Source organism: Camelus dromedarius, chromosome 35 (assembly GCF_036321535.1).
Source record: "Camelus dromedarius isolate mCamDro1 chromosome 35, mCamDro1.pat, whole genome shotgun sequence".
Taxonomy (NCBI): domain Eukaryota; kingdom Metazoa; phylum Chordata; class Mammalia; order Artiodactyla; family Camelidae; genus Camelus; species Camelus dromedarius.
The window spans coordinates 5,960,247-6,032,335 of record NC_087470.1 but is presented as its reverse complement, the minus strand read 5'-3'; positions in this window follow the sequence as shown (position 1 = coordinate 6,032,335).

Here is a 72,089-nt window from a genome sequence, read left to right as displayed (position 1 = left end):
CTTTGTGCTAGATGAACGAACATCTCTCCACATGCTCATTTCTGAGAGATAAGAGTGTGTGAAAGCCGTCCTTCACCTATCTTGTTGGGAACACAAAGTTTCTTTTCAGTTGCAAATTCCACTCCATACATATATATGGGGAGGTACTAGCTCCAACTCCGTTTTACAGTGAAAACTGCAGGAACGTCAAACCGGCATTAGGAAACAGACTGAGATTCCAGAGTAAAACTTTCTCCTGCAACCGGTACCCTTTGTGCTAGATGAACTAACTTCTCTCCACATGTTCAGTTCTGAGAGATAAGTGTTTGTGAAAGCTGTCCTTCACCAAGCTTGTTGGGAACACAAAGTTTCTTTTCAGTTGCAAACCCAAATACATACATATATATGGGGACGTACTACCTCCAACTCGGTTTACAGTGAAAACTGCAGGAACTTCAAACCGGCACTAGGAAACAGAATGAGAAACCAGAGTAAAATTTCTCCTGCAACCCGTTCCCCTTGTGCTAGATGAACAAACGTCTCTCCACATGCTAAGTTCTGAGAGATAAATTTGTGTGAAAACCGTTCTTCAACTAGCTTGTAGGGAACACAAAGTTTCTTTTCAGTTGCAAACTCCACTCCATACATATATATGGGGTGGTACTAGCTCCAACTCGGTTTTACAGTGAAAACTGCAGGAACTTCAAACAGGCACTAGGAAACAGACTGAGAAACCAGAGTAAAAGTTTCTCCTGGAACCCGTTCCCTTTGTGCTAGATGAACGAACGTCTCTCCACATGCTCTGTTCTGAGAGAAAAGTGTGTGTGAAAGCCGTCTTTCACTTAGCTTGTTGGGAACACAAAGTTACTTTTCAGTTTCAAACTCCAGTCCATACATATATATGGGGAGGTACTAGCTCCATCTCGGTTTTACAGTGAAAACTGCAGGAGCTTCAAACCGGCACTAGGAAACAAACTGAGATTCCAGAGTAAAACTTTCTCCTGCAACCGGTACCCTTTGTGCTAAATGATATAACTTCTCTCCACATGCTCAGTTCTGAGAGATAAATGTTTGTGAAAGCCGTCCTTCACCTAGTATGTTGGGAACACAAAGTTTATTTTCAGTTGCAAAACCCACTCCATATAAATATATGGGGAGGTACTACCTCCAACTCGGTTTACGGTGTAAACTGCTGGAACTTCAAACCGGCACTAGGAAACAGAGTGAGAAACCAGAGTAAAAGTTTCTCCTGCAACCCGTTCCCTTTGTGCTAGATGAACGAACGTCTCTCCACATGCTCAGTTCTGAGAGATAAGTGTGTGTGAAAGCCGTCCTTCACCTAGCTTGTTGGGAACACAAAGATTCTTTTCAGTTGCAAACTCCAATCCATACATATATATGGGGAGGTACTAGCTCCAAATCCCTTTTACAGTGAAAACTGCAGGAACTTCAAACCGGCACTAGGAAACAGACTGAGAGTCCAGAGTAAAAGTTTCTCCTGCAAACAGTTCCCTTTGTGCTAGATGAACGAACGTCTCTCCACATGCTCAGTTCTGAGAAATATATGTGTGTGAAAGCCGTCCTTCACCTAGCTTGTTGGGAACACAAAGTTCCTTTTCAGTTGGAAACTACACCCCATACATATATGTGGGTAGGTACTAGTTCCAAATCGGTTTTACAGTGAAAACAGCAGGAACTTCAAACAGGCACTAGGAAACAGACTGAGAAACCAGAGTAAATGTTTCTCCTACTACCCGTTCCCTTTGTGCTAGATGAACGAACATCTCTCCACATGCTCATATCTGAGAGATAAGAGTGTGTGAAAGCCGTCCTTCACCTATCTTGTTGGGAACACATAGTTTCTTTTCAGTTGCAAACTCCACTCCATACATATATATGGGGAGGTACTAGCTCCAACTCGGTTTTACAGTGAAAACTGCAGGAACTTCAAACCAGCACTATGAAACAGACTGAGAATCCAGAGTAAAAGTTTCTCCTGCAACACGTTCCATTTGTGCTAGATGAACGAACGTCTCTCCAAATGCTCAGTTCTGAGAGATAAGTGTGTGTGAAAGCCGTTCTTCAACTAGCTGTTGTGAACACAAAGTTTCTTTTCAGTTGCAAACTCCACTCCATACATATATATGGGGTGGTACGTGCTCCAACTCGGTTTTACAGTGAAAACTGCAGGAACTTCAAACCGGCACTAGGAAACAGACTGAGAAACCAGCGTAAAAGTTTCTCCTGCAACCCGTTCCCTTTGTGCTAGATGAACGAACTTCTCTCCACATGCTCAGTTCTGAGAGATAAGTGTGTGTGAAAGCCGTCTTTAACTTAGCTTGTTGGGAACATAAAGTTTCTTTTCAGTTGCAAACCCCACTCCATATAAATATATGGGGAGGTACTACCTCCAACTCGGTTTACAGTGTAAACTGCAGGAACTTCAACCCGGCACTAGGAAACAGACTGAGAAACCAGAGTAAAAGTTTCTCCTGCAACCCGTTCCCCTTGTGCTAGATGAACGAACGTCTCATCACATGCTCAGTTCTGAGTGTTAAGTGTGTGTGAAAGCCGTTCTACACCTGGCTTGTTGGGAACACAAAGATTCTTTTCATTTGCTAACTCCACTCCATACATATATATAGGGAGGTACAAGCTCCAACTCGGTTTTACAGTGAAAACTGCAGGAACTTCAAACAAGCAGTAGGAAACAGATTGATAAACCTGGGGAAAGATTCTCCTGCAACCCGTTCCCTTTGTGCTAGATGAACGAACGTCTCTCCACATGCTCAGTTCTGAGAGATATGTGTGTGTGAAAGCCGTCCTACACCTAGGTTTTAGGGAAAACAAATTTCCTTTTCTGTTGCAAACTCCACTCCATACATATATATGGGGAGGTACTAGCTCCAACTCTGTTTTACAGTGAATACTGCAGGAACTTCAAACCGGCACTAGGAAACAGACTGAGAAACCAGAGTAAAAGTTTCTCCTGTAAACCGTTCCCTTGGTGCTAGATGAACGAACGTCTCTCCACATGCTCAGTTCTGAGAGATAAGTGTTTGTGAAAGCCGTACTTCACCTAGCTTGTTGGGAACACAAAGTTTCTTTTCAGTTGCAAACTCCACTCCATACATATATATGGGGAGGTTCTAGCTCATACTCGGTTTTACAGTGAAAACTGCAGGAACTTCAAACCGGCACTAGGAAACAGACTGATATACCAGAGTAAAAGTTTCTCCTGCAACCCTTTCCTTTTGTGCTAGATGAACTAACATCCTTCCATATGCTCAGTTCTCAGAGATATTTGTGTGTGAAAGCAGTCCTTCACATAGCTTGTTGGGAACACAATGTTTCTTATCAGATGCAAACTCCACTTCATACATATATATGGGGACGTACTATCTCCAACTCGGTTTTACAGTGAAAAATGCAGGAACTTCAAACCGGCACTAGGAAACAGACTGAGAATTCAAAGTTTCTCTTGCAACACGTTCCCTTTGTGCTAATGAACGAAAGTCTCTTCACATGCTCAGTTCTGAGAGATAACTTTTTGTGAAAGCCGTCCTTCACCTAGGTTGTTGGGAACACAAAGTTTCTTTTCAGTTGCAAACTCCACTCCATACATATATATGGGGAGGTACTAGCTCCAAATCGGTTTTACAGTGAAAACTGCAGGAACTTCAAACCGGCACTAGGAAACAGACAGAGAATCCAGAGTAAAAGTTTCTCCTGCAAACCGTTCCCTTTGTGCTAGATGAACGAACGTCTCTCCACAGGCTCAGTTCTGAGAGATAAGTGTGTGTGAATGCCGTACTTCACCTATCTTGTTGGGAAAACAATGTTTCTTTTCAGTAGCAAACACCACTCCATACATATATATGGGGAAGTACTAGCTTGAACTCTGTTTTACAGTTAAATCTGCAGGAAATTCAAACCAGCACTAGGAAACACACTGAGAAACCAGAGAAATAGTTTCTCCTGCAACATGTTCCAATGGTGCTAGATGAACGGACCTTTCTCCACATGCTCAGATCTGAGAAATATATGTGTGTGAAAGCCGTCCTTCACCTAGCTTGTTGGGAACACAAACTTTCTTTTCAGTTGTAAACTGCACTCCATACATATATATGGGGAGGTACGAGCTCCAACTCGGTTTTACAGTGAAAAATGCAGGAACTTCAAACCGGCAATAGAAAACAGACAGAGAATCCAGAGTAAAAGTTTCCCCTTCAACCCGTTCCATTTGTGCTAGATGAACGAACGTCTCTCCACATGCTCATTTCCGAGAGATATATGCGTGTGAAAGCCGTACTTCACCTATCTTGTTGGGAACACAAAGTTTCTTTTAAGTTGCAAACTCCACTCCATACATATATATGGGGAGGTTCTATCTCCAACTCGGTTTTACAGTGAAAACTGCAGGAACTTCAAAAGCGGCACTAGGAAACAGAGTGAGAAACCAGAGTAAAAGTTTCTCCTGCAACCCTTTCCCTTTGTGCTAGATGAACGAAAGTCTCTCCACATGCTCAGTTCTGAGAGATAAGTGTGTGTGAAAGCCGTCCTTCACCTAGCTTGTTGGGAACACAAAGTTTCTTTTCAGTTGCAAACTCCAATCCATACATATATATGGGGAGGTACTAGCTCCAAATCCCTTTTACAGTGAAAACTGCAGGAACTTCAAACCGGCACTAGGAAACAAACTGAGAATCCAGAGTAAAAGTTTCCCCTTCAACCCGTTCCCTTTGTGCTAGATGAACGAACGTCTCTCCACATGCTCATTTCCGAGAGATATATGTGTGTGAAAGCCGTACTTCACCTAGCTTGTTGGGAACACAAAGTTTCTTTTCAGTTGCAAACTCCACTCCATATATATATATGTGGAGGTACTAGCTCCAACTGGGTTTTACAGTGAAAAATGCAGGAACATCAAACCGGCACTAGGAAACAGACTGAGAAACCAGAGATAAGTTTCTCCTGCAACCCGTTCCCTTTGTGCTAGATGAACGAACGACTCTCCACATGCTCAGTTCTGAGAGATAAGTGTGTGTGAAAGCCGTCTTTCACTTAGCTTGTTGGGAACACAAAGTTTCTTTTCAGTTTCAAACTCCACTCCATACATATATATGGGGAGGTACAAGCTCCATCTCGGTTTTACAGTGAAAACTGCAGGAGCTTCAAACCGGCACTAGGAAACAAACTGAGATTCCAGAGTAAAACTTTCTCCTGCAACCGGTACCCTTTGTGCTAAATGATATAACTTCTCTCCACATGCTCAGTTCTGAGAGATAAATGTTTGTGAAAGCCGTCCTTCACCTAGTTTGTTGGGAACACAAAGTTCCTTTTCAGTTGCAAACTCCACTCCATACATATATATGGGTAGGTACTTGCTCACACTCGGTTTTACAGTAAAAACTGCAGGAACATCTATCAGGCACTAGGAAACAGACTGAGAAACCAGAGTAAAAGTTTCTCCTGCAACCCTTTCCCCTTGTGCTAGATGAACGAACGTCTCACCACATGCTCAGTTCTGAGAGTTAAGTGTGTGTGAAAGCCATTCTTCACCTGGCTTGTTGGGAACACAAAGATTCTTTTCATTTGCTATCTCCACTCCATACATATATATAGGGAGGTACTAGCTCCAACTCGGTTTTACAGTGAAAACTGCAGGAACTTCAAACCAGCACTAGGAAACAGATTGATAATCCTGGGGAAAGTTTCTCCTGCAACCCGTTCCCTTTGTGCTAGATGAACGAACGTCTCTCCACATGCTCAGTTCTGAGAGATATGTGTGTGTGAAAGCCGTCCTACACCTAGGTTTTTGGGAAAAAGGTTCCTTTTCTGTTGCAAACTCCACTCCATACATATATATGGGGAGGTAATAGCTCCAACTCTGTTTTACAGTGAATACTGCAGGAACTTCAAACCGGCACTAGGAAACAGACTGAGAAAACAGAGTAAAAGTTTCTCCTGTAAACCGTTCCCCTGGTGCTAGATGAACGAACGTCTCTCCACATGCTCAGTTCTGAGAGATAAGTGTTTGTGAAAGCCGTACTTCACCTAGCTTGATGGGAACACAAAGTTCCTTTTCAGTTGCAAACTCCACTCCATACATATATATGGGGAGGTTGTAGCTCATACTCGGTTTTACAGTGAAAACTGCAGGAACTTCAAACCGGCACTAGGAAACAGACTGAGAATTCAAAGTTTCTCATGCAACACGTTCCCTTTGTGCTAATGAACGAACGTCTCTTCACATGCTCAGTTCTGAAAGATAACTTTTTGTGAAAGCCGTCCTTCACCTAGGTTGTTGGGAACACAAAGTTTCTTTTCAGTTGCAAACTCCACTCCATACATATATATGGGTAGGTACTTGCTCACACTCGGTTTTACAGTAAAAACTGCAGGAACATCTATCAGGCACTAGGAAACAGACTGAGAATCCAGAGTAAAAGTTTCTCCTGCAAACCGTTCCCTTTGTGCTAGATGAACGAACGTCTCTCCACATGCTCAGTTCTGAGAAATATATGTGTGTGAAAGCCGTCCTTCACCTAGCTTGTTGGGAACACAAAGTTCCTTTTCAGTTGGAAACTACACCCCATACATATATGTGGGGAGGTACTAGTTCCAAATCGGTTTTACAGTGAAAACTGCAGGAACTTCAAACCGGCACTGGGAAACAGACTGAGAATCCAGAGTAAAAGTTTCTCCTGCAAACCGTTCCCTTTGTGCTAGATGAACGAACGTCTCTCCACATGCTCAGTTCTGAGAGATAAGCGTGTGTGAATGCCGTACTTCACCTATCTTGTTGGGAAAACAAAGTTTCTTTTCAGTTGCAAATCCCACTCCATACATATATATGGGGAAGTACTAGCTTGAACTCTGTTTTACAGTTAAATCTGCAGGAAATTCAAACCAGCACTAGGAAACACACTGAGAAACCAGAGAAATAGTTTCTCCTGCAACATGTTACCATGGTGCCAGATGAACGAACCTTTCTCCACATGCTAAGTTCTGAGAAATATAAGTGTGTGAAAGCCGTCCTTCACCTAGCTTGTTGGGAACACAAACTTTCTTTTCATTTGTAAACTGCACTCCATAAATATATATGGGGAGGTACGAGCTCCAACTCGGTTTTACAGTGAAAATTGCAGGAACTTCAAACCGGCAATAGAAAACAGACAGATAATCCAGAGTAAAAGTTTCCCCTTCAACCCGTTCCCTTTGTGCTAGATGAACGAACGTCTCTCCACATGCTCATTTCCGAGAGATATATGTGTGTGGAAGCCGTACTTCACCTATCTTGTTGGGAACACAAAGTTTCTTTTAAGTTGCAAACTCCACTCCATACATATATATGGGGAGGTACTAGCTCCAACTCGGTTTTACAGTGAAAAATGCAGGAACTTCAAACCGGCACTAGGAAACAGAGTGAGAAACCAGAGTAAAAGTTTCTCCTGCAACCCGTTCCCTTTGTGCTAGATGAACGAACGTCTCTCCACATGCTCAGATCTGAGAGATAAGTGTGTGTGAAAGCCGTCCTTCACCTAGCTTGTTGGGAACACAAAGTTTCTTTTCAGTTGCAAACTCCAATCCATACATATATATGGGGAGGTACTAGCTCCAAATCCCTTTTATAGTGAAAACTGCAGGAACTTCAAACCGGCACTAGGAAACAGACTGAGAATCCAGAGTAAAAGTTTCTCCTGCAAACAGTTCCCTTTGTGCTAGATGAACGAACGTCTCTCCACATGCTCAGTTCTGAGAAATATATGTGTGTGAAAGCCGTCCTTCACCTAGCTTGTTGGGAACACAAAGTTCATTTTCAGTTGGAAACTACACCCCATACATATATGTGGGTAGGTACTAGTTCCAAATCGGTTTTACAGTGAAAACAGCAGGAACTTCAAACCGGCACTAGGAAACAGTCTGAGAAACCAGAGTAAAAGTTTCTCCTGCAACCCTTTCCCCTTGTGCTAGATGAACGAACGTCTCACCACATGCTCAGTTCTGAGAGTTAAGTGTGTGTGAAAGCCGTTCTTCACCTGGCTTGTTGGGAACACAAAGATTCTTTTCATTTGCTAACTCCACTCCATACATATATATGGGGAGGTTCTAGCTCATACTCGGTTTTACAGTGAAAACTGCAGGAACTTCAAAACAGCACTAGGAAACAGATTGATAATCCTGGGGAAAGTTTCTCCTGCAACCCGTTCCCTTTGTGCTAGATGAACGAACGTCTCTCCACATGCTCAGTTCTGAGAGATATGTGTGTGTGAAAGCCGTCCTACACCTAGGTTTTTGGGAAAAAAAGTTCCTTTTCTGTTGCAAACTCCACTCCATACATATATATGGGGAGGTAATAGCTCCAACTCTGTTTTACAGTGAATACTGCAGGAACTTCAAACCGGCACTAGGAAACAGACTGAGAAAACAGAGTAAAAGTTTCTCCTGTAAACCGTTCCCCTGGTGCTAGATGAACGAACGTCTCTCCACATGCTCAGTTCTGAGAGATAAGTGTTTGTGAAAGCCGTACTTCACCTAGCTTGATGGGAACACAAAGTTCCTTTTCAGTTGCAAACTCCACTCCATACATATATATGGGGAGGTTCTAGCTCATACTCGGTTTTACAGTGAAAACTGCAGGAACTTCAAACCGGCACTAGGAAACAGACTGAGAATACAAAGTTTCTCATGCAACACGTTCCCTTTGTGCTAATGAACGAACGTCTCTTCACATGCTCAGTTCTGAAAGATAACTTTTTGTGAAAGCCGTCCTTCACCTAGGTTGTTGGGAACACAAAGTTTCTTTTCAGTTGCAAACTCCACTCCATACATATATATGGGTAGGTACTTGCTCACACTCGGTTTTACAGTAAAAACTGCAGGAACATCTATCAGGCACTAGGAAACAGACTGAGAATCCAGAGTAAAAGTTTCTCCTGCAAACCGTTCCCTTTGTGCTAGATGAACGAACGTCTCTCCACATGCTCAGTTCTGAGAAATATATGTGTGTGAAAGCCGTCCTTCACCTAGCTTGTTGGGAACACAAAGTTCCTTTTCAGTTGGAAACTACACCCCATACATATATGTGGGGAGGTACTAGTTCCAAATCGGTTTTACAGTGAAAACTGCAGGAACTTCAAACCGGCACTAGGAAACAGACTGAGAATCCAGAGTAAAAGTTTCTCCTGCAAACCGTTCCCTTTGTGCTAGATGAACGAACGTCTCTCCACATGCTCAGTTCTGAGAGATAAGTGTGTGTGAATGCCGTACTTCACCTATCTTGTTGGGAAAACAAAGTTTCTTTTCAGTTGCAAATCCCACTCCATACATATATATGGGGAAGTACTAGCTTGAACTCTGTTTTACAGTTAAATCTGCAGGAAATTCAAACCAGCACTAGGAAACACACTGAGAAACCAGAGAAATAGTTTCTCCTGCAATATGTTACCATGGTGCCAGATGAACGAACCTTTCTCCACATGCTAAGTTCTGAGAAATATAAGTGTGTGAAAGCCGTCCTTCACCTAGCTTGTTGGGAACACAAACTTTCTTTTCATTTGTAAACTGCACTCCATAAATATATATGGGGAGGTACGAGCTCCAACTCGGTTTTACAGTGAAAAATGCAGGAACTTCAAACCGGCAATAGAAAACAGACAGATAATCCAGAGTAAAAGTTTCCCCTTCAACCCGTTCCCTTTGTGCTAGATGAACGAACGTCTCTCCACATGCTCATTTCCGAGAGATATATGTGTGTGGAAGCCGTACTTCACCTATCTTGTTGGGAACACAAAGTTTCTTTTAAGTTGCAAACTCCACTCCATACATATATATGGGGAGGTACTAGCTCCAACTCAGTTTTACAGTGAAAAATGCAGGAACTTCAAACCGGCACTAGGAAACAGAGTGAGAAACCAGAGTAAAAGTTTCTCCTGCAACCCGTTCCCTTTGTGCTAGATGAACGAACGTCTCTCCACATGCTCAGATCTGAGAGATAAGTGTGTGTGAAAGCCGTCCTTCACCTAGCTTGTTGGGAACACAAAGTTTCTTTTCAGTTGCAAACTCCAATCCATACATATATATGGGGAGGTACTAGCTCCAAATCCCTTTTATAGTGAAAACTGCAGGAACTTCAAACCGGCACTAGGAAACAGACTGAGAATCCAGAGTAAAAGTTTCTCCTGCAAACAGTTCCCTTTGTGCTAGATGAACGAACGTCTCTCCACATGCTCAGTTCTAAGAAATATATGTGTGTGAAAGCCGTCCTTCACCTAGCTTGTTGGGAACACAAAGTTCCTTTTCAGTTGGAAACTACACCCCATACATATATGTGGGTAGGTACAAGTTCCAAATCGGTTTTACAGTGAAAACAGCAGGAACTTCAAACCGGCACTAGGAAACAGTCAGAGAAACCAGAGTAAAAGTTTCTCCTGCAACCCTTTCCCCTTGTGCTAGATGAACGAACGTCTCACCACATGCTCAGTTCTGAGAGTTAAGTGTGTGTGAAAGCCGTTCTTCACCTGGCTTGTTGGGAACACAAAGATTCTTTTCATTTGCTAACTCCACTCCATACATATATATGGGGAGGTTCTAGCTTATACTCGGTTTTACATTGAAAACTGCAGGAATTTCAAACCGGCACTAGGAAACAGACTGATATACCAGAATAAAAGTTTCTCCTGCAACCCGTTCCTTTTGTGCTAGATGAACTAAAGTCCTTCCATATGCTCAGTTCTCAGAGATATTTGTGTGTGAAAGCAGTCCTTCACATAGCTTGTTGGGAACACAAAGTTTCTTATCAGATGCAAACTCCACTTCATACATATATATGGGGACGTACTATCTCCAACTCGGTTTTACAGTGAAAACTGCAGGAACTTCAAACCGGCACTAGGAAACAGACTGAGAAACCAGAGTAAAAGTTTCTCCTGCAACCCGTTCCCTTTGTGCTAGATGAACGAACGTCTCTCCACATGCTCAGTTCTGAGAGATATGTGTGTGTGAAAGCCGTCCTACACCTAGGTTTTAGGGAAAACAAATTTCCTTTTCTGTTACAAACTCCACTCCATACATATATATGGGGAGGTACTAGCTCCAACTCTGTTTTACAGTGAATACTGCAGGAACTTCAAACCGGCACTAGGAAACAGACTGAGAAACCAGAGTAAAAGTTTCTCCTGTAAACCGTTCCCTTGGTGCTAGATGAACGAACGTCTCTCCACATGCTCAGTTCTGAGAGATAAGTGTTTGTGAAAGCCGTACTTCACCTAGCTTGTTGGGAACACAAAGTTTCTTTTCAGTTGCCAACTCCACTCCATACATATATATGGGGAGGTACTAGCTCCAACTCGGTTTTACAGTGAAAACTGCAGGAACTTCAAACCAGCACTAGGAAACAGATTGATAATCCTGGGGAAAGTTTCTCCTGCAACCCGTTCCCTTTGTGCTAGATGAACGAACGTCTCTCCACATGCTCAGTTCTGAGAGATATGTGTGTGTGAATACCGTCCTACACTTAGGTTTTTGGGAAAAAAAGTTCCTTTTCAGTTGCAAACTCCACTCCATACATATATATGGGGAGGTTCTAGCTCATACTCGGTTTTACAGTGAAAACTGCAGGAATTTCAAACCGGCACTAGGAAACAGACTGATATACCAGAATAAAAGTTTCTCCTGCAACCCGTTCCTTTTGTGCTAGATGAACTAAAGTCCTTCCATATGCTCAGTTCTCAGAGATATTTGTGTGTGAAAGCAGTCCTTCACATAGCTTGTTGGGAACACAAAGTTTCTTATCAGATGCAAACTCCACTTCATACATATATATGGGGACGTACTATCTCCAACTCGGTTTTACAGTGAAAACTGCAGGAACTTCAAACCGGCACTAGGAAACAGACTGAGAAACCAGAGTAAAAGTTTCTCCTGCAACCCGTTCCCTTTGTGCTAGATGAACGAACGTCTCTCCACATGCTCAGTTCTGAGAGATATGTGTGTGTGAAAGCCGTCCTACACCTAGGTTTTAGGGAAAACAAATTTCCTTTTCTGTTACAAACTCCACTCCATACATATATATGGGGAGGTACTAGCTCCAACTCTGTTTTACAGTGAATACTGCAGGAACTTCAAACCGGCACTAGGAAACAGACTGAGAAACCAGAGTAAAAGTTTCTCCTGTAAACCGTTCTCTTGGTGCTAGATGAACGAACGTCTCTCCACATGCTCAGTTCTGAGAGATAAGTGTTTGTGAAAGCCGTACTTCACCTAGCTTGTTGGGAACACAAAGTTTCTTTTCAGTTGCAAACTCCACTCCATACATATATATGGGGAGGTACTAGCTCCAACTCGGTTTTACAGTGAAAACTGCAGGAACTTCAAACCAGCACTAGGAAACAGATTGATAATCCTGGGGAAAGTTTCTCCTGCAACCCGTTCCCTTTGTGCTAGATGAACGAACGTCTCTCCACATGCTCAGTTCTGAGAGATATGTGTGTGTGAATACCGTCCTACACCTAGGTTTTTGGGAAAAAAAGTTCCTTTTCTGTTGCAAACTCCACTCCATACATATATATGGTGAGGTAATAGCTCCAACTCTGTTTTACAGTGAATACTGCAGGAACTTCAAACCGGCACTAGGAAACAGACTGAGAAACCAGAGTAAATTTTCTCCTGTAAACCGTTCCCTTGGTGCTAGATGAACGAACGTCTCTCCACATGCTCAGTTCTGAGAGATAAGTGTTTGTGAAAGCCGTACTTCACCTAGCTTGTTGGGAACACAAAGTTCCTTTTCAGTTGCAAACTCCACTCCATAGATATATATGGGGAGGTTCTAGCTCATACTCGGTTTTACAGTGAAAACTGCAGGAACTTCACCCGGCACTAGGAAACAGACTGATATACCAGAGTAAAAGTTTCTCCTGCAACCCGTTCCTTTTGTGCTAGATGAACTAAAGTCCTTCCATATGCTCAGTTCTCAGAGATATTTGTGTGTGAAAGCAGTCCTTCACATAGCTTGTTGGGAACACAAAGTTTCTTATCAGATGCAAACTCCACTTCATACATATATATGGGGACGTACTATCTCCAACTCGGTTTTACAGTGAAAACTGCAGGAACTTCAAACCGGCACTAGGAAACAGACTGAGAATTCAAAGTTTCTCATGCAACACGTTCCCTTTGTGCTAATGAACGAACGTCTCTTCACATGCTCAGTTCTGAAAGATAACTTTTTGTGAAAGCCGTCCTTCACCTAGGTTGTTGGGAACACAAAGTTTCTTTTCAGTTGCAAACTCCACTCCATACATATATATGGGTAGGTACTAGCTCACACTCGGTTTTACAGTAAAAACTGCAGGAACATCTATCAGGCAGTAGGAAACAGACTGAGAATCCAGAGTAAAAGTTTCTCCTGCAAACCGTTCCCTTTGTGCTAGATGAACGAACGTCTCTCCACATGCTCAGTTCTGAGAGATATGTGTGTGTGAAAACCGTCCTACACCTAGGTTTTAGGGAAAACAAATTTCCTTTTCTGTTGCAAACTCCACTCCATACATATATATGGGGAGGTACTAGCTCCAACTCTGTTTTACAGTGAATACTGCAGGAACTTCAAACCGGCACTAGGAAACAGACTGAGAAACCAGATTAAAAGTTTCTCCTGTAAACCGTTCCCTTGGTGCTAGATGAACGAACGTCTCTCCACATGCTCAGTTCTGAGAGATAAGTGTTTGTGAAAGCCGTACTTCACCTAGCTTGTTGGGAACACAAAGTTTCTTATCAGTTGCAAACTCCACTCCATACATATATATGGGGAGGTTCTAGCTCATACTCGGTTTTACAGTGAAAACTGCAGGAACTTCAAACCGGCACTAGGAAACAGACTGAGAATCCAGAGTAAAAGTTTCTCCTGCATCCCGTTCCTTTTGTGCTAGATGAAATAACGTCCTTCCATATGCTCAGTTCTCAGAGATATTTGTGTGTGAAAGCAGTCCTTCACATAGCTTGTTGGGAACACAAAGTTTCTTATCAGATGCAAACTCCACTTCATACATATATATGGGGACGTACTATCTCCAACTCGGTTTTACAGTGAAAACTGCAGGAACTTCAAACCGGCACTAGGAAACAGACTGAGAATCCAGAGTAAAAGTTTCTCCTGCAACCCGTTCCATTTGTGCTAGATGAACGAACTTTTCTCCACATGCTCAGTCCTGAGAGATAATTGTGCGTGAAAGCCGTCCTTCAACTGACTTGTTGGGAACACAAAGATTCTTTTCAGTTGCAAACTCCCCTCCATACATATATATGGGTAGGTACTAGCTCAAAATCGGTTTTACAGTGAAAACTGCAGGAACATCTATCAGGCACTAGGAAACAGACTGAGAAGAAAGAGTAAAAGTTTCTCCTGCAAACAGTTCCCTTTGTGCTAGATGAACGAACGTCTCTCCACATGCTCAGTTCTGAGAAATATATGTGTGTGAAAGCCGTCCTTCACCTAGCTTGTTGGGAACACAAAGTTCATTTTCAGTTGGAAACTACACCCCATATATATATGTGGGGAGGTACTAGTTCCAAATCGGTTTACAGTGAAAACTGCAGGAACTTCAAACCGGCACTAGGAAACAGACTGAGAAACCAGAGATAAGTTTCTCCTGCAACCCGTTCCCTTTGTGCTAGATGAACGAACGACTCTCCACATGCTCAGTTCTGAGAGATAAATGTGTGTGAAAGCCTTCCTACACCTATCTTGTTGGGAAAACAAAGTTTCTATTCAGTTGCAAACTCCACTCCATACATATATATGGTGAGGTACTAGCTCCAACTCGGTTTTACAGTGAAAACTGCAGAAACGTCAAACCGGCACTAGGAATCAGTCAGAGAAACCAGAGTAAAAGTTTCTCCTGCAACCCGTTCCCTTTATGCTAGATGAACGAACGCCTCACCCCATGCTCAGTTCTGAGAGAAGTGTGTGTGAAAGCCGTCCTTCACCTATATTGTTGTAAACACAAAGTTTCTTTTAAGTTGCAAACACCACCCCATACATATATATGGGGTGGTACTAGCTCCAACTCGGTTTTACAGTGAAAACTGCAGGAACTTCAAACCGGCACTAGGAAACAGACTGAGAAACCAGAGTAAAAGTTTCTCCTGCAACCCGTTCCCTTTGTGCTAGATGAACGAACGTCTCTCCACATGCTCAGTTCTGAGAGATATGTGTGTGTGAAAGCCGTCCTACACCTAGGTTTTAGGGAAAACAAATTTCCTTTTCTGTTGCAAACTCCACTCCATACATATATATGGGGAGGTACTAGCTCCAACTCTGTTTTACACTGAATAATGCAGTAACTTCAAACCGGCACTAGGAAACAGACTGAGAATCCAGAGTAAAAGTTTCTCCTGCAACCCGTTCCATTTGTGCTAGATGAACGAACTTTTCTCCACATGCTCAGTCCTGAGAGATAATTGTGCGTGAAAGCCGTCCTTCAACTGACTTGTTGGGAACACAAAGATTCTTTTCAGTTGCAAACTCCCCTCCATACATATATATGGGTAGGTACTAGCTCAAAATCGGTTTTACAGTGAAAACTGCAGGAACATCTATCAGGCACTAGGAAACAGACTGAGAAGAAAGAGTAAAAGTTTCTCCTGCAAACAGTTCCATTTGTGCTAGATGAACGAACGTCTCTCCACATGCTCAGTTCTGAGAAATATATGTGTGTGAAAGCCGTCCTTCACCTAGCTTGTTGGGAACACAAAGTTCATTTTCAGTTGGAAACTACACCCCATATATATATGTGGGGAGGTACTAGTTCCAAATCGGTTTACAGTGAAAACTGCAGGAACTTCAAACCGGCACTAGGAAACAGACTGAGAATCCAGAGTAAAAGTTTCTCCTGCAAACCGTTCCCTTTGTGCTAGATGAACGAACGTCTCTCCACAGGCTCAGTTCTGAGAGATAAGTGTGTGTGAATGCCGTACTTCACCTATCTTGTTGGGAAAACAAAGTTTCTTTTCAGTTGCAAACCCCACTCCATACATATATATGGGGAAGTACTAGCTTGAACTCTGTTTTACAGTTAAATCTGCAGGAAATTCAAACCAGCACTAGGAAACACACTGAGAAACCAGAGAAATAGTTTCTCCTGCAACATGTTCCAATGGTGCTAGATGAACGAACCTTTCACCACATGCTCAGTTCTGAGAAATATATGTGTGTGAAAGCCGTCCTTCACCTAGCTTGTTGGGAACACAAACTTTCTTTTCAGTTGTAAACTGCACTCCATACATATATATGGGGAGGTACGAGCTCCAACTCGGTTTTACAGTGAAAAATGCAGGAACTTCAAACCGGCAATAGAAAACAGACAGAGAATCCAGAGTAAAAGTTTCCCCTTCAACCCGTTCCCTTTGTGCTAGATGAACGAAGGTCTCTCCACATGCTCATTTCCGAGAGATATATGTGTGTGAAAGCCGTACTTCAACTATCTTGTTGGGAACACAAAGTTTCTTTTAAGTTGCAAACTCCACTCCATACATATATATGGGGAGGTACTAGCTCCAAATCCCTTTTACAGTGAAAACTGCAGGAACTTCAAACCGGCACTAGGAAACAAACTGAGAATCCAGAGTAAAAGTTTCCCATTCAACCCGTTCCCTTTGTGCTAGATGAACGAACGTCTCTCCACATGCTCATTTCCGAGAGATATATGTGTGTGAAAGCCGTACTTCACCTATCTTGTTGGGAACACAAAGTTTCTTTTCAGTTGCAAACTCCACTCCATACATATATATGTGGAGGTACTAGCTCCAACTGGGTTTTACAGTGAAAAATGCAGGAACATCAAACCGGCACTAGGAAACAGACTGAGAAACCAGAGATAAGTTTCTCCTGCAACCCATTCCCTTTGTGCTAGATGAACGAACGACTCTCCACATGCTCAGTTCTGAGAGATAAATGTGTGTGAAAGCCTTCCTACAACTGTCTTGTTGGGAAAACAAAGTTTCTATTCAGTTGCAAACTCCACTCCATACATATATATGGTGAGGTACTAGCTCCAACTCGGTTTTACAGTGAAAACTGCAGAAACGTCAAACCGGCACTAGGAATCAGTCAGAGAAACCAGAGTAAAAGTTTCTCCTGCAACCCGTTCCCTTTATGCTAGATGAACGAACGCCTCACCCCATGCTCAGTTCTGAGAGAAAAGTGTGTGTGAAAGCCGTCCTTCACCTATATTGTTGTAAACACAAAGTTTCTTTTAAGTTGCAAACTCCACCCCATATATATATATGGGGAGGTACTAGCTCCAACTCGGTTTTACAGTGAAAACTGCAGGAACTTCAAACCGGCACTAGGAAACAGACTGAGATACCAGAGTAAATATTTCTCCTACAACGCGTTCCCTTTGTGCTAGATGAACGAACATTTCTCCACATGCTCAGTTCTAAGAGATAAGAGTGTGTGAAAGTCGTCCTTCACATAGCTTTTTGGGAACACAAACTTTCTTTTTTAGTTGTAAACTGCACTCCATACATATATATGGGGAGGTACGAGCTCCAACTCGGTTTTACAGTGAAAAATGCAGGAACTTCAAACCGGCAATAGAAAACAGACAGAGAATCCAGAGTAAAAGTTTCTCCTGCAACCAGTTCTATTTGTGCTAGATGAACGAACGTCTCTCCACATGCTCAGTCCTGAGAGATAAATGTGTATGAAAGCCGTCCTTCACATATCTTGTTGGGAACACAAAGTTTCTTTTCAGTTGCAAACTCCACTCCATACATATATATGGGGAGGTTCTATCTCCAACCCGGTTTTACAGTGAAAACTGCAGGAACTTCAAACCGGCACTAGGAAACAGAGTGAGAAACCAGAGTAAAAGTTTCTCCTGCAACCCGTTCCCTTTGTGCTAGATGAACGAACGTCTCTCAACATGCTCAGTTCTGAGAGATAAATGTGTGTGAAAGCCGTCCTTCACCTAGCTTGTTGGGAACACAAAGTTTCTTTTCAGTTGCAAACTCCAATCCATACATATATATATTGGGAGGTAGTAGCTCCAAATCCCTTTTACAGTGAAAACTGCAGGAACTTCAAATCAGCACTAGGAAACAAACTGAGAATCCAGAGTAAAAATTTCCCCTTCAACCCGTTCCAATTGTGCTAGATGAACGAACGTCTCTCCTCATGCTCATTTCCGAGAGATATATGTGTGTGAAAGCCCTACTTCACCTATCTTGTTGGGAACACAAAGTTTCTTTTCAGTTGCAAACTCCACTGCATACATATATATGTGGAGGTACTAGCTCCAACTGGGTTTTACAGTGAAAAATGCAGGATCTTCAAAACGGCACTAGGAAACAGACTGAGAAACCACAGATAAGTTTCTCCTGCAACCCGTTCCCTTTGTGCTAGATGAACGAACGACTCTCCACATGCTCAGTTCTGAGAGAAAAGTGTGTGTGAAAGCCGTCCTTCAACTAGCTTGTTGGGAACACAAAGTTTCTTTTCAGTTGCAAACTCCACTCCATACATATATATGGGGAGGTACAAGCTCCAACTCGGTTTTACAGTGAAAACTGCAGGAACTTCAAACCGGCAATAGAAAACAGACAGAGAATCCAGAGTAAAATTTTCTCCTGCAACCAGTTCCATTTGTGCTAGATGAACGAACGTCTCTCCACATGCTCAGTCCTGAGAGATAAGTGTGTTTGAAAGCCGTCCTTCACATATCTTGTTGGGAACACAAAGTTTCTTTTCAGTTGCAAATTCCACTCCATACATATATATGGGGAGGTTCTATCTCCAACTCGGTTTTACAGTGAAAACTGCAGGAAATTCAAACCGGCACTAGGAAACAGAGTGAGAAACCAGAGTAAAAGTTTCTCCTGCAACCCGTTCCCTTTGTGCTAGATGAACGAACGTCTCTCCACATGCTCAGTTCTGAAAGATAAGTGTGTGTGAAAGCCGTCCTTCAACTAGCTTGTTGGGAACACAAAGATTCTTTTCAGTTGCAAACTCCAATCCATACATATATATGGGGAGGTACTAGCTCCAAATCACTTTTACAATGAAAACTGCAGGAAGTTCAAACCGGCACTAGGAAACAGACTGAGAATTCAAAGTTTCCCCTGCAACACGTTCCCTTTGTGCTAATGAACGAACGTCTCTTCACATGCTCAGTTCTGAGAGATAACTTTTTGTGAAAGCCGTCCTTCACCTATGTTGTTGGGAACACAAAGTTTCTTTTAAGTTGCAAACTCCACTCCATACATATATATGGGGAGGTACTAGCTCCAACTCGGTTTTACAGTGAAAACTGCAGGAACTTCAAACCGGCACTAGGAAACAGACTGAGAATCCAGAGTAAAAGTTTCTCCTGCAACCCGTTCCATTTGTGCTAGATGAACGAACTTTTCTCCACATGCTCAGTCCTGAGAGATATATGTGTGTGAAAGCCGTCCTACACCTAGCTTGTTGGGAACACAAAGTTCCTTTTCAGTTGGATACTACACCCCATAAATATATGTGGGGGGGTACTAGTTCCAAATCGGTTTTACAGTGAAAACTGTAGGAACTTCAAACCGGCACTAGGAAACAGACTGAGAAACCAGAGTAATTGTTTCTCCTACAACCCGTTCCCTTTGTGCTAGATGAACGAACGTCTCTCCACATGCTCATTTCTGAGAGATAAGAGTGTGTGAAAGCCGTCCTTCACCTATCTTGTTGGGAACACAAAGTTTCTTTTCAGTTGCAAACTCCACTCCATACATATATATGGGGAGGTACTAGCTCCAACTCGGTTTTACAGTGAAAACTGCAGGAACGTCAAACCGGCATTAGGAAACAGACTGAGATTCCAGAGTAAAACTTTCTCCTGCAACCGGTACACTTTGTGCTAGATGAACTAACTTCTCTCCACATGTTCAGTTCTGAGAGATAAGTGTTTGTGAAAGCTGTCCTTCACCAAGCTTGTTGGGAACACAGAGTTTCTTTTCAGTTGCAAACACAAATACATACATATATATGGGGAGGTACTACCTCCAACTCGGTTTACAGTGAAAACTGCAGGAATTTCAAACCGGCACTAGGAAACAGAATGAGAAACCAGAGTAAAAATTTCTCCTGCAACCCGTTCCCCTTGTGCTAGATGAACAAACGTCTCTCCACATGCTAAGTTCTGAGAGATAAATTTGTGTGAAAACCGTTCTTAACCTAGCTTGTAGGGAACACAAAGTTTCTTTTCAGTTGCAAACTCCACTCCATACATATATATGGGGTGGTACTATCTCCAAATCGGTTTTACAGTTAAAACTGCAGGAAATTCAAACCAGCACTATGAAACAGACTGAGAATCCAGAGTAAAAGTTTCTCCTGCAACACGTTCCCTTTGTGCTGTATGAACGAACGTCTCTCCAAATGCTCAGTTCTGAGAGATAAGTGTGTGTGAAAGCCGTCCTTCAACTAGCTGTTGCGAACACAAAGTTTCTTTTTATTTGCTAACTCCTCTCCATACATATATATAGGGAGGTACTAGCTCCAACTCGGTTTTACAGTGAAAACTGCAGGAAATTCAAACCAGCACTAGGAAACAGATTGATAATCCTGGGGAAAGTTTCTCCCGCAACCCGTTCCCTTTGTGCTATATGAACGAACGGCTCTCCACATGCTCAGTTCTGAGAGATATGTGTGTGTGGAAGCCGTCCTACACATAGGTTTTTGGGAAAACAAAGTTCCTTTTCTGTTGCAAACTCCACTCCATACATATATATGGGGAGGTACTAGCTCCAACTCTGTTTTACAGTGAATACTGCAGGAACTTCAAACCGGCACTAGGAAACAGACTGAGAAACCAGAGTAAAAGTTTCTCCTGTAAACCGTTCCCTTGGTGCTAGATGAACGAACGTCTCTCCACATGCTCAGTTCTGAGAGATAAGTGTTTGTGAAAGACGTACTTCACCTAGCTTGTTGGGAACACAAAGTTTCTTTTCAGTTGCAAACTCCACTCCATATATATATATGGGGAGGTTCTAGCTCATACTCGGATTTACAGTGAAAACTGCAGGAACTTCAAACCGGCACTAGGAAACAGACTGATATACCAGAGTAAAAGTTTCTCCTGCAACCCGTTCCTTTTGTGCTAGATGAACTAACGTCCTTCCATATGCTCAGTTCTCAGAGATATTTGTGTGTGAAAGCAGTCTTTCACATAGCTTGTTGGGAACACAAAGTTTCTTATCAGATGCAAACTCCACTTCATACATATATATGGGGACGTACTATCTCCAACTCGGTTTTACAGTGAATACTGCAGGAACTTCAAACCGGCACTAGGAAACAGACTGAAAATTCAAAGTTTCCCCTGCAACACGTTCCCTTTGTGCTAATGAACGAACGTCTCTTCACATGCTCAGTTCTGAGAGATAACTTTTTGTGAAAGCCGTCCTTCACCTAGGTTGTTGGGAACACAAAGTTTCTTTTCAGTTGCAAACTCCACTCCATACATATATATGGGTAGGTACTAGCTCAAACTCTCTTTTACAGTGAAAACTGCAGGAACATCTATCAGGCACTAGGAAACAGACTGAGAATCCAGAGTAAAAGTTTCTCCTGCAAACCGTTCCCTTTGTGCTAGATGAACGAACGTCTCTCCACATGCTCAGTTCTGAGAAATATATGTGTGTGAAAGCCGTCCTTCACCTAGCTTGTTGGGAACACAAAGTTCCTTTTCAGTTGGAAACTACACCCCATACATATATGTGGGGAGGTACTAGTTCCAAATCGATTTTACAGTGAAAACTGCAGGAACTTCAAACCGGCACTAGGAAACAGACTGAGAAACCAGAGTAATTGTTTCTCCTACAACCCGTTCCCTTTGTGCTAGATGAACGAACATCTCTCCACATGCTCATTTCTGAGAGATAAGAGTGTGTGAAAGCCGTCCTTCACCTATCTTGTTGGGAACACAAAGTTTCTTTTCAGTTGCAAAATCCAATCCATACATATATATGGGGAGGTACTAGCTCCAACTCGGTTTTACAGTGAAAACTGCAGGAACGTCAAACCGGCATTAGGAAACAGACTGAGATTCCAGAGTAAAACTTTCTCCTGCAACCGGTACCCTTTGTGCTAGATGAACTAACTTCTCTCCACATGTTCAGTTCTGAGAGATAAGTGTTTGTGAAAGCTGTCCTTCAACAAGCTTGTTGGGAACACAAAGTTTCTTTTCAGTTGCAAACACAAATACATACATATATATGGGGAGGTACTACCTCCAACTCGGTTTACAGTGAAAACTGCAGGAAATTCAAACCGGCACTAGGAAACAGAATGAGAAACCAGAGTAAAAATTTCTTCTGCAACCCGTTCCCCTTGTGCTAGATGAACAAACGTCTCTCCACATGCTAATTTCTGAGAGATAAATTTGTGTGAAAACCGTCCTTAACCTAGCTTGTAGGGAACACAAAGTTTCTTTTCAGTTGCAAACTCCACTCCATACATATATATGGGGTGGTACTAGCTCCAAATCGGTTTTACAGTTAAAACTGCAGGAAATTCAAACCAGCACTATGAAACAGACTGAGAATCCAGAGTAAAAGTTTCTCCTGCAACACGTTCCCTTTGTGCTATATGAACGAACGTCTCTCCAAATGCTCATTTCTGAGAGATAAGTGTGTGTGAAAGCCGTCCTTCACTTAGCTGTTGCGAACACAAAGTTTCTTTTCAGTTGCAAACTCCACTCCATACATATATATGGGGTGGTACTAGCTCCAACTCGGTTTTACAGTGAAAACTGCAGGAACTTCAAACCGGCACTAGGAAACAGACTGAGAAACCAGAGTAAAAGTTTCTCCTGCAACCCGTTCCCTTTGTGCTAGATGAACGAACGTCTCTCCACATGCTCAGTTCTGAGACTTAAGTGTGTGTGAAAGCCGTTCTTCAACTGGCTTGTTGGGAACACAAAGATTCTTTTTATTTGCTAACTCCTCTCCATACATATATATAGGGAGGTACTAGCTCCAACTCGGTTTTACAGTGAAAACTGCAGGAAATTCAAACCAGCACTAGGAAACAGATTGATAATCCTGGGGAAAGTTTCTCCCGCAACCCGTTCCCTTTGTGCTAGATGAACGAACGGCTCTCCACATGCTCAGTTCTGAGAGATATGTGTGTGTGAAAGCCGTCCTACACCTAGGTTTTTGGGAAAACAAAGTTAATTTTCTGTTGCAAACTCCACTCCTTACATATATATGGGAGGTACTAGCTCCAACTCTGTTTTACAGTGAATACTGCAGGAACTTCAAACCGGCACTAGGAAACAGACTGAGAAACAAGAGTAAAAGTTTCTCCTGTAAACCGTTCCCTTGGTGCTAGATGAACGAACGTCTCTCCACATGCTCAGTTCTGAGAGATAAGTGTTTGTGAAAGCCGTACTTCACCTAGCTTGTTGGGAACACAAAGTTTCTTTTCAGTTGCAAACTCCACTCCATATATATATATGGGGAGGTTCAAGCTCATACTCGGTTTTACAGTGAAAACTGCAGGAACTTCAAACCGGCACTAGGAAACAGACTGATATACCAGAGTAAAAGTTTCTCCTGCAACCCGTTCCTTTTGTGCTAGATGAACTAACGTCCTTCCATATGCTCAGTTCTCAGAGATATTTGTGTGTGAAAGCAGTCCTTCACATAGCTTGTTGGGAACACAAAGTTTCTTATCAGATGCAAACTCCACTTCATACATATATATGGGGACGTACTATCTCCAACTCGGTTTTACAGTGAATACTGCAGGAACTTCAAACCGGCACTAGGAAACAGACTGAGAATTCAAAGTTTCCCCTGCAACACGTTCCCTTTGTGCTAATGAACGAACGTCTCTTCACATGCTCAGTTCTGAGAGATAACTTTTTGTGAAAGCCGTCCTTCACCTAGGTTGTTGGGAACACAAAGTTTCTTTTCAGTTGCAAACTCCACTCCATACATATATATGGGGAGGTACTAGCTCCAACTCGGTTTTACAGTGTAAACTGCAGGAACTTCACACCGGCACTAGGAAACAGACTGAGAATCCAGAGTAAAAGTTTCTCCTGCAACCCGTTCCATTTGTGCTAGATGAACGAACTTTTCTCCACATGCTCAGTCCTGAGAGATAATTGTGCGTGAAAGCCGTCCTTCACCAATCTTGTTGGGAACACAAAGTTTCTTTTCAGTTGCAAACTCCCCTCCATACATATATATGGGTAGGTACTAGCTCAAACTCTCTTTTACAGTGAAAACTGCAGGAACATCTATCAGGCACTAGGAAACAGACTGAGAATCCAGAGTAAAAGTTTCTCCTGCAAACCGTTCCCTTTGTGCTAGATGAATGAACGTCTCTCCACATGCTCAGTTCTGAGAAATATATGTGTGTGAAAGCCGTCCTTCACCTAGCTTGTTGGGAACAAAAGTTCCTTTTCAGTAGGAAACTACACCCCATACATATATGTGGGGAGGTACTAGTTCCAAATCGATTTTACAGTGAAAACTGCAGGAACTTCAAACCGGCACTAGGAAACAGACTGAGAAACCAGAGTAATTGTTTCTCCTACAACCCGTTCCCTTTGTGCTAGATGAACGAACATCTCTCCACATGCTCATTTCTGAGAGATAAGAGTGTGTGAAACCGTCCTTCACCTATCTTGTTGGGAACACAAAGTTTCTTTTCAGTTGCAATCTCCAATCCATACATATATATGGGGAGGTACTAGCTCCAACTCGGTTTTACAGTGAAAACTGCAGGAACGTCAAACCGGCATTAGGAAACAGACTGAGATTCCAGAGTAAAACTTTCTCCTGCAACCGGTACCCTTTGTGCTAGATGAACTAACTTCTCTCCACATGTTCAGTTCTGAGAGATAAGTGTTTGTGAAAGCTGTCCTTCAACAAGCTTGTTGGGGACACAAAGTTTCTTTTCAGTTGCAAACACAAATACATACATATATATGGGGAGGTACTACCTCCAACTCGGTTTACAGTCAAAACTGCAGGAATTTCAAACCGGCATTAGGAAACAGACTGAGATTCCAGAGTAATTCTTTATGTTGCAACCGGTACCCTTTGTGCTAAATGATAAAACTTCTCTCCACATGCTCAGTTCTGAGAGATAATTGTTTGTGAAAGCCGTCCTTCACCTAGTTTGTTGGGAACACAAAGTTTCTTTCAGTTGCAAACCCCACTCCATATAAATATATGGGGAGGTACTACCTCCAACTCGGTTTACAGTGTAAACTGCAGGAACTTCAAACCGGCACTAGGAAACAGACTGAGAAACCAGAGTAAAAGTTTCTCCTGCAACCCGTTCCCCTTGTGCTAGATGAACGAACGTCTCACCACATGCTCAGTTCTGAGAGTTAAGTGTGTGTGAAAGCCGTTCTTCACCTGGCTTGTTGGGAACACAAAGATTCTTTTCATTTGCTAACTCCACTCCATACATATATATAGGGAGGTACTAGCTCCAACTCGGTTTTACAGTGAAAACTGCAGGAACTTCAAACCAGCACTAGGAAACAGATTGATAATCCTGGGGAAAGTTTCTCCTGCAACCCGTTACCTTTGTGCTAGATGAACGAACGTCTCTCCACATGCTCAGTTCTGAGAGAATTGTGTGTGTGAAAGCCGTCCTACACCTAGGTTTTTGGGAAAAAAAGTTCCTTTTCTGTTGCAAACTCCACTCCATACATATATATGGGGAGGTACTAGCTCCAACTCTGTTTTACAGTGAATACTGCAGGAACTTCAAACCGGCACTATGAAACAGACTGAGAAACCAGAGTAAAAGTTTCTCCTGTAAACCGTTCCCTTGGTGCTGGATGAACGAAGGTCCCTCCACATGCTCAGTTCTGAGAGATAAGTGTTTGTGAAAGCCGTACTTCACCTAGCTTGTTGGGAACACAAAGTTTCTTTTCAGTTGCAAATTCCACTCCATACATATATATGGGGAGGTTCTAGCTCATACTCGGTTTTACAGTGAAAACTGCAGGAACTTCAAACCGGCACTAGGAAACAGACTGATATACCAGAGTAAAAGTTTCTCCTGCAACCCGTTCCTTTTGTGCTAGATGAACTAACGTCCTTCCATATGCTCAGTTCTCAGAGATATTTGTGTGTGAAAGCAGTCCTTCACATAGCTTGTTGGGAACACAAAGTTTCTTATCAGATGCAAACTCCACTTCATACATATATACGGGGACGTACAATCTCCAACTCGGTTTTACAGTGAAAACTGCAGGAACTTCAAACCGGCACTAGAAAACAGACTGAGAATTCAAAGTTTCTCCTGCAACACGTTCCCTTTGTGCTAATGAACGAACGTCTCTTCACATGCTCAGTTCTGAGGGATAACTTTTTGTGAAAGCCGTCCTTCACCTAGGTTGTTGGGAACACAAAGTTTCTTATCAGATGCAAACTCCACTTCATACATATATATGGGGACGTACTATCTCCAACTCGGTTTTACAGTGAATACTGCAGGAACTTCAAACCGGCACTAGGAAACAGACTGAGAATTCAAAGTTTCCCCTGCAACACGTTCCCTTTGTGCTAATGAACGAACGTCTCTTCACATGCTCAGTTCTGAGAGATAACTTTTTGTGAAAGCCGTCCTTCACCTAGGTTGTTGGGAACACAAAATTTCTTTTCAGTTGCAAACTCCACTCCATACATATATATGGGGAGGTACTAGCTCCAACTCGGTTTTACAGTGAAAACTGCAGGAACTTCACACCGGCACTAGGAAACAGACTGAGAATCCAGAGTAAAAGTTTCTCCTGCAACCCGTTCCATTTGTGCTAGATGAACGAACTTTTCTCCACATGCTCAGTCCTGAGAGAGAATTGTGCGTGAAAGCCGTCCTTCACCAATCTTGTTGGGAACACAAAGTTTCTTTTCAGTTGCAAACTCCCCTCCATACATATATATGGGTAGGTACTAGCTCAAACTCTCTTTTACAGTGAAAACTGCAGGAACATCTATCAGGCACTAGGAAACAGACTGAGAATCCAGAGTAAAAGTTTCTCCTGCAAACCGTTCCCTTTGTGCTAGATGAATGAACGTCTCTCCACATGCTCAGTTCTGAGAAATATATGTGTGTGAAAGCCGTCCTTCACCTAGCTTGTTGGGAACAAAAGTTCCTTTTCAGTTGGAAACTACACCCCATACATATATGTGGGGAGGTACTAGTTCCAAATCGATTTTACAGTGAAAACTGCAGGAACTTCAAACCGGCACTAGGAAACAGACTGAGAAACCAGAGTAATTGTTTCTCCTACAACCCGTTCCCTTTGTGCTAGATGAACGAACATCTCTCCACATGCTCATTTCTGAGAGATAAGAGTGTGTGAAACCGTCCTTCACCTATCTTGTTGGGAACACAAAGTTTCTTTTCAGTTGCAATCTCCAATCCATACATATATATGGGGAGGTACTAGCTCCAACTCGGTTTTACAGTGAAAACTGCAGGAACGTCAAACCGGCATTAGGAAACAGACTGAGATTCCAGAGTAAAACTTTCTCCTGCAACCGGTACCCTTTGTGCTAGATGAACTAACTTCTCTCCACATGTTCAGTTCTGAGAGATAAGTGTTTGTGAAAGCTGTCCTTCAACAAGCTTGTTGGGAACACAAAGTTTCTTTTCAGTTGCAAACACAAATACATACATATATATGGGGAGGTACTACCTCCAACTCGGTTTACAGTCAAAACTGCAGGAATTTCAAACCGGCATTAGGAAACAGACTGAGATTCCAGAGTAATTCTTTATGTTGCAACCGGTACCCTTTGTGCTAAATGATAAAACTTCTCTCCACATGCTCAGTTCTGAGAGATAATTGTTTGTGAAAGCCGTCCTTCACCTAGTTTGTTGGGAACACAAAGTTTCTTTCAGTTGCAAACCCCACTCCATATAAATATATGGGGAGGTACTACCTCCAACTCGGTTTACAGTGTAAACTGCAGGAACTTCAAACCGGCACTAGGAAACAGACTGAGAAACCAGAGTAAAAGTTTCTCCTGCAACCCGTTCCCCTTGTGCTAGATGAACGAACGTCTCACCACATGCTCAGTTCTGAGAGTTAAGTGTGTGTGAAAGCCGTTCTTCACCTGGCTTGTTGGGAACACAAAGATTCTTTTCATTTGCTAACTCCACTCCATACATATATATAGGGAGGTACTAGCTCCAACTCGGTTTTACAGTGAAAACTGCAGGAACTTCAAACCAGCACTAGGAAACAGATTGATAATCCTGGGGAAAGTTTCTCCTGCAACCCGTTACCTTTGTGCTAGATGAACGAACGTCTCTCCACATGCTCAGTTCTGAGAGAATTGTGTGTGTGAAAGCCGTCCTATACCTAGGTTTTTGGGAAAAAAAGTTCCTTTTCTGTTGCAAACTCCACTCCATACATATATATGGGGAGGTACTAGCTCCAACTCTGTTTTACAGTGAATACTGCAGGAACTTCAAACCGGCACTATGAAACAGACTGAGAAACCAGAGTAAAAGTTTCTCCTGTAAACCGTTCCCTTGGTGCTGGATGAACGAAGGTCCCTCCACATGCTCAGTTCTGAGAGATAAGTGTTTGTGAAAGCCGTACTTCACCTAGCTTGTTGGGAACACAAAGTTTCTTTTCAGTTGCAAATTCCACTCCATACATATATATGGGGAGGTTCTAGCTCATACTCGGTTTTACAGTGAAAACTGCAGGAACTTCAAACCGGCACTAGGAAACAGACTGATATACCAGAGTAAAAGTTTCTCCTGCAACCCGTTCCTTTTGTGCTAGATGAACTAACGTCCTTCCATATGCTCAGTTCTCAGAGATATTTGTGTGTGAAAGCAGTCCTTCACATAGCTTGTTGGGTACACAAAGTTTCTTATCAGATGCAAATTCCACTTCATACATATATACGGGGACGTACAATCTCCAACTCGGTTTTACAGTGAAAACTGCAGGAACTTCAAACCGGCACTAGAAAACAGACTGAGAATTCAAAGTTTCTCCTGCAACACGTTCCCTTTGTGCTAATGAACGAACGTCTCACCACATGCTCAGTTCTGAGAGATAAGTGAGTGTGAAAGCCATCAATGACCTAGTTTGTTGAGAACACAGAGATTCTTTTCACTTGCAAACTCCACTCCATACATATATATGGGGAGTTACTAAGTCCAACTCTGTTTTAAATTGAAAACTGCAGGAACTTCAAACCGGCACTAGGAAACAAACTGAGAAACCAGAGTAAAAGTTTCTCCTGCAACCCGTTCCTTTTGTGCTAGATGAACGAACGTCTCTCCACATGCTCAGTTCTGAGAGATAAGTGTGTGCGAAAGCCGTACTTCACCTAGCTTGTTGGGAACACAAAATTTCTTTTCACTTGCAAACTCCATTCCATAAATATATATGGGGACGTACTAGCTCCAAATCTTTTTTACAGTGAAAACTGCAGGAACTTCAAACCAGCACTAGGAAACAGACTGAGAAACCAGAGTAAAAGTTTCTCCTGCATCCCGTTCCATTTGTGGTAGATGAACGAACGTCTCTCAACATGCCCAGTCCTGAGAGATCATTGTGCGTGAAAGCCGTCCTTCACATATCTTGTTGGGAACACAAAGTTTCTTTTCAGTTGCAAACTCCCCTCCATACATATGTATGGGGAGGTACTAGCTCCAACATTGTTTTACAGTGAAAACTGCAGGAACTTCAATCCGGCACTAGGAAACAGACTGAGAATCCAGAGTAAAAGTTTCCCTGCAAACAGTTCCCTTGGTGCTAGATGAACGTACGTCTCTCCACATGCTCAGTTCTGAGAGGTATTTGCGTGTGAAAGCCGTCCTTCACCTAGCTTGTTGGGAACACAAAGTTTCTTTTCAGTTGCAAACTCAATTCCATACATATTTATGGGGAGGTACTAGCTCCAACTCGGTTTTACATTGAAAACTGCAGGAAATTCAAACCGGCACTAGGAAACAGACTGAGAAACCAGAGTAAAATTTCTGCTGCAAACCGTTCCCCTTTGCTAGATGAACGAAAGTCTACATGCTCAGTTCTGAGAAATAAGTGAGTGTGAAAGCCATCATTCACCTAGCTTGTTGAGAACACAAAGATTCTTTTCACTTGCAAACTCCACTCCATACATATATATGGGAAGTTATTAACTCCAACTCGGTTTTACATTGAAAACTGCAGGAACTTCAAACCAGCACTAGGAAACAGACTGAGAAACCAGAGTAAAAGTTTCTCCTGCAACCCGTTCCCTTGGTGCTAGATGAACGAACGTCTCTCCACATTCTCAGTTCTGAGAGATAAGTCTGTGCGAAAGCCGTACTTCACCTAGCTTGTTGGGAACACAAAGTTTCTTTTCACTTGCAAACTCCACTCCATACATATATATGGGGAGGTACTAGCTCCAACTCGGTTTTACAGTGAAAACTGCAGGAACTTCAAACCGGCACTAGGAAACAGACTGAGAAACCAGAGTAAAAGTTTCTCCTGCAACCCTTTCCCTTGGAGCTAGATGAACTAACGTCTCTCCACATGCTCAGTTCTGAGAGATAAGTGTGTGTGAAAGCCGTCCTTCATCTAGCTTGTTGGGAACACAAAGTTTCTTTTCAGATGCAAACCCCACTCCATACAAATATATGGGGAGGTACTACCTCCAACTCGGTTTTACAGTGAAAACTGCAGGAACTTCAAACCGGCATTAGGAAACAGAGAATTCAAAGTTTCTCCTGCAACCATTTCCCTTTGTGCTAGATGAACGAACGTCTCTCCACATGCTCAGATCTGAGAAATAATTGTGTGTGAATGCCGCCCTTCACCTAGCTTGTTGGGAACACAAAGTTTCTTTTCAGTTGCAAACTCCATTCCATACATATATATGGGTAGGTACAAGCTCCAACTCGGATTTACCGTGAAAACTGCAGGAACTTCAACCCGGCACTAGGAAACAGACTTAGAATCCAGAGTAAAAGTTTCTCCTGCAAACCGTTCCCTTTGTGCTAGATGAACGAACGTCTCTCCACATTCTCAGTTCTGAGAGATAAGTGTGTGCGAAAGCCGTACTTCACCTAGCTTGTTGGGAACACAAAGTTTCTTTTCACTTGCAAACTCCACTCCATACATATATATGGGAAGGTTCTAGCTCCAACTCGGTTTTACAGTGAAAACTGCAGGAACTTCAAACTGGCACTAGGAAACAGACTGAGAAACCAGAGTAAAAGTTTCTCCTGCAACCCGTTCCCTTTGTGCTAGATGAACGAACGTCTCTCCACATGCTCAGGTCTGAGAGATTAATGTGTGTAAAAGCTGTTCTTCACCTATCTTGTTGGGAACACAAAGTTTCTTTTCAGTTGCTAACTCCAATCCATACATATATATGGGTAGTTACTAGCTCCAGCTCGGTTGTACAGTGAAAACTGCAGGAACTTCAAACCAGCACTAGGAAACAGACTGAGAAACCAGAGTAAAAGTTTCTCCTGCAACCCTTTCCCTTGGTGCTAGATGAACTAACGTCTCTCCACATGCTCAGTTCTGAGAGATAAGTGTGTGTGAAAGCCGTCCTTCATCTAGCTTGTTGGGAACACAAAGTTTCTTTTCAGATGCAAACCCCACTCCATACATATATATGGGGAGGTACTAGCTCCAACTCGGTTTTACAGTGAAAACTGCAGGAACTTCAAACCGGCATTAGGAAACAGAGAATTCAAAGTTTCTCCTGCAACCATTTCCCTTTGTGCTAGATGAACGAACGTCTCTCCACATGCTCAGATCTGAGAAATAATTGTGTTTGAATGCCGCCCTTCACCTAGCTTGTTGGGAACACAAATTTTCTTTTCAGTTGCAAACTCCATTCCATATATATATATGGGTAGGTACAAGCTCCAACTCGGATTTACCGTGAAAACTGCATGAACTTCAAACCGGCACTAGGAAACAGACTTAGAATCCAGAGTAAAAGTTTCTCGTGCAACCCGTTCCCATTGTGCTAGATTAACGAACGTCTCTCTACATTCTCAGTTCAGAGAGATAAGTGTGTGTGAAAGCCGTTCTTCACCTATCTTGTTGGGAACACAACGTTTCTTTTCAGTTGCAAACACCACTCCATACATATATATGGGGTGGTACTAGCTCCAACTCGGTTTTACAGTGAAAACTGCAGGAACTTCAAACCGGCACTAGGAAACAGATTGAGAAACCACAGTAAAAGTTTCTCCTGCAACCCGTTCCCTTTGTGCTAGATGAACGAACTTCTCTTCACATGCTCAGTTCTGAGAGATAAATGTGTGTGAAAGCCGTCCTACACCTAGCTTGTTGGGAACACAAAGTCTTTTCAGTTGCAATCTCCACTCCATACATATATATGGGGAGGTACTAGCTCCAACACGGTTTTACAGTGAAAACTGCAGGAAATTCAAACCGGCACTAGGAAACATACTGAGAAACCACAGTAAAAGTTTCTGCTGCAACCCGTTCCCCTTTGCTAGATGAACGAACGTCTCTCCACATGCTCAGTTCTGAGAGATAAGTGAATGTGAAAGTCATCCATCACCTAGCTTGTTGAGAACACAATTTTCTTTTCACTTGCAAACTCCACGTTATACATATATATGAGGAGGTACTAGCTCCAACACGCTTTTACAGTGAAAATTGCAGAAATTTCCAAACGGCACTAGGAAACAGACTGAGAAACCAGAGAAAAAGTTTCTCCTGCAACCCTTTCCCTTGGTGCTAGATGAACTAACGTCTCTCCACATGCCCAGTTCTGAGAGATAAGTGTGTGTGAAAGCCGTCCTTCATCTAGCTTGTTGGGAACACAAAGTTTCTTTTCAGATGCAAACCCCACTCCATACATATATATGGGGAGGTACTAGCTCCAACTCGGTTTTACAGTGAAAACTGCAGGAACTTCAAACCGGCATTAGGAAACAGAGAATTCAAAGTTTCTCCTGCAAACATTTCCCTTTGTGCTAGATGAACGAACGTCTCTCCACATGCTCAGATCTGAGAAATAATTGTGTGTGAATGCCGCCCTTCACCTAGCTTGTTGGGAACACAAAGTTTCTTTTCAGTTGCAAACTCCATTCCATATATATATATGGGTAGGTACAAGCTCCAACTCGGATTTACCGTGAAAACTGCAGGAACTTCAAACCGGCACTAGGAAACAGACTTAGATTCCAGAGTAAAAGTTTCTCCTGCAACCCGTTCCCATTGTGCTAGATTAACGAACGTCTCTCCACATGCTCAGTTCAGAGAGATAAGTGTGTGTGAAAGCCGTTCTTCACCTATCTTTTTGGGAACACAACGTTTCTTTTCAGTTGCAAACACCACTCCATACATATATATGGGGAGGTACTAGCTCCAACTCGGTTTTACAGTGAAAACTGCAGGAACTTCAAACCGGCACTAGGAAACAGACTGAGAAACCACAGTAAAAGTTTCCCTGCAACCCGTTCCCTTTGTGCTAGATGAACGAACTTCTCTTCACATGCTCAGTTCTGAGAGATTAATGTGTGTGAAAGCCGTCCTACACCTAGCTTGTTGGGAACACAAAGTCTTTTCAGTTGCAATCTCCACTCCATACATATATATGGGGAGGTACTAGCTCCAACACGGTTTTACAGTGAAAACTGCAGGAAATTCAAACCGGCACTAGGAAACATACTGAGAAACCAGAGTAAAAGTTTCTGCCGCAACCCGTTCCCCTTTGCTAGATGAACGAACGTCTCTCCACATTCTCAGTTCTGAGAGATAAGTGTGTGCGAAAGCCGTACTTCACCTAGCTTGTTGGGAACACAAAGTTTCTTTTCACTTGCAAACTCCACTCCATACATATATATGGGAAGGTTCTAGCTCCAACTCGGTTTTACAGTGAAAACTGCAGGAACTTCAAACTGGCACTAGGAAACAGACTGAGAAACCAGAGTAAAAGTTTCTCCTGCAACCCGTTCCCTTTGTGCTAGATGAACGAACGTCTCTCCACATGCTCAGGTCTGAGAGATTAATGTGTGTAAAAGCTGTTCTTCACCTATCTTGTTGGGAACACAAAGTTTCTTTTCAGTTGCTAACTCCAATCCATACATATATATGGGTAGTTACTAGCTCCAGCTCGGTTGTACAGTGAAAACTGCAGGAACTTCAAACCAGCACTAGGAAACAGACTGAGAAACCAGAGTAAAAGTTTCTCCTGCAACCCTTTCCCTTGGTGCTAGATGAACTAACGTCTCTCCACATGCTCAGTTCTGAGAGATAAGTGTGTGTGAAAGCCGTCCTTCATCTAGCTTGTTGGGAACACAAAGTTTCTTTTCAGATGCAAACCCCACTCCATACATATATATGGGGAGGTACTAGCTCCAACTCGGTTTTACAGTGAAAACTGCAGGAACTTCAAACCGGCATTAGGAAACAGAGAATTCAAAGTTTCTCCTGCAACTATTTCCCTTTGTGCTAGATGAACGAACGTCTCTCCACATGCTCAGATCTGAGAAATAATTGTGTTTGAATGCCGCCCTTCACCTAGCTTGTTGGGAACACAAAGTTTCTTTTCAGTTGCAAACTCCATTCCATATATATATATGGGTAGGTACAAGCTCCAACTCGGATTTACCGTGAAAACTGCAGGAACTTCAAACCGGCACTAGGAAACAGACTTAGATTCCAGAGTAAAAGTTTCTCCTGCAACCCGTTCCCATTGTGCTAGATTAACGAACGTCTCTCCACATGCTCAGTTCAGAGAGATAAGTGTGTGTGAAAGCCGTTCTTCACCTATCTTTTTGGGAACACAACGTTTCTTTTCAGTTGCAAACACCACTCCATACATATATATGGGGAGGTACTAGCTCCAACTCGGTTTTACAGTGAAAACTGCAGGAACTTCAAACCGGCACTAGGAAACAGACTGAGAAACCACAGTAAAAGTTTCCCTGCAACCCGTTCCCTTTGTGCTAGATGAACGAACTTCTCTTCACATGCTCAGTTCTGAGAGATTAATGTGTGTGAAAGCCGTCCTACACCTAGCTTGTTGGGAACACAAAGTCTTTTCAGTTGCAATCTCCACTCCATACATATATATGGGGAGGTACTAGCTCCAACACGGTTTTACAGTGAAAACTGCAGGAAATTCAAACCGGCACTAGGAAACATACTGAGAAACCAGAGTAAAAGTTTCTGCTGCAACCCGTTCCCCTTTGCTAGATGAACGAACGTCTCTCCACATGCTCAGTTCTGAGAGATAAGTGAATGTGAAAGTCATCCATCACCTAGCTTGTTGAGAACACAATTTTCTTTTCACTTGCAAACTCCACGTTATACATATATATGAGGAGGTACTAGCTCCAACACGCTTTTACAGTGAAAATTGCAGAAATTTCCAAACGGCACTAGGAAACAGACTGAGAAACCAGAAAAAAAGTTGCTCCTGCAACCCGTTCAATTTGTGCTAGATGAACGAACGTCTCTCCACATGCTCAGATCTGAGAAGAAATTGTGTGTGAAAGCCGTACTTCACCTATCTTGTTGGGAACACAAAGTTTCTTTTCAGTTGCAAACTCCACCCCATACATATATATGGGGAGGTACTAGCTCCAACTCGGTTTTACAGTGAAAACTGCAGGAACTTCTAAACGGCACTAGCAAACAGACTGAGAATCCAGTGTAAAAGTTTCTCCTGCAAACTGTTCCCTTTGTGCTAGATGAACGAACGTCTCTCCACATGCTAAGTTCTGAGAGATAAGTGTGTGTGAAAGCCGTCCTTCACCTAGCTTGTTGGGAACACAAAGTTTCTTTTCAGATGCAAACTCCACTCCATACATATATATGGGGAGGTATTAGCTCCAACTCTGGTTTACAGTGAAAACTGCAGGAACTTCAAAACGGCACTTGGAAACAGACTGGGAAACCAGTGTAAAAGTTTCCCTTCAAACCGTTCCCCTTGTGCTAGATGAACGAATGTCTCTCCACATGCTCAGTTCTGAGAGATAAGTGTGTTTGAAAGCCGTCCTTCACCTAGCTTGTTGGGAACACAAAGTTACTTTTCACTTGCAAACTCCACTCCATACATATATATGGTTAGGTACTATCTCCAACTCGGTTTTACAGTGAAAACTGCAGTAAATTCAAACCGGCACTAGGAAACAGACTGAGAAACCAGAGTAAAAGTTTCTCTTGCAACACGTTCCATTTGTGCTAGATGAACGAACGTCTCTCCACATGCTCAGTTCTGAGATATAATTGTGTGTGAAAGCCGTCCTTCACCTAGCTTGTTGTGAACACAAAGTTTCTTTTCAGTTGCAAACTCCACTCCATACATAAATATGGGGAGGTACTAGCTCCAATTCTTATTTACAGTGAAAAATGCAGGAACTTCATACCAGCACTAGGAAACAGACTGAGAAAACAGAGTAATAGTTTCTCCTGCAACCCGTTCCCTTGGTGCTAAATGAACGAACGTCTCTCCACATGCTCAGTTCTGAGAGATAAATGTGTGTGAAAGCCGTCCTTCACCTATCTTGTTGGGAAAACAAAGTTCCTTTTCAGTTGCAAACTCCACTCCATAAATATATATGGGGGGGTACTAGCTCCAACTCGGTTTTACAGTGAAAACTGCAGGAACATCAAACCGGCACTAGGAAACAGACTGAGAAACCTGAGTAAAAGTTTCTCCTTCAAAACGTTCCCTTTGAACTAGATGAACGATCGTCTCTCCACATGCTCTTTTCTGAGAGTTAAGTGTGTGTGAAAGCCGTCCTTCAACTAGCTTGTTGGGAACACAAAGTTTCTTTTCAGTTGCAAACTCCACTCCATACATATATATGGGGAGGTACTAGCTCCAACACGGGTTTACAGTGAAAACTGCAGGAACTTCAAACCGGCACTAGGAAACAGAATGAGAAACCAGAGTAAAAGTTTCCCCTGCAAACCGTTCCCCTTGAGCTAGATGAACGAACGTCTCTCCACATGCTCAGTTCTGAGAGATAAGTGTGTTTGAAAGCCGTCCTTCACCTAGCTTGTTGGGAACACAAAGTTTCTTTTCACTTGCAAACTCCACTCCATACATATATATGGTTAGGTACTAGCTCCAACTCGTTTTACAGTGAAAACTGCAGTAAATTCAAACCGGCACTAGGAACAGACTGAGAAACCAGAGTAAAAGTTTCCCTTGCAACCCGTTCCCTTTGTGCTAGATGAATGAACGTCTCTCCACATGCTCAAATCTGAGAGATAAGTGTGTGTGAAATCCGTCCTTCACCTATCTAGATGGGAACACAAAGTTTCTTTTCAGTTGCAAACTCCACTCCATACATATATATGGGGAGGTACTAGCTCCAACTCTGTTTTACAGTGAAAACTGCAGGAACTTCTATCCGGCCCTAGGAAACAGATTGAGAAACCAGAGTAAAAGTTTCTCCTGCAATACGTTCCCTTGGTGCTAGATGAACGAACGTCTCTCCACATGCTCAATTCTGAGAGATAAGTGTGTGTGAAAGCCGTCCTTCACCTAGCTTGTTGGGAACACAAAGTTTCTTTTCAGTTGCAAACTCCAATCCATACATAAATATGGGGAGGTACTAGCTCCAAATCGGTTTTACAGTGAAAACTGCAGGAACTTCATACCAGCACTAGGAAACAGACTGAGAAACCAGATAAAAATTTCTCCTGCAACCCGTTCCATTTGTGCTAAATGAACGAACGTCTCTCCACATGCTCAGTTCTGAGTGATAAATGTGTGTGAAAGCCGTCCTTCACCTAGCTTGTTGGGAACACAAAGTTACTTTTCACTTGCAAACTCCATTCCATACATATATATGGTTAGGTACTATCTCCAACTCGGTTTTACACTGAAAACTGCAGTAAATTCAAACCGGCACTAGGAAACAGACTGAGAAACCAGAGTAAAAGTTTCTCCTTCAAAACGTTCCCTTTGAACTAGATGAACGATCGTCTCTCCACATGCTCATTTCTGAGAGATAAGTGTGTTTGAAAGCCGTCCTTCACCTAGCTTGTTGGGAACACAAAGTTTCTTTTCACTTGCAAACTCCACTCCATACATATATATGGTTAGGTATTAGCTCCAACTCGGTTTTACAGTGAAAACTGCAGGAACTTCAAACCGGCACTAGGAAACAGATTGAGAATCCAGTGTAAAAGTTTCTCCTGCAACCTGTTCCATTGGTGCTAGATGAACGAACGTCTCTCCACATGCTCATTTCTGAGAGATAAGTGTGTGTGAAAGAGGTCCTTCACCTAGCTTGTTAGGAACACAAAGTATCTTTTCAGTTGCAAACTCCACTCCATACATATATATGGGGAGGTACTAGCTCCAACTCGGGTTTACAGTGAAAACTGCAGGAACTTCAAAACGGCACTAGGAAACAGACTGAGAAACCAGTGTAAAGTTTCCCTGCAAAGCGTTCCCCTTGTGCTAGATGAACGAACGTCCCTCCACAAGCTCAGTTCTGAGAGATAAGTGTGTTTGAAAGCTGTCCTTCACCTAGATTGTTGGGAACACAAAGTTTCTTTTCACTTGCAAACTCCAATCCATACATATATATGGTTAGGTACTATCTCCAACTCGGTTTTACACTGAAAACTGCAGTAAATTCAAATCGGCACTAGGAAACAGACTGAGAAACCAGAGTAAAAGTTTCTCTTGCAACACGTTCCATTTGTGCTAGATGAACGAACGTCTCTCCAAATGCTCAGTTCTGAGATATAATTGTGTGTGAAAGCCGTCCTTCACCTAGCTTGTTGTGAACACAAAGTTTCTTTTCAGTTGCAAACTCCACTCCATACATAAATATGGGTAGGTACTAGCTCCAAATCGGTTTTACATTGAAAACTGCAGGAACTTCATACCAGCACTAGGAAACAGAAAGAGAAAACAGAGTAAAATTTTCTCCTGCAACCCGTTCCCTTGGTGCTAAATGAACGAACGTCTCTCCACATGCTCAGTTCTGAGAGATAAATGTGTGTGAAAGCCGTCCTTCACCTATCTTGTTGGGAAAACAAAGTTCCGTTTCATTTGAAAACTCCACTCCATGCATATATATGGGGAGGTACTAGCTCCAACTCGGTTTTAAAGTGAAAACTGCAGGAACATCAAACCGTCACTAGGAAAAAGACTGAGAAACCAGAGTAAAAGTTGCTCCTTCAAAACGTACCCTTTGAACTAGATGAACGATCGTCTCTCCACATGCTCATTTCTGAGAGTTAAGTGTGTGTGAAAGCCGTCCTTCACCTAGCTTGTTGGGAACACAAAGTTTCTTTTCAGTTGCAATCTCCACTCCATACATATATATGGGGAGGTACTAGCTCCAACTCGGTTTTACACTGAAAACTGCAGGAAATTCAAACCGGCACTAGGAAACAGACTGAGAAACCAGAGTAAAAGTTTCTCTTGCAACATGTTCCCTTTATGCTAGATGAACGAACGTCTCTCCACATGCTCAGTTCTGAGATATAATTGTGTTTGAAAGCCGTCCTTCACCTAGCTTGTTGGGAACACAAAGTTTCTTTTCAGTTGCAAACTCCACTCCATACATAAATATGGGGAGGTACTAGCTCCAAATCTGTTTTACAGTGAAAACTGCAGGAACTTCATACCAGCACTAGGAAACAGACTGAGATACCATAGTAAAAGTTTCTCCTTCAACCCGTTCCCTTGGTGCTAGATGAACGAACGTCTCTCCACATGCTCAGTTCTGAGAGGTAAATGTGTGTGAAAGCCGTCCTTCAGCTTTCTTCTTGGGAACACAAAGTTTCTTTTCAGTTGCAAACTCCATTCCGTACATATATATGGGGAGGTACTAGCTCCAACACGGGTTTACAGTGAAAACTGCAGGAACTTCAAACCGGCACTAGGAAACAGAATGAGAAACCAGAGTAAAAGTTTCCCCTGCAAACCGTTCCACTTTTGCTAGATGAATGAAGGTCTCTCCACATGCTCAGATCTGAGAGATAAGTGTGTGTGAAAACCGTCCTTCACCTATCTTGTTTTGAACACAAAGTTTCTTTTCATTTGCAAACTCCACTCCATACATATATATGGGGAGGTACTAGCTCCAACTCGGTTTTACAGGGAAAACTGCAGGAACTTCAATCCTGCACTAGGAAACAGACTGAGAAACCAGAGAAAAAGTTTCTCCTGCTACACGTTCCCTTTGTGCTACATGAACGATCGTCTCTCCACATGCTCAGTTCTGAGAGTTAAGTGTGTGTGAAAGCCGTCGTTCACCTAGCTTGTTGATAACACAAAGTTTCTTTTCAGTTGCAAACTCCACTCCATACATATATATGGGGAGGTACTAGCTCCAAATCGGTTTTACAGTGAAAACTGCAGGAACTTAAACCGGCACTAAGAAACAGACTGAGAATCCAGAGTAATAGATTCCCCTGCAACCTGTTCCCTTTTTGCTAGATGATCGAACGTCTCTCCACATGCTCAGTTCTGAGAGATAAGTGTGTGTGAAAGCCGTCCTTCAACTATCTTATTAGGAACAAAAAGTTACTTTTCAGTTGCTAACTCCATTCCATACATATATATGGGGAGGTACTTGCTCCAACACGGGTTTACAGTGAAAACTGCAGGAACTTCAAACCGGCACTAGAAAACAGAATGAGAAACCAGAGTAAAAGTTTCCCCTGCAACCCGTTCCCTTGGTGCTAGATGAACGAACGTCTCTCCACATGCTCAGTTCTGAGAGATAAATGTGTGTGAAAGCCGTACTTCACCTATCTTGTTGGGAAAACAAAGTTCCTTTTCAGTTGCAAACTCCACTCCATACATATATATGGGGAGGTACTAGCTCCAACACGGTTTTACAGTGAAAACTGCAGGAACATCAAACCGGCACTAGGAAACAGTCTGAGAAACCAGGGTAAATGTTTCTCCTTCAACCCGTTCCCTTTGAACTAGATGAACGATCGTCTCTCCACATGCTCAGGTTTGAGAGTTAAGTGTGTGTGGAAGCCGTCCTTCACATAGCTTGTTGGGAACACAAAGTTTCTTTTCAGTTGCAAACTTCACTCCATACATATATATGGGGAGGTACTAGCTCCAACTCGGTTTTACAGGGAAAACTGCAGGAACTTCAATCCTGCACTAGGAAACAGACTGAGAAACCAGACAAAATGTTTCTCCTGCTACACGTTCCCTTTGTGCTACATGAACGATCGTCTCTCCACATGCTCAGTTCTGAGAGTTAAGTGTGTGTGAAAGCCGTTGTTCACCTAGCTTGTTGGGAACACAAAGTTCCTTTTCAGTTGCAAACTCCACTCCATACATATATATGGGGAGGTACTAGCTCCAAATCGGTTTTACAGTGAAAACTGCAGGAATTTAAATCGGCACTAGGAAACAGACAGAGAAACCAGAGTAAAAGTTTCCCTTGCAACCCGTTCCATTTGTGCTAGATGAATGAACGTCTCTCCACATGCTCAGTTCTGAGATATAATTGTGTGTGTAAGCCGTCCTTCACTTATCTTGTTGGGAAAACAAAGTGTCTTTTCAGTTGCAAACTCCACTCCATACATATATATGGGGAGGTACTAGCTCCAACTCGGTTTTACAGTGAAAAATGCAGGAACTTCAAACCGGCACTAGGAAACAGATTGAGAATCCAGAGTAAAAGTTTCTCCTGCAACACGTTCCCTTGGTGCTAGATGAACGAAAATCTCTCCACATGCTCAGATCTGAGAGACAAGTGTGTGTGAAAGCCGTACTTCACCTAGCTTGTTGGGAACACAAAGTTTCTTTTCAGTTGCAAACTCCACTCCATACATATATATGGGGAGGTACTAGCTGCAACTCGGATTTACAGTGAAAACTGCAGGAACTTCAAACCGGCACTAGGAAACAGACTGAGAAACCAGATAAAAATTTCTCCTGCAACCCGTTCCATTTGTGCTAAATGAACGAACGTCTCTCCACATGCTCAGTTCTGAGTGATAAATGTGTGTGAAAGCCGTCCTTCACCTAGCTTGTTGGGAACACAAAGTTACTTTTCACTTGCAAACTCCATTCCATACATATATATGGTTAGGTACTATCTCCAACTCGGTTTTACACTGAAAACTGCAGTAAATTCAAACCGGCACTAGGAAACAGACTGAGAAACCAGAGTAAAAGTTTCTCCTTCAAAACGTTCCCTTTGAACTAGATGAACGATCGTCTCTCCACATGCTCATTTCTGAGAGATAAGTGTGTTTGAAAGCCGTCCTTCACCTAGCTTGTTGGGAACACAAAGTTTCTTTTCACTTGCAAACTCCACTCCATACATATATATGGTTAGGTATTAGCTCCAACTCGGTTTTACAGTGAAAACTGCAGGAACTTCAAACCGGCACTAGGAAACAGATTGAGAATCCAGTGTAAAAGTTTCTCCTGCAACCTGTTCCATTGGTGCTAGATGAACGAACGTCTCTCCACATGCTCATTTCTGAGAGATAAGTGTGTGTGAAAGAGGTCCTTCACCTAGCTTGTTAGGAACACAAAGTATCTTTTCAGTTGCAAACTCCACTCCATACATATATATGGGGAGGTACTAGCTCCAACTCGGGTTTACAGTGAAAACTGCAGGAACTTCAAAACGGCACTAGGAAACAGACTGAGAAACCAGTGTAAAGTTTCCCTGCAAAGCGTTCCCCTTGTGCTAGATGAACGAACGTCCCTCCACAAGCTCAGTTCTGAGAGATAAGTGTGTTTGAAAGCTGTCCTTCACCTAGATTGTTGGGAACACAAAGTTTCTTTTCACTTGCAAACTCCAATCCATACATATATATGGTTAGGTACTATCTCCAACTCGGTTTTACACTGAAAACTGCAGTAAATTCAAATCGGCACTAGGAAACAGACTGAGAAACCAGAGTAAAAGTTTCTCTTGCAACACGTTCCATTTGTGCTAGATGAACGAACGTCTCTCCAAATGCTCAGTTCTGAGATATAATTGTGTGTGAAAGCCGTCCTTCACCTAGCTTGTTGTGAACACAAAGTTTCTTTTCAGTTGCAAACTCCACTCCATACATAAATATGGGTAGGTACTAGCTCCAAATCGGTTTTACATTGAAAACTGCAGGAACTTCATACCAGCACTAGGAAACAGAAAGAGAAAACAGAGTAAAATTTTCTCCTGCAACCCGTTCCATTGGTGCTAAATGAACGAACGTCTCTCCACATGCTCAGTTCTGAGAGATAAATGTGTGTGAAAGCCGTCCTTCACATTTCTTGTTGGGAAAACAAAGTTCCGTTTCATTTGAAAACTCCACTCCATGCATATATATGGGGAGGTACTAGCTCCAACTCGGTTTTAAAGTGAAAACTGCAGGAACATCAAACCGTCACTAGGAAAAAGACTGAGAAACCAGAGTAAAAGTTGCTCCTTCAAAACGTACCCTTTGAACTAGATGAACGATCGTCTCTCCACATGCTCATTTCTGAGAGTTAAGTGTGTGTGAAAGCCGTCCTTCACCTAGCTTGTTGGGAACACAAAGTTTCTTTTCAGTTGCAATCTCCACTCCATACATATATATGGGGAGGTACTAGCTCCAACTCGGTTTTACACTGAAAACTGCAGGAAATTCAAACCGGCACTAGGAAACAGACTGAGAAACCAGAGTAAAATTTCTCTTGCAACATGTTCCCTTTATGCTAGATGAACGAACGTCTCTCCACATGCTCAGTTCTGAGATATAATTGTGTTTGAAAGCCGTCCTTCACCTAGCTTGTTGGGAACACAAAGTTTCTTTTCAGTTGCAAACTCCACTCCATACATAAATATGGGGAGGTACTAGCTCCAAATCTGTTTTACAGTGAAAACTGCAATAACTTCATACCAGCACTAGGAAACAGACTGAGATACCATAGTAAAAGTTTCTCCTTCAACCCGTTCCCTTGGTGCTAGATGAACGAACGTCTCTCCACATGCTCAGTTCTGAGAGGTAAATGTGTGTGAAAGCCGTCCTTCAGCTTTCTTCTTGGGAACACAAAGTTTCTTTTCAGTTGCAAACTCCATTCCGTACATATATATGGGGAGGTACTAGCTCCAACACGGGTTTACAGTGAAAACTGCAGGAACTTCAAACCGGCACTAGGAAACAGAATGAGAAACCAGAGTAAAAGTTTCCCCTGCAAACCGTTCCACTTTTGCTAGATGAATGAAGGTCTCTCCACATGCTCAGATCTGAGAGATAAGTGTGTGTGAAAACCGTCCTTCACCTATCTTGTTTTGAACACAAAGTTTCTTTTCATTTGCAAACTCCACTCCATACATATATATGGGGAGGTACTAGCTCCAACTCGGTTTTACAGGGAAAACTGCAGGAACTTCAATCCTGCACTAGGAAACAGACTGAGAAACCAGAGAAAAAGTTTCTCCTGCTACACGTTCCCTTTGTGCTACATGAACGATCGTCTCTCCACATGCTCAGTTCTGAGAGTTAAGTGTGTGTGAAAGCCGTCGTTCACCTAGCTTGTTGATAACACAAAGTTTCTTTTCAGTTGCAAACTCCACTCCATACATATATATGGGGAGGTACTAGCTCCAAATCGGTTTTACAGTGAAAACTGCAGGAACTTAAACCGGCACTAAGAAACAGACTGAGAATCCAGAGTAATAGATTCCCCTGCAACCTGTTCCCTTTTTGCTAGATGATCGAACGTCTCTCCACATGCTCAGTTCTGAGAGATAAGTGTGTGTGAAAGCCGTCCTTCAACTATCTTATTAGGAACAAAAAGTTACTTTTCAGTTGCTAACTCCATTCCATACATATATATGGGGAGGTACTTGCTCCAACACGGGTTTACAGTGAAAACTGCAGGAACTTCAAACCGGCACTAGAAAACAGAATGAGAAACCAGAGTAAAAGTTTCCCCTGCAACCCGTTCCCTTGGTGCTAGATGAACGAACGTCTCTCCACATGCTCAGTTCTGAGAGATAAATGTGTGTGAAAGCCGTACTTCACCTATCTTGTTGGGAAAACAAAGTTCCTTTTCAGTTGCAAACTCCACTCCATACATATATATGGGGAGGTACTAGCTCCAACACGGTTTTACAGTGAAAACTGCAGGAACATCAAACCGGCACTAGGAAACAGTCTGAGAAACCAGGGTAAATGTTTCTCCTTCAACCCGTTCCCTTTGAACTAGATGAACGATCGTCTCTCCACATGCTCAGGTTTGAGAGTTAAGTGTGTGTGGAAGCCGTCCTTCACATAGCTTGTTGGGAACACAAAGTTTCTTTTCAGTTGCAAACTTCACTCCATACATATATATGGGGAGGTACTAGCTCCAACTCGGTTTTACAGGGAAAACTGCAGGAACTTCAATCCTGCACTAGGAAACAGACTGAGAAACCAGACAAAATGTTTCTCCTGCTACACGTTCCCTTTGTGCTACATGAACGATCGTCTCTCCACATGCTCAGTTCTGAGAGTTAAGTGTGTGTGAAAGCCGTTGTTCACCTAGCTTGTTGGGAACACAAAGTTCCTTTTCAGTTGCAAACTCCACTCCATACATATATATGGGGAGGTACTAGCTCCAAATCGGTTTTACAGTGAAAACTGCAGGAATTTAAATCGGCACTAGGAAACAGACAGAGAAACCAGAGTAAAAGTTTCCCTTGCAACCCGTTCCATTTGTGCTAGATGAATGAACGTCTCTCCACATGCTCAGTTCTGAGATATAATTGTGTGTGTAAGCCGTCCTTCACTTATCTTGTTGGGAAAACAAAGTGTCTTTTCAGTTGCAAACTCCACTCCATACATATATATGGGGAGGTACTAGCTCCAACTCGGTTTTACAGTGAAAAATGCAGGAACTTCAAACCGGCACTAGGAAACAGATTGAGAATCCAGAGTAAAAGTTTCTCCTGCAACACGTTCCCTTGGTGCTAGATGAACGAAAATCTCTCCACATGCTCAGATCTGAGAGACAAGTGTGTGTGAAAGCCGTACTTCACCTAGCTTGTTGGGAACACAAAGTTTCTTTTCAGTTGCAAACTCCACTCCATACATATATATGGGGAGGTACTAGCTGCAACTCGGATTTACAGTGAAAACTGCAGGAACTTCAAACCGGCACTAGGAAACAGACTGAGAAACCAGTGTAAAAGTTTCCCTGCAAACCGTTCCCCTTGTGCTAGATGAAAGAACGTCTCTCCACATGCTCAGTTCTGAGAGATAAGTGTGTTTGAAAGCCGTCCTTCACCTAGCTTGTTGGGAACACAAAGTTACTTTTCACTTGCAAACTCCACTCCATACATATATATGGTTAGGTACTAGCTCCAACACGGTTTTACACTGAAAACTGCAGTAAATTCAAACCGGCACTAGGAAACAGACTGAGAAACCAGAGTAAAAGTTTCTCTTGCAACACGTTCCATTTGTGCTAGAAGAACGAACGTCTCTCCACATGCTCAGTTCTGAGATATAATTGTGTGTGAAAGCCGTCCTTCACCTAGCTTGTTGGGAACACAAAGTTCCTTTTCAGTTGCAAACTCCACTCCATAAATATATATGGGGAGGTACTAGCTCCAACACGGTTTTACAGTGAAAACTGCAGGAACTTCATACCAGTACTAGGAAACAGACTGAGAAACCACAGTAAAAGTTTCCCCTGCAACCCGTTCCCTTGGTGCTAAAAGAACGAACGTCTCTCTACATGCTCAGTTCTTAGAGATAAATGTGTGTGAAAGCCGTCCTTCACCTATCTTGTTGGGAAAACAAAGATCCTTTTCAGTTGCTATCTCCACTCCATATATATATATGGGGAGGTAGTAGCTCCAACTCGGTTTTAAAGTGAAAACTGCAGGAACATCATACCGGCACTAGGAAACAGACAGAGAAACCAGAGTAAAAGTTTCTCCTTCAAAACGTTCCCTTTGAACTAGATGAACGATCGTCTCTCCACATGCTCATTTCTGAGAGTTAAGTGTGTGTGAAAGCCGTCCTTCACCTAGCTTGTTGGGAACACAAAGTTTCTTTTCAGTTGCAAACTCCAATCCATACATATATATGGGGAGGTACTAGCTCCAACTCGGTTTTACACTGAAAACTTCAGTAAATTCAAACCGGCACTAGGAAACAGACTGAGAAACCAGAGTAAAATTTTCTCTTGCAACATGTTCCATTTGTGCTAGATGAACGAACGTATTTCCACATGCTCAGATCTGAGATATAATTGTGTGTGAAAGCCGTCCTTCACCTAGCTTGTTGGGAACACAAAGTTTCTTTTCAGTTGCAAACTCCACTCCATACATAAATATGGTGTGGTACTAGCTCCAAATCGGTTTTACAGAGAAAACTGCAGGAATTTCATACCAGCACTAGGAAACAGACTGAGAAACCAGAGTAAAAGTTTCTCCTGCAACCCGTTCCCTTGGTGCTAGATGAACGAACGTCTCTCCACATTCTAAGTTCTGAGAGATAAATGTGTGTGAAAGCCGTCCTTCACCTATCTTGTTGGGAAAACAAAGTTCCTTTTCAGTTGCAAACTCCACTCCATACATATATATGGGGAGGTACTAGCTCCAACACGGTTTTACAGTGAAAACTGCAGGAACATCAAACCGGCACTAGGAAACAGAATGAGAAACCAGAGTAAATGTTTCTCCTTCAACCCGTTCCCTTTGAACTAGATGAACGATTGTCTCTCCACATGCTCAGATCTGAGATTTAAGTGTGTGTGAAAGCCGTCCTTCACCTAGCTTGTTGGGAACACAAAGTTTCTTTTCAGTTGCAAACTCCACTCCATACATATATAAGGGGAGGTACTAGCTCCAAATCGGTTTTACAGTGAAAACTGCAGGAACTTAAATAGGCAGTAGGAAACAGACTGAGAATCCAGAGTAATAGATTCTCCAGCAACCCGTTCCCTTTTTGCTCGATGAACGAACGTCTCTTCACATGCTCAGTTCTGAAAGATAAGTGTGTGTGAAAGCTGTCCTTCACCTATCTTATTGGGAACACAAAGTTTCTTTTCAGTTGCAAACTCCAATCCATACATATATATGGGGAGGTTAGCTCCAACTCGGTTTTACAGTGAAAACTGCAGGAACTTCAAACAGGCACTAGGAAACAGAATGAGAAACCAGAGTAAAAGTTTCTCCTGCAACCCGTTCCCTTGGTGCTAAAAGAACGAACGTCTCTCTACATGCTCAGTTCTTAGAGATAAATGTGTGTGAAAGCCGTCCTTCACCTATCTTGTTGGGAAAACAAAGATCCTTTTCAGTTGCTATCTCCACTCCATATATATATATGGGGAGGTACTAGCTCCAACTCGGTTTTAAAGTGAAAACTGCAGGAACATCAAACCGGCACTAGGAAACAGACAGAGAAACCAGTGTAAAAGTTTCTCCTTCAAAACGTTCCCTTTGAACTAGATGAACGATCGTCTCTCCACATGCTCATTTCTGAGAGTTAAGTGTGTGTGAAAGCCGTCCTTCACCTAGCTTGTTGGGAACACAAAGTTTCTTTTCAGTTGTAAACTCCAATCCATACATATATATGGGGAGGTACTAGCTCCAACTCGGTTTTACACTGAAAAATTCAGTAAATTCAAACCGGCACTAGGAAACAGACTGAGAAACCAGAGTAAAATTTTCTCTTGCAACATGTTCCATTTGTGCTAGATGAACGAACGTCTTTCCACATGCTCAGTTCTGAGATATAATTGTGTGTGAAAGCCGTCCTTCACCTAGCTTGTTGGGAACACAAAGTTTCTTTTCAGTTGGAAACTCCACTCCATACATAAATATGGTGTGGTACTAGCTCCAAATCGGTTTTACAGTGAAAACTGCAGGAATTTCATACCAGCACTAGGAAACAGACTGAGAAACCAGAGTAAAAGTTTCTCCTGCAACCAGTTCCCTTGGTGCTAGATGAACGAACGTCTCTCCACATGCTCAGTTCTGAGAGATAAATGTGTGTGAAAGCCGTCCTTCACTTATCTTGTTGGGAAAACAAAGTTCCTTTTCAGTTGCAAACTCCACTCCATACATATATATGGGGAGGTACTAGCTCCAACACGGTTTTACAGTGAAAACTGCAGGAACATCAAACCGGCACTAGGAAACAGAATGAGAAACCAGAGTAAATGTTTCTCCTTCAACCCGTTCCCTTTGAACTAGATGAACGATTGTCTCTCCACATGCTCAGATCTGAGATTTAAGTGTGTGTGAAAGCCGTCCTTCACCTAGCTTGTTGGGAACACAAAGTTTCTTTTCAGTTGCAAACTCCACTCCATACATATATATGGGGAGGTACTAGCTCCAAATCGGTTTTACAGTGAAAACTGCAGGAACTTAAATAGGCAGTAGGAAACAGACTGAGAATCCAGAGTAATAGATTCCCCAGCAACCCGTTCCCTTTTTGCTCGATGAACGAAAGTCTCTCCACATGCTCAGTTCTGAAAGATAATTGTGTGTGAAAGCTGTCCTTCACCTATCTTATTGGGAACACAAAGTTTCTTTTCAGTTGCAAACTCCACTCCATACATATATATGGGGAGGTTAGCTCCAACTCGGGTTTACAGTGAAAACTGCAGGAACTTCAAACAGGCACTAGGAAACAGAATGAGAAACCAGAGTAAAAGTTTCCCCTGCAAACCGTTCCCCTTGTGCTAGATGAACGAACGTCTCTCCACATGCTCACTTCTGAGAGATAAGTGTGTTTGAAAGCCGTCCTTCACCTTGCTTGTTGGGAACACAAAGTTTCTTTTCACTTGCAAACTCCACTCCATACATATATATGGTTAGGTACTAGCTCCAACTCGGTTTTACAGTGAAAACTGCAGTAAATTCAAACCGGCACTAGGAAACAGACTGAGAAACCAGAGTAATAGTTTCTCTTGCAACCCTTTCCCTTTGTGCTAGATGAACGAACGTCTCTCCATATGCTCAGTTCAGAGATATAATTGTGTGTGAAAGCCGTCCTTCACCTGGCTTGTAGGAAACACAAAGTTTCTTTTCAGTGGCAAACTCCAATCCATAGAAATATATGGGGAAATACTTGCTCCAAATTTGTTTACAGTGAAAACTGCAGGAACTTAAACCCGGCACTAGGAAACAGACTGAGAAACCAGAGAAAAAGTTTGTCCTGCAACCCGTTCCCCTTTTGCTAGATAAACGAAAGTCTCTCCAAATGCTCATTTCTGAGAGATAAGTGTTTGTGAAAGCCGTCCTTCACCTGGCTTGTTGGGAACACAAAGATTCTTTTCAGTTGCAAACCCTACTCCATACATATATATGTGGAGGTAAGATCTCCAACTCGGTTTTACAGTGAAAACTGCAGGAACTTCTAAACGGCACTAGCAAACAGACTGAGAATCCAGTGTAAAAGTTTCTCCTGCAACCTCTTCCCTTTGTGCTAGATGAACGAACGTCTCTCCACATGCTCATTTCTGAGAGATAAGTGTGTGTGAAAGAGGTCCTTCACCTAGCTTGTTAGGAACACAAAGTATCTTTTCAGTTGCATACCCCACTCCATACATATATATGGGGCGGTACTAGCTCCAACTCGGGTTTACAGTGAAAACTGCAGGAACTTCAAACCGGCACTAGGAAACAGACTGAGAAACCAGAGTAAAAGTTTCTCCTGCTAACCGTTCCCCTTTTGCTAGATGAACGAACGTCTCTCCAAATGCTCAGTTCTGAGAGATAAGTGTGTGTGAAAGCCGTCCTTCACCTGGCTTGTTGGGAACACAAAGATACTTTTCAGTTGCAAACTCCACTCCATACATATATATGGGGAGGTAAGAGCTCCAAATCGGTTTTACAGTGAAAACTTCAGGAACTTCAAACTGGCACTAGGAAACAGACTGAGAATCCAGGGTATAATTTTCTCCTGCAAACCGTTCCCTGTTTGCTAGATGAACGAACGTCTCTCCTCATGCTCATTTCTGAGAGATAAGTGTGTGTGAAAGCCGTCCTTCACCTATCTTGTTGGGAACGCAAAGTTTCTTTTCAGTTGCAAAACCCACTCCATATATATATATATGAGTAGGTACTAGCTCCAAATCGGTTTTACAGTGAAAACTGCAGGAACTTCAAACTGGCACAAGGAAACAGACTGTGAAACCAGAGTAAAAGTTTCCCCTGCAACCCGTTACCTTGGTGCTAAATGAACGAACGTCTCTCCACATGCTAAGTTCTGAGAGATAATTGTGTGTGAAAGCCGTCCTTCACCTAGCTTGTTGGGAACACAAAGTTTCTTTTCAGTTGCAAACTCCAATCCATACATATATATGGGGAGGTACTAGCTCCAACTCGGTTTTACAGTGAAAAATGCAGGAACTTCAAACCGGCACTAGGAAACAGATTGAGAATCCAGAGTAAAAGTTTCTCCTGCAACACGTTCCCTTGGTGCTAGATGAACGAAAATCTCTCCACATGCTCAGATCTGAGAGACAAGTGTGTGTGAAAGCCGTACTTCACCTAGCTTGTTGGGAACACAAAGTTTCTTTTCAGTTGCAAACTCCACTCCATACATATATATGGGGAGGTACTAGCTGCAACTCGGATTTACAGTGAAAACTGCAGGAACTTCAAACCGGCACTAGGAAACAGACTGCGAAACCAGTGTAAAAGTTTCCCTGCAAACCGTTCCCCTTGTGCTAGATGAAAGAACGTCTCTCCACATGCTCAGTTCTGAGAGATAAGTGTGTTTGAAAGCCGTCCTTCACCTAGCTTGTTGGGAACACAAAGTTACTTTTCACTTGCAAACTCCACTCCATACATATATATGGTTAGGTACTAGCTCCAACACGGTTTTACACTGAAAACTGCAGTAAATTCAAACCGGCACTAGGAAACAGACTGAGAAACCAGAGTAAAAGTTTCTCTTGCAACACGTTCCATTTGTGCTAGAAGAACGAACGTCTCTCCACATGCTCAGTTCTGAGATATAATTGTGTGTGAAAGCCGTCCTTCACCTAGCTTGTTGGGAACACAAAGTTCCTTTTCAGTTGCAAACTCCACTCCATAAATATATATGGGGAGGTACTAGCTCCAACACGGTTTTACAGTGAAAACTGCAGGAACTTCATACCAGTACTAGGAAACAGACTGAGAAACCACAGTAAAAGTTTCCCCTGCAACCCGTTCCCTTGGTGCTAAAAGAACGAACGTCTCTCTACATGCTCAGTTCTTAGAGATAAATGTGTGTGAAAGCCGTCCTTCACCTATCTTGTTGGGAAAACAAAGATCCTTTTCAGTTGCTATCTCCACTCCATATATATATATGGGGAGGTAGTAGCTCCAACTCGGTTTTAAAGTGAAAACTGCAGGAACATCATACCGGCACTAGGAAACAGACAGAGAAACCAGAGTAAAAGTTTCTCCTTCAAAACGTTCCCTTTGAACTAGATGAACGATCGTCTCTCCACATGCTCATTTCTGAGAGTTAAGTGTGTGTGAATGCCGTCCTTCACCTAGCTTGTTGGGAACACAAAGTTTCTTTTCAGTTGCAAACTCCAATCCATACATATATATGGGGAGGTACTAGCTCCAACTCGGTTTTACACTGAAAACTTCAGTAAATTCAAACCGGCACTAGGAAACAGACTGAGAAACCAGAGTAAAATTTTCTCTTGCAACATGTTCCATTTGTGCTAGATGAACGAACGTATTTCCACATGCTCAGATCTGAGATATAATTGTGTGTGAAAGCCGTCCTTCACCTAGCTTGTTGGGAACACAAAGTTTCTTTTCAGTTGCAAACTCCACTCCATACATAAATATGGTGTGGTACTAGCTCCAAATCGGTTTTACAGTGAAAACTGCAGGAATTTCATACCAGCACTAGGAAACAGACTGAGAAACCAGAGTAAAAGTTTCTCCTGCAACCCGTTCCCTTGGTGCTAGATGAACGAACGTCTCTCCACATTCTAAGTTCTGAGAGATAAATGTGTGTGAAAGCCGTCCTTCACCTATCTTGTTGGGAAAACAAAGTTCCTTTTCAGTTGCAAACTCCACTCCATACATATATATGGGGAGGTACTAGCTCCAACACGGTTTTACAGTGAAAACTGCAGGAACATCAAACCGGCACTAGGAAACAGAATGAGAAACCAGAGTAAATGTTTCTCCTTCAACCCGTTCCCTTTGAACTAGATGAACGATTGTCTCTCCACATGCTCAGATCTGAGATTTAAGTGTGTGTGAAAGCCGTCCTTCACCTAGCTTGTTGGGAACACAAAGTTTCTTTTCAGTTGCAAACTCCACTCCATACATATATAAGGGGAGGTACTAGCTCCAAATCGGTTTTACAGTGAAAACTGCAGGAACTTAAATAGGCAGTAGGAAACAGACTGAGAATCCAGAGTAATAGATTCTCCAGCAACCCGTTCCCTTTTTGCTCGATGAACGAACGTCTCTTCACATGCTCAGTTCTGAAAGATAAGTGTGTGTGAAAGCTGTCCTTCACCTATCTTATTGGGAACACAAAGTTTCTTTTCAGTTGCAAACTCCAATCCATACATATATATGGGGAGGTTAGCTCCAACTCGGTTTTACAGTGAAAACTGCAGGAACTTCAAACAGGCACTAGGAAACAGAATGAGAAACCAGAGTAAAAGTTTCTCCTGCAACCCGTTCCCTTGGTGCTAAAAGAACGAACGTCTCTCTACATGCTCAGTTCTTAGAGATAAATGTGTGTGAAAGCCGTCCTTCACCTATCTTGTTGGGAAAACAAAGATCCTTTTCAGTTGCTATCTCCACTCCATATATATATATGGGGAGGTACTAGCTCCAACTCGGTTTTAAAGTGAAAACTGCAGGAACATCAAACCGGCACTAGGAAACAGACAGAGAAACCAGTGTAAAAGTTTCTCCTTCAAAACGTTCCCTTTGAACTAGATGAACGATCGTCTCTCCACATGCTCATTTCTGAGAGTTAAGTGTGTGTGAAAGCCGTCCTTCACCTAGCTTGTTGGGAACACAAAGTTTCTTTTCAGTTGTAAACTCCAATCCATACATATATATGGGGAGGTACTAGCTCCAACTCGGTTTTACACTGAAAAATTCAGTAAATTCAAACCGGCACTAGGAAACAGACTGAGAAACCAGAGTAAAATTTTCTCTTGCAACATGTTCCATTTGTGCTAGATGAACGAACGTCTTTCCACATGCTCAGTTCTGAGATATAATTGTGTGTGAAAGCCGTCCTTCACCTAGCTTGTTGGGAACACAAAGTTTCTTTTCAGTTGGAAACTCCACTCCATACATAAATATGGTGTGGTACTAGCTCCAAATCGGTTTTACAGTGAAAACTGCAGGAATTTCATACCAGCACTAGGAAACAGACTGAGAAACCAGAGTAAAAGTTTCTCCTGCAACCAGTTCCCTTGGTGCTAGATGAACGAACGTCTCTCCACATGCTCAGTTCTGAGAGATAAATGTGTGTGAAAGCCGTCCTTCACTTATCTTGTTGGGAAAACAAAGTTCCTTTTCAGTTGCAAACTCCACTCCATACATATATATGGGGAGGTACTAGCTCCAACACGGTTTTACAGTGAAAACTGCAGGAACATCAAACCGGCACTAGGAAACAGAATGAGAAACCAGAGTAAATGTTTCTCCTTCAACCCGTTCCCTTTGAACTAGATGAACGATTGTCTCTCCACATGCTCAGATCTGAGATTTAAGTGTGTGTGAAAGCCGTCCTTCACCTAGCTTGTTGGGAACACAAAGTTTCTTTTCAGTTGCAAACTCCACTCCATACATATATATGGGGAGGTACTAGCTCCAAATCGGTTTTACAGTGAAAACTGCAGGAACTTAAATAGGCAGTAGGAAACAGACTGAGAATCCAGAGTAATAGATTCCCCAGCAACCCGTTCCCTTTTTGCTCGATGAACGAAAGTCTCTCCACATGCTCAGTTCTGAAAGATAATTGTGTGTGAAAGCTGTCCTTCACCTATCTTATTGGGAACACAAAGTTTCTTTTCAGTTGCAAACTCCACTCCATACATATATATGGGGAGGTTAGCTCCAACTCGGGTTTACAGTGAAAACTGCAGGAACTTCAAACAGGCACTAGGAAACAGAATGAGAAACCAGAGTAAAAGTTTCCCCTGCAAACCGTTCCCCTTGTGCTAGATGAACGAACGTCTCTCCACATGCTCACTTCTGAGAGATAAGTGTGTTTGAAAGCCGTCCTTCACCTTGCTTGTTGGGAACACAAAGTTTCTTTTCACTTGCAAACTCCACTCCATACATATATATGGTTAGGTACTAGCTCCAACTCGGTTTTACAGTGAAAACTGCAGTAAATTCAAACCGGCACTAGGAAACAGACTGAGAAACCAGAGTAATAGTTTCTCTTGCAACCCTTTCCCTTTGTGCTAGATGAACGAACGTCTCTCCATATGCTCAGTTCAGAGATATAATTGTGTGTGAAAGCCGTCCTTCACCTGGCTTGTAGGAAACACAAAGTTTCTTTTCAGTGGCAAACTCCAATCCATAGAAATATATGGGGAAATACTTGCTCCAAATTTGTTTACAGTGAAAACTGCAGGAACTTAAACCCGGCACTAGGAAACAGACTGAGAAACCAGAGAAAAAGTTTGTCCTGCAACCCGTTCCCCTTTTGCTAGATAAACGAAAGTCTCTCCAAATGCTCATTTCTGAGAGATAAGTGTTTGTGAAAGCCGTCCTTCACCTGGCTTGTTGGGAACACAAAGATTCTTTTCAGTTGCAAACCCTACTCCATACATATATATGTGGAGGTAAGATCTCCAACTCGGTTTTACAGTGAAAACTGCAGGAACTTCTAAACGGCACTAGCAAACAGACTGAGAATCCAGTGTAAAAGTTTCTCCTGCAACCTCTTCCCTTTGTGCTAGATGAACGAACGTCTCTCCACATGCTCATTTCTGAGAGATAAGTGTGTGTGAAAGAGGTCCTTCACCTAGCTTGTTAGGAACACAAAGTATCTTTTCAGTTGCATACCCCACTCCATACATATATATGGGGCGGTACTAGCTCCAACTCGGGTTTACAGTGAAAACTGCAGGAACTTCAAACCGGCACTAGGAAACAGACTGAGAAACCAGAGTAAAAGTTTCTCCTGCTAACCGTTCCCCTTTTGCTAGATGAACGAACGTCTCTCCAAATGCTCAGTTCTGAGAGATAAGTGTGTGTGAAAGCCGTCCTTCACCTGGCTTGTTGGGAACACAAAGATACTTTTCAGTTGCAAACTCCACTCCATACATATATATGGGGAGGTAAGAGCTCCAAATCGGTTTTACAGTGAAAACTTCAGGAACTTCAAACTGGCACTAGGAAACAGACTGAGAATCCAGGGTATAATTTTCTCCTGCAAACCGTTCCCTGTTTGCTAGATGAACGAACGTCTCTCCTCATGCTCATTTCTGAGAGATAAGTGTGTGTGAAAGCCGTCCTTCACCTATCTTGTTGGGAACGCAAAGTTCTTTTCAGTTGCAAAACCCACTCCATATATATATATATGAGTAGGTACTAGCTCCAAATCGGTTTTACAGTGAAAACTGCAGGAACTTCAAACTGGCACAAGGAAACAGACTGTGAAACCAGAGTAAAAGTTTCCCCTGCAACCCGTTCCCTTGGTGCTAAATGAACGAACGTCTCTCCACATGCTAAGTTCTGAGAGATAATTGTGTGTGAAAGCCGTCCTTCACCTAGCTTGTTGGGAACACAAAGTTTCTTTTCAGTTGCAAACTCCAATCCATACATATATATGGGGAGGTACTAGCTCCAACTCGGTTTTTCAGTGAAAATTGCAGGAACTTCAAACCGGCACTAGGAAACAGACTGAGAAACCAGAGTAAAAGTTTCTCCTTCAAAACGTTCCCTTTGAACTAGATGAACGATCGTCTCTCCACATGCTCATTTCTGAGAGTTACTGTGTGTGAAGGCCGTCCTTCACCTAGCTTGTTGGGAACACAAAGTTTCTTTTCAGTTGCAAACTCCACTCCATACATATATATGGGGAGGTACTAGCTCCAACACGAGTTTACAGTGAAAACTGCAGGAACATCAAATCGGCACTAGGAAACAGAATGAGAAACCAGAGTAAAAGTTTCTCCTTCAAAACGTTCCCTTTGAACTAGATGAACGATCGTCTCTCCACATGCTCATTTCTGAGAATTAAGTGTGTGTGAAAGCCGTCCTTCACCTAGCTTGTTGGGAACACAAAGTTTCTTTTCAGTAGCAAACTCCACTCCATACATATATATGGGGAGGTACTAGCTTCAACTCGATTTTACACGGAAAACTGCAGTAAATTCAAACCGGCACTAGGAAACAGACTGAGAAACCAGAGTAAAAGTTTCTCTTGCAACATGTTCCCTTTGTGCTAGATGAACGAACGTCTCTCCACATGCTCATTTTTGAGATACAATTGTGTTTGAAAGCCGTCCTTCACCTAGCTTGTTGGGAACACAAAGTTTCTTTTCAGTTGCAAACTCCACTCCATACATAAATATGGGGAGGTACTAGCTCCAATTCAGTTTTACAGTGAAAACTGCAGGAACTTCATACGAGCACTAGGAAACAGAATGAGATACCAGAGTAAAAGTTTCCCCTGCAACCCGTTCCCTTGGTGCTAGATGAACGAACGTCTCTCCACATGCTCAGTTCTGAGAGATAAATGTGTGTGAAAGCCGTCCTTCACCTATCTTGTTGGGAAAACAAAGTTCCTTTTCAGTTGCAAACTCCACTCCATACATATATATGGGGAAGTACTAGCTCCAACTCGGTTTTACAGTGAAAACTGCAGGAACATCAAACCGACACTAGGAAACAGACTGAGAATCCAGTGTAAAAGTTTCTCCTGCAACCTGTTCCCTTTGTTCTAGATGAACGAACGTCTCTCCACATGCTCAGTTCTGAGAGATAAGTGTGTGTGAAAGCCGTCCTTCACCTTGCTTGTTGGGAACACAAAGTTAATTTTCACTTGCAAACTCCACTCCATACATATATATGGTTAGGTACTAGATCCAACTCGGTTTTACACTGAAAACTGCAGTAAATTCAAACCGGCACTAGGAAACAGACTGAGATACCAGAGTTAAATTTTCTCTTGCAACACGTTCCATTTGTGCTAGATGAACGAACGTCTCTCCACATGCTCATTTCTGAGATATAATTGTGTGTGGAAGCCGTCCTTCACCTAGCTTGTTGGGAACACAAAGTTTCTTTTCAGTTGCAAACTCCAATCCATACATAAATATGGTGAGGTAAGAGCTCCAAATCGGTTTTACAGTGAAAACTGCAGGATCTTCATACCAGCACTAGGAAACAGACTGAGAAACCAGAGAAAAAGTTTCTCCTGCAACCCGTTCCCTTGGTGCTAAATGAACGAACGTCTCTCCACATGCTCAGTTCTGAGTGATAAATGTTTGTGAAAGCCGTCCTTCACCTATCTTGTTGGGAAAACAAAGATCCTTTTCAGTTGCAAACTCCACTCCATACATATATATGGGGAAGTACTAGCTCCAACTCGGTTTTACAGTGAAAACTGCAGGAACATCAAACCGACACTAGGAAACAGACTGAGAATCCAGTGTAAAACTTTCTCCTGCAACCTGTTCCCTTTGTTCTAGATGAACGAACGTCTCTCCACATGCTCAGTTCTGAGAGATAAGTGTGTGTGAAAGCCGTCCTTCACCTTGCTTGTTGGGAACACAAAGTTAATTTTCACTTGCAAACTCCACTCCATACATATATATGGTTAGGTACTAGATCCAACTCGGTTTTACACTGAAAACTGCAGTAAATTCAAACCGGCACTAGGAAACAGACTGAGATACCAGAGTTAAATTTTCTCTTGCAACACGTTCCATTTGTGCTAGATGAACGAACGTCTCTCCACATGCTCATTTCTGAGATATAATTGTGTGTGGAAGCCGTCCTTCACCTAGCTTGTTGGGAACACAAAGTTTCTTTTCAGTTGCAAAGTCCAATCCATACATAAATATGGTGAGGTAAGAGCTCCAAATCGGTTTTACAGTGAAAACTGCAGGATCTTCATACCAGCACTAGGAAACAGACTGAGAAACCAGAGAAAAAGTTTCTCCTGCAACCCGTTCCCTTGGTGCTAAATGAACGAACGTCTCTCCACATGCTCAGTTCTGAGTGATAAATGTTTGTGAAAGCCGTCCTTCACCTATCTTGTTGGGAAAACAAAGATCCTTTTCAGTTGCAAACTCCACTCCATACATATATATGGGGAGGTACTAGCTCCAACTCGGTATTACAGTAAAAATTGCAGGAACATCAATCCGGCACTAGGAAACAGACTGAGAAACCAGAGTAAAAGTTTCTCCTTCAAAACATTCCCTTTGAACTAGATGAACGATCGTCTCTCCACATGCTCATATCTGAGAGTTAAGTGTGTGTGAAAGCCGTCCTTCACCTAGCTTGTTGGGAACACAAAGTTTCTTTTCATTTGCAAATTCCACTCCATAAATATATATGGGGGAGGTAATAGCTGAATTCGGTTTTACACTGAAAACTGCAGTAAATTCAAACCGGCACTAGGAAACAGACTGAGAAACCAGAGTAAAAGTTTCTCTTGCAACATGTTCCCTTTGTGCTAGATGAACGAACGTCTCTCCACATGCTCATTTTTGAGATACAATTGTGTTTGAAAGCCGTCCTTCACCTAGCTTGTTGGGAACACAAAGTTTCTTTTCAGTTGCAAACTCCACTCCATACATAAATATGGGGAGGTACTAGCTCCAATTCAGTTTTACAGTGAAAACTGCAGGAACTTCATACGAGCACTAGGAAACAGAATGAGATACCAGAGTAAAAGTTTCCCCTGCAACCCGTTCCCTTGGTGCTAGATGAACGAACGTCTCTCCACATGCTCAGTTCTGAGAGATAAATGTGTGTGAAAGCCGTCCTTCACCTATCTTGTTGGGAAAACAAAGTTCCTTTTCAGTTGCAAACTCCACTCCATACATATATATGGGGAAGTACTAGCTCCAACTCGGTTTTACAGTGAAAACTGCAGGAACATCAAACCGACACTAGGAAACAGACTGAGAATCCAGTGTAAAAGTTTCTCCTGCAACCTGTTCCCTTTGTTCTAGATGAACGAACGTCTCTCCACATGCTCAGTTCTGAGAGATAAGTGTGTGTGAAAGCCGTCCTTCACCTTGCTTGTTGGGAACACAAAGTTAATTTTCACTTGCAAACTCCACTCCATACATATATATGGTTAGGTACTAGATCCAACTCGGTTTTACACTGAAAACTGCAGTAAATTCAAACCGGCACTAGGAAACAGACTGAGATACCAGAGTTAAATTTTCTCTTGCAACACGTTCCATTTGTGCTAGATGAACGAACGTCTCTCCACATGCTCATTTCTGAGATATAATTGTGTGTGGAAGCCGTCCTTCACCTAGCTTGTTGGGAACACAAAGTTTCTTTTCAGTTGCAAACTCCAATCCATACATAAATATGGTGAGGTAAGAGCTCCAAATCGGTTTTACAGTGAAAACTGCAGGATCTTCATACCAGCACTAGGAAACAGACTGAGAAACCAGAGAAAAAGTTTCTCCTGCAACCCGTTCCCTTGGTGCTAAATGAACGAACGTCTCTCCACATGCTCAGTTCTGAGTGATAAATGTTTGTGAAAGCCGTCCTTCACCTATCTTGTTGGGAAAACAAAGATCCTTTTCAGTTGCAAACTCCACTCCATACATATATATGGGGAAGTACTAGCTCCAACTCGGTTTTACAGTGAAAACTGCAGGAACATCAAACCGACACTAGGAAACAGACTGAGAATCCAGTGTAAAAGTTTCTCCTGCAACCTGTTCCCTTTGTTCTAGATGAACGAACGTCTCTCCACATGCTCAGTTCTGAGAGATAAGTGTGTGTGAAAGCCGTCCTTCACCTTGCTTGTTGGGAACACAAAGTTAATTTTCACTTGCAAACTCCACTCCATACATATATATGTTTAGGTACTAGATCCAACTCGGTTTTACACTGAAAACTGCAGTAAATTCAAACCGGCACTAGGAAACAGACTGAGATACCAGAGTTAAATTTTCTCTTGCAACACGTTCCATTTGTGCTAGATGAACGAACGTCTCTCCACATGCTCATTTCTGAGATATAATTGTGTGTGGAAGCCGTCCTTCACCTAGCTTGTTGGGAACACAAAGTTTCTTTTCAGTTGCAAACTCCAATCCATACATAAATATGGTGAGGTAAGAGCTCCAAATCGGTTTTACAGTGAAAACTGCAGGATCTTCATACCAGCACTAGGAAACAGACTGAGAAACCAGAGAAAAAGTTTCTCCTGCAACCCGTTCCCTTGGTGCTAAATGAACGAACGTCTCTCCACATGCTCAGTTCTGAGTGATAAATGTTTGTGAAAGCCGTCCTTCACCTATCTTGTTGGGAAAACAAAGATCCTTTTCAGTTGCAATCTCCACTCCATACATATATATGGGGAGGTACTAGCTCCAACTCGGTATTACAGTGAAAATTGCAGGAACATCAATCCGGCACTAGGAAACAGACTGAGAAACCAGAGTAAAAGTTTCTCCTTCAAAACATTCCCTTTGAACTAGATGAACGATCGTCTCTCCACATGCTCATATCTGAGAGTTAAGTGTGTGTGAAAGCCGTCCTTCACCTAGCTTGTTGGGAACACAAAGTTTCTTTTCATTTGCAAATTCCACTCCATAAATATATATGGGGGAGGTAATAGCTGAATTCGGTTTTACACTGAAAACTGCAGTAAATTCAAACCGGCACTAGGAAACAGACTGAGAAACCAGAGTAAAATTTTCTCTTGCAACATGTTCCATATGTGCTAGATGAACGAACGTCTTTCCACATGCTCAGTTCTGAGATATAACTGTGTGTGAAAGCCGTCCTTCACCTAGCTTGTTGGGAACACAAAGTATCTTTTCAGTTGCAAACTCCAATCCATACATAAATATGGTGAGGTACTAGCTCCAAATCGGATTTACAGTGAAAACTGCAGGAACTTCATACCAGCACTTGAAAACAGACTGCGAAACCAGTGTAAAAGTTTCCCCTGCAACCCGTTCCCTTGGTGCTAGATGAACGAACGTCTCTCCACATGCTCAGTTCTGAGAGATAAATGTGTGTGAAAGCCGTCCTTCACCTATCTTGTTGGGAAAACAAAGTTCCTTTTCAGTTGCAAACTCCACTCCATACATATATATGGGGAGGTACTAGCTCCAACACGGTTTTACAGTAAAAACTGCAGGAACATCAAACCGGCACTAGGAAACAGACTGAGAAACCAGAGTAAATGTTTCTCCTTCAACCCGTTCCCTTTGAACTAGATGAACGATCGTCTCTCCACATGCTCAGCTCTGAGAGTTAAGTGTGTGTGAAAGCCGTCCTTCACCTACCTTGTTGGGAACACAAAGTTTCTTTTCAGTTGCAAACTTCACTCCATACATATATATGGCGAGGTACTAGCTCCAAATCTGTTTTACAGTGTAAACTGCAGGAACTTAATAAGGCAGTAGGAAACAGACTGAGAATCCAGAGTAATAGATTCTCCAGCAACCCTTTCCCTTTTTGCTCGATGAACGAACGTCTCTCTACATGCTCAGTTCTGAGAGATAATTGTGTGTGAAAGCCGTCCTTCACCTATCTTATTGGGAACACAAAGTTTCTTTTCAGTTGCAAACTCCAATCCATACACATATATGGGGAGGTACTAGCTCCAACTCGGTTTTACAGTGTAAACTGCAGGAACTTCAAACCGGCACTAGGAAACAGAATGAGAAACCAGAGTAAAAGTTTCCCCTGCAAACCGTTCCCCTTGTGCTAGATGAACGAACGTCTCTCCACATGCTCAGTTCTGAGAGATAAGTGTGTTTGAAAGCCGTCCTTCAACTTGCTTGTTGGGAACACAAAGTTTCTTTTCACTTGCAAACTCCACTCCATACATATATATGGTTAGGTACTAGCTCCAACTCGGTTTTAGAGTGAAAACTGCAGTAAATTCAAGCCGGCACTAGGAAACAGACTGAAAAACCTGAGTAAAAGTTTCTCTTGCAACCCGTTCCCTTTGTGCTAGATGAAGAAACGTCTCTCCATATGCTCAGTTCTGAGATATAATTGTGTGTGAAAGCCGTCCTTCACTTGGCTTGTTGGGAACACAAAGTTTGTTTTCAGTTGCAAACTCCACTCCATACATAAATATGTTGAGGTACTAGCTCCAAATCGGTTTTACAGTGAAAACTGCAGGAAGTTCAAACCGGCACTAGGAAACAGACTGAGAAACTATAGTAAAAGTTTCTCCTGCAACACGTTCCATTTGTGCTAGATGAACGAACGTCTTTCCACATGCTCAGTTCTGAGAGATAAGTGTGTTTGAAAGCCGTCCTTCAACTTGCTTGTTGGGAACACAAAGTTTCTTTTCACTTGCAAACTCCACTCCATACATATATATGGTTAGGTACTAGCTCCAACTCGGTTTTACAGTGAAAACTGCAGTAAATTCAAGCCGGCACTAGGAAACAGACTGAAAAACCTGAGTAAATGTTTCTCTTGCAACACGTTCCCTTTGTGCTAGATGAACGAACGTCTCTCCACATGCTCATTTATGAGAGAGAAGTGTGTGTGAAAGCCGTCCTTCAACAATCTAGTTGGGAACACAAAGTTTCTTTTCAGATGCAAACTCCATTCCATACATTTATATGAGGAGGTACTAGCTCCAACTCGGTTTTACAGTGAAAACTGCAGGAACTTCAAACTGGCACAAGGAAACAGACTGAGAAACCAGAGTAAAAGTTTCTCCTGCAAACCGTTCCCTTTGTGCTAGATGAACGAACGTCTCTCCACATGATCAGTTCTGAGAGATAAGTGTTTGTGAAAGCCGTCCTTCACCTAGCTTGTTGGGAACACAAAGTTTCTTTTCAGTTGCAAACTCCACTCCATACATATATATGGGGAGGTACTAGCTCCAACTCGGTTTTACAGTGAAAACTGCAGGAACTTCAAACCGGCACTAGGAAACTGACTGAGAACCCAGAGTAATAGTTTCCCCTGCAACCAGTTCCACTTGTGCTAGATAAACGAACGTCTCTCCACATGCTCAGTTCTGAGAGATAAGTGTGTGTGAAAGCCGTCCTTCAACTAGCTTGTTGGGAACACAAAGATTCTTTTCACTTGCAAACTCCACTCCTTACATATATATGGGGAGGTACTAGTTCCAAATCGGTTTTACAGTGAAAACTGCAGGAACTTAAAAAGGCAGTAGGAAACAGATTGAGAATCCAGAGTAAAAGGTTCTCCAGCCACCCGTTCCCTTTTTGCTCAATGAACGAACGTCTCTCCACATGCTCAGTTCTGAGAGATAAGTGTGTGTGAAAGCCGTCCTTCACCTATCTTGTTGGGAAAACAAAGATCCTTTTAAGTTGCAAACTCCAATCCATACATATATATATATTGGGAGGTACTAGCTCCAACTCGGGTTTACTGTGAAAACTGCAGGAAATTCAAACCGGCACTAGGAAACAGAATCAGAAACCAGAGTAAAAGTTTCCCCTGCAAACCGTTCCCCTTGTGCTAGATGAACGAACGTCTCTCCACATGCTAAGTTCTGAGAGATAAGTGTGTTTGAAAGCCGTCCTTCACCTTGCTTGTTGGGAACACAAAGTTTTTTTTCACTTGCAAACTCCACTCCATACATATATATGGTTAGGTACTAGCTCCAACTCGGTTTTACAGTGAAAACTGCAGTAAATTCAAACCGGCACTAGGAAACAGACTGAAAAACCAGAGTAAAAGTTTCTCTTGCAACCCGTTCCCTTTGTGCTAGATGAACAAACGTCTCTCCATATGCTCAGTTCTGAGATATAATTGTGTGTGAAAGCCGTCCTCCACCGGGCTTGTTAGGAACACAAATTTTCTTTTCAGTTGCAAACTCCACTCCATACATAAATATGGGGAGGTACTAGCTCCAAATCTGTTTTACAGTGAAAACTGCAGGAATTTCATACCGGCACTAGGAAACAGACTGAGAAAGTATAGTAAAAGTTTCTCCTGCAACACGTTCCATTTGTGCTAGATGAACGAACGTCTCTCCACATGCTCAGGTCTGAGAGATAACTGTGTCTGAAAGCCTTCCTTCACCTAGCTTGTTGGGAACGCAAAGTTTCTTTTAAGTTGCAAACTCCAATCCATACAAATATATGGGGAAGTACTAGCTCCAACTCTGTTTACAGTGAAAACTGCAGGAACTTAAACCCGGCACTAGGAAACAGACTGAGAAACCAGAGTAAAATTTTCTCCTGCAACCCGTTCCCCTTTTGCTAGATGAACGAAAGTCTCTCCAAATGCTCAGTTCTGAGAGAAAAGTGTGTGTGAAAGCCGTCCTTCACATGGCTTGTTGGGAACACAAAGATTCTTTTCAGTTGCAAACCCTACTCCATACATATATATGTGGAGGTAAGAGCTCCAACTCGGTTTTACAGTGAAAACTGCAGGAACTTCAAACTGGCACTAGGAAACAGACTGAGAATCCAGGGTAAAATTTTCTCCTGCAAACCGTTCCCTTTTTGCTAGATGAACGAACGTCTCTCCTCATGATCATTTATGAGAGAGAATTGTGTGTGAAAGCCGTCCTTCAACTATCTTGTTGTGAACACAAAGTTTCTTTTCAGATGCAAACTCCACTCCATACATATATATGAGGAGGTACTAGCTCCAAATCGGTTTTACAGTGAAAACTGCAGGAACTTCAAACTGGCACAAGGAAACAGACTGAGAAACCAGAGTAAAAGTTTCTCCTGCAACCCGTTCCCTTTGTGCTAGATGAACGAACGTCTCTCCACATGCTCAGTTCTGAGAGATAAGTGTTTGTGAAAGCCGTCCTTCACCTAGCTTGTTGGGAACACAAAGTTTCTTTTCAGTTGCAAACTCCACTCCATACATATATATGGGGAGGTATTAGCTCCAACTCAGTTTTACAGTGAAAACTGCAGGAACTTCAAACCGGCACTAGGAAACTGACTGAGAACCCAGAGTAATAGTTTCCCCTGCAACCCGTTCCCTTGGTGCTAGATGAACGAACGTCTCTCCACATGCTCAGTTCTGAGAGATAATTGTGTGTGAAAGCCGTCCTTCACCTATCTTATTGGGAACACAAAGTTTCTTTTCAGTTGCAAACTCCAATCCATACACATATATGGGGAGGTACTAGCTCCAACTCGGTTTTACAGTGAAAACTGCAGGAACTTCAAACCGGCACTAGGAAACAGAATGAGAAACCAGAGTAAAAGTTTCCCCTGCAAACCGTTCCCCTTGTGCTAGATGAACGAACGTCTCTCCACATGCTCAGTTCTGAGAGATAAGTGTGTTTGAAAGCCGTCCTTCAACTTGCTTGTTGGGAACACAAAGTTTCTTTTCACTTGCAAACTCCACTCCATACATATATATGGTTAGGTACTAGCTCCAACTCGGTTTTAGAGTGAAAACTGCAGTAAATTCAAGCCGGCACTAGGAAACAGACTGAAAAACCTGAGTAAAAGTTTCTCTTGCAACCCGTTCCCTTTGTGCTAGATGAAGAAACGTCTCTCCATATGCTCAGTTCTGAGATATAATTGTGTGTGAAAGCCGTCCTTCACCTGGCTTGTTGGGAACACAAAGTTTGTTTTCAGTTGCAAACTCCACTCCATACATAAATATGTTGAGGTACTAGCTCCAAATCGGTTTTACAGTGAAAACTGCAGGAAGTTCAAACCGGCACTAGGAAACAGACTGAGAAACTATAGTAAAAGTTTCTCCTGCAACACGTTCCATTTGTGCTAGATGAACGAACGTCTTTCCACATGCTCAGTTCTGAGAGATAAGTGTGTTTGAAAGCCGTCCTTCAACTTGCTTGTTGGGAACACAAAGTTTCTTTTCACTTGCAAACTCCACTCCATACATATATATGGTTAGGTACTAGCTCCAACTCGGTTTTACAGTGAAAACTGCAGTAAATTCAAGCCAGCACTAGGAAACAGACTGAAAAACCTGAGTAAATGTTTCTCTTGCAACACGTTCCCTTTGTGCTAGATGAACGAACGTCTCTCCACATGCTCATTTATGAGAGAGAAGTGTGTGTGAAAGCCGTCCTTCAACAATCTAGTTGGGAACACAAAGTTTCTTTTCAGATGCAAACTCCATTCCATACATTTATATGAGGAGGTACTAGCTCCAACTCGGTTTTACAGTGAAAACTGCAGGAACTTCAAACTGGCACAAGGAAACAGACTGAGAAACCAGAGTAAAAGTTTCTCCTGCAAACCGTTCCCTTTGTGCTAGATGAACGAACGTCTCTCCACATAATCAGTTCTGAGAGATAAGTGTTTGTGAAAGCCGTCCTTCACCTAGCTTGTTGGGAACACAAAGTTTCTTTTCAGTTGCAAACTCCACTCCATACATATATATGGGGAGGTACTAGCTCCAACTCGGTTTTACAGTGAAAACTGCAGGAACTTCAAACCGGCACTAGGAAACTGACTGAGAACCCAGAGTAATAGTTTCCCCTGCAACCAGTTCCACTTGTGCTAGATAAACGAACGTCTCTCCACATGCTCAGTTCTGAGAGATAAGTGTGTGTGAAAGCCGTCCTTCACATGGCTTGTTGGGAACACAAAGATTCTTTTCAGTTGCAAACCCTACTCCATACATATATATGTGGAGGTAAGAGCTCCAACTCGGTTTTACAGTGAAAACTGCAGGAACTTCAAACTGGCACTAGGAAACAGACTGAGAATCCAGGGTAAAATTTTCTCCTGCAAACCGTTCCCTTTTTGCTAGATGAACGAACGTCTCTCCTCATGATCATTTATGAGAGAGAATTGTGTGTGAAAGCCGTCCTTCAACTATCTTGTTGTGAACACAAAGTTTCTTTTCAGATGCAAACTCCACTCCATACATATATATGAGGAGGTACTAGCTCCAAATCGGTTTTACAGTGAAAACTGCAGGAACTTCAAACTGGCACAAGGAAACAGACTGAGAAACCAGAGTAAAAGTTTCTCCTGCAACCCGTTCCCTTTGTGCTAGATGAACGAACGTCTCTCCACATGCTCAGTTCTGAGAGATAAGTGTTTGTGAAAGCCGTCCTTCACCTAGCTTGTTGGGAACACAAAGTTTCTTTTCAGTTGCAAACTCCACTCCATACATATATATGGGGAGGTATTAGCTCCAACTCAGTTTTACAGTGAAAACTGCAGGAACTTCAAACCGGCACTAGGAAACTGACTGAGAACCCAGAGTAATAGTTTCCCCTGCAACCCGTTCCCTTGGTGCTAGATGAACGAACGTCTCTCCACATGCTCAGTTCTGAGAGATAAGTGTGTGTGAAAGCCGTCCTTCAACTAGCTTGTTGGGAACACAAAGATTCTTTTCACTTGCAAACTCCACTCCATACATATATATGGGGAGGTACTAGCTCCAAATCAGTTTTACAGTGAAAACTGCAGGAACATAAAAAGGCAGTAGGAAACAGACTGAGAATCCAGAGTAATAGATTCTCCAGCAACCCGTTCCCTTTTTGCTCGATGAACGAACGTCTCTCCACATGCTCAGTTCTGAGAGATAAGTGTGTGTGAAAGCCGTCCTTCACCTATCTTATTGGGAACACAAAGTTTCTTTTCAGTTGCAAACTCCAATCCATACATATATATGGGGAGGTACTAGCTCCAAATCGGTTTTACAGTGAAAACTGCAGGAACATAAAAAGGCAGTAGGAAACAGACTGAGAATCCAGAGTAATAGATTCTCCAGCAACCCGTTCCCTTTTTGCTCGATGAACGAACGTCTCTCCACATGCTCAGTTCTGAGAGATAAGTGTGTGTGAAAGCCGTCCTTCACCTCTCTTATTGGGAACACAAAGTTTCTTTTAAGTTGCAAACTCCAATCCATACATATATATGGGGAGGTACTAGCTCCAACTCGGGTTTACAGTGAAAACTGCAGGAACTTCAAACCGGCACTAGGAAACAGAATGAGAAACCAGAGTAAAAGTTTACCTGCAAACAGTTCCCCTTGTGCTAGATGAACGAACGTCTCTCCACATGATCAGTTCTGAGAGATAAGTGTGTTTGAAAGCCGTCCTTCACCTTGCTTGTTGGGAACACAAAGTTTCTTTTCACTTGCAAACTCCACTCCATACATATATATGGTTAAGTACTAGCTCCAACTCGGTTTTACAGTGAAAACTGCAGTAAATTCAAACCGGCACTAGGAAACAGACTGAGAAACCAGAGTAAAATTTTCTCCTGCAACCCGTTCCCCTTTTGCTAGATGAACGAAAGTCTCTCCAAATGCTAAGTTCTGAGAGAAAAGTGTGTGTGAAAGCCGTCCTTCACCTGGCTTGTTGGGAACACAAAGATTCTTTTCAGTTGCAAACCCTACTCCATACATATATATGTGGAGGTAAGAGCTCCAACTCGGTTTTACAGTGAAAACTGCAGGAACTTCAAACTGGCACTAGGAAACAGACTGAGAATCCAGGGTAAAATTTTCTCCTGCAAACCGTTCCCTTTTTGCTAGATGAACGAACGTCTCTCCTCATGCTCATTTATGAGAGAGAATTGTGTGTGAAAGCCGTCCTTCAAATATCTTGTTGGGAACATAAATTTTCTTTTCAGATGCAAACTCCACTCCATACATATATATGAGGAGGTACTAGCTCCAACTCGGTTTTACAGTGAAAACTGCAGGAACTTCAAACTGGCACAAGGAAACAGACTGAGAAACCAGAGTAAAAGTTTCTCCTGCAACCCGTTCCCTTTGTGCTAGATGAACGAACGTCTCTCCATATGCTCAGTTCTGAGATATAATTGTGTGTGAAAGCCGTCCTCCACCGGGCTTGTTAGGAACACAAAGTTTCTTTTCAGTTGCAAACTCCACTCCGTACATAAATATGGGGAGGTACTAGCTCCAAATCTGTTTTACAGTGAAAACTGCAGGAATTTCATACCGGCACTAGGAAACAGACTGAGAAAGTATAGTAAAAGTTTCTCCTGCAACACGTTCCATTTGTGCTAGATGAACGAACGTCTCTCCACATGCTCAGTTCTGAGAGATAACTGTGTCTGAAAGCCTTCCTTCACCTAGCTTGTTGGGAACGCAAAGTTTCTTTTAAGTTGCAAACTCCAATCCATACAAATATATGGGGAAGTACTAGCTCCAACTCTGTTTACAGTGAAAACTGCAGGAACTTAAACCCGGCACTAGGAAACAGACTGAGAAACCAGAGTAAAATTTTCTCCTGCAACCCGTTCCCCTTTTGCTAGATGAACGAAAGTCTCTCCAAACGCTCAGTTCTGAGAGAAAAGTGTGTGTGAAAGCCGTCCTTCACATGGCTTGTTGGGAACACAAAGATTCTTTTCAGTTGCAAACCCTACTCCATACATATATATGTGGAGGTAAGAGCTCCAACTCGGTTTTACAGTGAAAACTGCAGGAACTTCAAACTGGCACTAGGAAACAGACTGAGAATCCAGGGTAAAATTTTCTCCTGCAAACCGTTCCCTTTTTGCTAGATGAACGAACGTCTCTCCTCATGATCATTTATGAGAAAGAATTGTGTGTGAAAGCCGTCCTTCAACTATCTTGTTGTGAACACAAAGTTTCTTTTCAGATGCAAACTCCACTCCATACATATATATGAGGAGGTACTAGCTCCAAATCGGTTTTACAGTGAAAACTGCAGGAACTTCAAACTGGCACAAGGAAACAGACTGAGAAACCAGAGTAAAAGTTTCTCCTGCAACCCGTTCCCTTGGTGCTAGATGAACGAACGTCTCTCCACATGCTCAGTTCTGAGAGATAAGTGTGTGTGAAAGCCGTCCTTCAACTAGCTTGTTGGGAACACAAAGATTCTTTTCACTTGCAAACTCCACTCCATACATATATATGGGGAGGTACTAGCTCCAAATCAGTTTTACAGTGAAAACTGCAGGAACATAAAAAGGCAGTAGGAAACAGACTGAGAATCCAGAGTAATAGATTCTCCAGCAACCCGTTCCCTTTTTGCTCGATGAACGAACGTCTCTCCACATGCTCAGTTCTGAGAGATAAGTGTGTGTGAAAGCCGTCCTTCACCTATCTTATTGGGAACACAAAGTATCTTTTCAGTTGCAAACTCCAATCCATACATATATATGGGGAGGTACTAGCTCTAAATCGGTTTTACAGTGAAAACTGCAGGAACATAAAAAGGCAGTAGGAAACAGACTGAGAATCCAGAGTAATAGATTCTCCAGCAACCCGTTCCCTTTTTGCTCGATGAACGAACGTCTCTCCACATGCTCAGTTCTGAGAGATAAGTGTGTGTGAAAGCCGTCCTTCACCTCTCTTATTGGGAACACAAAGTTTCTTTTCAGTTGCAAACTCCAATCCATACATATATATGGGGAGGTACTAGCTCCAACTCGGGTTTACAGTGAAAATTGCAGGAACTTCAAACCGGCACTAGGAAACAGAATGAGAAACCAGAGTAAAAGTTTCCCCTGCAAACCGTTCCCCTTGTGCTAGATGAACGAACGTCTCTCCACATGATCAGTTCTGAGAGATAAGTGTGTTTGAAAGCCGTCCTTCACCTTGCTTGTTGGGAACACAAAGTTTCTTTTCACTTGCAAACTCCACTCCATACATATATATGGTTAAGTACTAGCTCCAACTCGGTTTTACAGTGAAAACTGCAGTAAATTCAAACCGGCACTAGGAAACAGACTGAGAAACCAGAGTAAAATTTTCTCCTGCAACCCGTTCCCCTTTTGCTAGATGAACGAAAGTCTCTCCAAATGCTAAGTTCTGAGAGAAAAGTGTGTGTGAAAGCCGTCCTTCACCTGGCTTGTTGGGAACACAAAGATTCTTTTCAGTTGCAAACCCTACTCCATACATATATATGTGGAGGTAAGAGCTCCAACTCGGTTTTACAGTGAAAACTGCAGGAACTTCAAACTGGCACTAGGAAACAGACTGAGAATCCAGGGTAAAATTTTCTCCTGCAAACCGTTCCCTTTTTGCTAGATGAACGAACGTCTCTCCTCATGCTCATTTATGAGAGAGAATTGTGTGTGAAAGCCGTCCTTCAAATATCTTG